This window comes from Scyliorhinus torazame, chromosome 4 (genome assembly GCF_047496885.1).
Source record: "Scyliorhinus torazame isolate Kashiwa2021f chromosome 4, sScyTor2.1, whole genome shotgun sequence".
Taxonomy (NCBI): Eukaryota; Metazoa; Chordata; class Chondrichthyes; order Carcharhiniformes; family Scyliorhinidae; genus Scyliorhinus; species Scyliorhinus torazame.
Genome location: NC_092710.1, coordinates 44,924,418 through 44,981,822, shown reverse-complemented (window position 1 = coordinate 44,981,822; position 57,405 = coordinate 44,924,418). Strand labels below are relative to the sequence as shown.

The 57,405-nt window shown below is 52.9% G+C and overlaps 1 protein-coding gene across 1 annotated transcript; it reads right to left on the bottom strand.

Moving 5' to 3' along the window:
* Positions 1 to 46,286: 46,286 nt before the first annotated feature.
* Positions 46,287 to 54,922, bottom strand: LOC140410200 (uncharacterized). The gene is made up of 3 exons (XM_072498170.1): positions 54,313 to 54,922; positions 52,558 to 52,644; positions 46,287 to 51,037 (listed from the first exon to the last, which is right to left on the bottom strand). Exon 3 carries the CDS (start codon positions 50,935 to 50,937, stop codon positions 49,984 to 49,986), a length of 954 nt encoding a protein of 317 aa, XP_072354271.1. The 5' UTR covers positions 50,938 to 51,037; positions 52,558 to 52,644; positions 54,313 to 54,922; the 3' UTR covers positions 46,287 to 49,983.
* Positions 54,923 to 57,405: the final 2,483 nt, after the last annotated feature.

The window sequence follows — 57,405 nt, the reverse complement described above, 5'->3', positions numbered from 1 at the left end:
GCCGAGCCCATCCATAGCGTTAGCGCCCGTTCGGATCAGACGGACTTGACCGGAACGGACTGACGGTGTACGGGCTCCCCCAGTTGGGTCTGCGATACCCTTTGGGATAGGTCAGGACGACCCGTAGTCTCAACTAAAATTTGGGGACAGCCTATCGAGTTTCTTTGGGACACAGGAGGGTCCCGCACCACCATAAATTCCTCCACCCTTTTTCAAAAGGACACGTGGCCCACTACAGCCACTATCACCCTCAGCGGCTTTACAGGCCACTCACAGCAGGGACACATCACAGCCCCTGTACCCATTCAAATAGGAAGCATTACCACAAAACACCCCATAGTTTTAGTAGACCTGCCCCACATAGCAGAACACATTCTGGGGATTGATTTTATGAATTCCCACCACCTATCCTTCGATCCAGTCAACCAGTGTGTCTGGAAGATGGCGAAATCCGCTAGAGCCCCCGCAACGCTCAACAAAGGGGACTACATGAACAAAATTAGGGCAGTAGGCAAATTTTGGTTCAACCCCACCACGCTTAGCACGAACAGGCAGGTTAGGGCAGCCCTGCAAAAGAACAGGGCAGCATTCACGACCCACAAGCACGACTGTGGACGGATGACTGGCTCCATGCAAATAACAGGACCTGACCCCAGACCCCAGAAACAGTACGGATTAAAATGTTGCTCTTATTAGCCTTAGTTTTATTAGCTCTAATTCTGTCACCTTTGCTCATGGGTCACCAGGTATCTTTCTGATACCGCCATGTGGTTCAAGCCCAAGTAATGATTAATAATGCCGCACACCGCTTAGTAAAGGTTAAATCAACGATCATTTATTACATACAGCAATAAATACTGACATAATAATCCTACTTCTAGACTACTACCTACCACTAAAGGCCAATACCTAACTTTGGACCTCTCGGGACGGACCTCGTACCTGGTTCCAAGTGATTGGACTTGGTTCCAATCACTTGGTTCGATATGCTCCAATAATGGGGCGATTCCTTGATCGGGGGGGGTGGTCGTCTACCTTCCTTTGTCACAGCCACTGCTGGCGCGGAAAGGTCTGGATCGGCTTTATGTTGCTAATGTGTAGCAATTGTTCCCGGGGATGGCTGCTTACTATGCAGATGGCTGGGTTGTTGTGATGTTGATGGCTGCAGGTATCGGTCTGGACTGACTTCCCCAAAGCCGAATACACTGTTTTACCTGCAGCTGTCCGTTTGAGTCCTGTTGGCTGATTTTCCCATCAGCTTCTTTCGTTCGCCATTTTAGATCGGGGTTTGACCATTCTAATCGGGAATCAGCCATTTTAGGTGGCTATATGCTCTTTTTGTGATCCTAACGCGAAGCGTGAAGGATCACATGAATTTTGTTCTTTCCATTCCCTGACCGGGGTGGACACCTCCGATATGGCCTCTGCTCTGACCCTACCCTTGCAATTCTAAGGGCGCTATGTCAGACAGGGACATGCATTTACAAAATAACCAACTTGGAACCTCTAATTTTATCCTGATTACACTATACTCGCTAAACATTGCATTATCCTATCTTCCTAAAACATACAACAAAAATCACGTTATTCCATAATCTTTCCTGGCTTGGCAGTCAAGCTCAGGATCATCGTGTTTTTCATGAAAAATTTGTACATTTCTTTATTCACAGTAATAACACAAGTGAATGCTCTTTATTATCTTGTTATAGATCGTGGGGGTCTGGGGTATGGTCATACCCGAATATAGGGGATCGGATCCGATATACCGGGGTTCGAGCGCGGTACGCTCTCCTTCGCCATTTGCGGAGGCGCATAGTCTGCACTACACAGCAGAGTATCACCAACGCTAACAGTGCTTCGATCACGTAGGACAGGGAGTACCAGGTTATGAACCTGGCACACCAGGAAGATGCAGTGTTGCTGGTGACTAGGCTCTGGGTACTGCGGGGCAGTGAAACATTAACGGCAGGGAGGTTTGAAGTAATGGGGTTCGCGTTCCCGCGCAACCAAATGTCCACAAAAAGCATGTTGAGCACGAATAAGGCAGTCCTTATGGCTGTCCTGGCTGTCCTCTTTCCTTTTCCTTCTTGTATTCTTTGTTTTCTCCGTTCCTGGAGCCTCTGGAGTTCTGTAAAAACAAGCATAGTATCTGTAACTACCTTGGTTTAATATCCGGTGTGTTAGTGTGTCTGTCCTTTGGGGCCAATTATACCCTTATAATTGGTCACTATGTGTGACTCCCTCATTTTTTTTCCACCCAAAACAAATTTTAGGACACGGCACACTTCCCAATGACGGACCAGTGCTGATTTACCATCCAAATGTTCCAGGATGTAAATAGCGGGTGGCAACAACCTAAAGGTCGCCTAAACAAATAAAAACTTTTTGAAATGAAAAATATCAAATGAGGTGCATATGGGCCGCGACGGGTAAGATTTGGATGGAGTCCCCGGGTAGGATGGCTACCAATGCCGTATCTCCCCTACCCGAACGTGTTTGACCAATGGGGGGGGGGGTCCCCAGGCAGGACGGGTCTCACGCCGTTTCTCCACTGCCTGAGCAACCGACAAGAACGGGCAAAAATGTAGTCATTGTAGTGGGGCTGCTATAGTGATTCTATCCTTGAATCAGAAGAGCAGTTATGATCGGGCATCTGATCCCCGAACCGGTATCAGCTGAAGTGTCTGCAGACAAGCTAGTTCCGTTGAACAAGCGTCTGGTCTGTTGACCAGGTATCTGCAGATAAGTTGGTATCGCTGAACAAGTGGCTGGAAAAATTTCTCCTGTCGGACGAACAACACAAAACAAACGTACGAACAACATAAAACATCCTGCAGGTTCCATCAGGAAGGACAACACTTCTCCCCAAGTGTTTCCTTTAAACATCATGTGGACACCTCAGTTCTCTGTTGCGAACAGGGTCGCAAAGGGGTTGGCGGTTTGGGAGTCAGACTCGAGGTCGTCCCCTTCTCCCGGATGCCAAACTCTGGAGTGAATTAGGGCTGAAAGGGCTGCGTGGTGTGAGTTGGGGTTGCTCGCGTCGTTGCGGACTAGTCTGTAGGAGTTGTCGCGGTGCCAATAAGTTGTGTCGAGTTGTGTGGGGACAAAGTCGGGGTCATCCGTGTGGTTCGGTGGTGGGATTTATTTAGAAAAGTGATGAGGAAGGGATCACTGGGATCGTAGTCGGAGTCGCTGGGTGTGGGTCCGGTTGAATGGGGATATTAGGGAGGCGTGCTGTGGCTATCGTCCGAGTCGCTGTCTCTTCTGCTGCAGTCTGTGGGCGTTCCGGGGCGGAGTGTATATTTTGGGGGTGGAGTCGAGGGCGAGTCCGTGTCTGGGCTGGACGTGGTGGGGGTTGGTCTGGTTACGTTGGCTGTGGGCGGGGTGTGGTCTGCTGCGTCAAGCATGATGTGGTGGGTGTGGTTTGACTGTGTTCCATAAGCCTTTAACTGGTTTATATGAAACCACGCAGTCTTACCATTTGGGTATTTTATTTTGTATACCGATGGGCTTACTTTATCCGTAATGGAGTACGGACCCGAGTATTTTGGAGACAGGAATGTGCTGGGGTTATACACAGACAACATCAGTTGCTGTCCTATATTATACTCCGTTGCATGCACTGCCTTATTGAAACAGGCCTTGCTCTGTTTCTTTTTGGTGCCCAGTTTTACAGCGGCTGCTAGCTGAGCCGTTTTTACATTAGCAACTAATTGCTCCATGGCTTTCTCGTGGGTGAGGGCCGTCACTTCGGGGTTGGTCAGGTCTAAACCTAACAAGTATTCTGTCCCTTTCATGGGGCGTCCGGTCATAAGAGTGTGTGGGGTGTAACCTGTGGAGGTGGAAACAGTGTTACGCAAAAACATCAGCGCAAAAGGGAGGACTGAGTCCCAAGTGGTGTTGTTCTGCTGGACCATTTTTCGGAGGCTGGTTTTTAGGGTCCGATTCATGCGCTCCACTATACCACTTGACTGTGGTGGTACGCAATGTGGAATTTTTGGGTGATGCCAAATATCGTGAGGACGTTCTGCATGACCCGTCCCGTAAAGTGAGAACCTTGGTCCGATTCAATACTGCGGGGGAGTCCCCATCTTGTAAAGATGTGGTGGGTTAGGATCTTGGCTGTGGTTTTTGTGGTGTTGGTTCGGGCTGGAAATGCTTCCACCCACTTGGTAAAGGTGTCTATGACCACCAGGACATATTTATAGCCATTCCTGCAAGGGGGGCAATGGACTTATAAAATCAATCTGGAGGTTAGTCCAGGGGCCGTTAACGGGTCGGGTGTGGCTGAGTTGGGCCTTTTTGGCATATCTATCGGGGTTGTTCTGTGCACAGATAAGGTAATTCTCAATGTAATGGCTTACATCTTCCTTGAGATTTGGCCACCAACAAAGCTGTTTGAGGTGGGCTGTAGTGGGATCGAGTCCCTGGTGTCCATGACCATCATGGAATAAACAAATTAATGGTTCCTATCCTGCTCAGGAACTACATAAAGGGTGTCCTTTAACACCACACCGTCATGTGTGGTTATCGTATTTCTGTACCTCTCGTAGGAGGCTGGAAACTTCCCTTTCACGATCTCAGTGAGAGCGCTATCCTGCTTCTGGGCCTCTGCTAGATCCTCGATCCTAGTCTGCGTGACCTGAACTGCACTCACTGGCGCACTCACTGGCGCGCTTTCGGGGGGTTTCCAAAAATACCCATGCCTGGATCCTGCCTTAGCCAGTGCGTCGGCTTTTACATTTCCGGGGGGGGTGGAACGATGGTGGCTGCGGACTTTTATAATGCCAAAAGTCCTGTTCTGGGCTTTTTGTAAAATATGGCGGAGTAATTGGGCTGAGGGGAGGGGTTTCCCATCTGCGGAACCAAATCCTCTTGTTTCCCACAGGGGCAGAAATTCTGTAAGGCTGTTACAGACATAGAGGCTGTCTGAGTATATGTCTGCTGGGCTGGGGAAGGAATCTGGGTGCTCTATAATGTAAGCGATGGCCGCAAGCTCTGCTGCCTGCGCGCCTAAGTGTCCGGGGAGTTTTAACGCTATTTCCTCAAGGGCGCGTCCCTGCGCGTCCTCGACATAGATCCCGCAACCTGTTATGCGTTGCCCATCTAAGACTGTGGAAGATCCATCCACATAAATCCTAATGGGTTCACACGTGTCCGGGTGAGGGGGGCTCTGAGATGGATTTCCTATCTGTCTGGGGGGTGTTTTTGCTATAAAGGGGCCTGTATTATGGTGGGGCGAGATGATTTCACATTCATGGGGGGTTCTGGGGTACTGCAAATTGTCCGCTAAGTATGTGTGAGTCTTTGTCCGTTTTACTGTGATGTCCCGTCCTTGCAAGAGAAGGGTCCGTCTAGCAGCGCGGATTTGGCTGACGGTGTCGTCCGTCCAGTAAAAGTTGGGTGGGGGTGTGTTCGGTCAAGATGGTGATGGGGTTCAGTCCGGTAATGTATGAAAAGTACTGGACTGCCCAGAAAACTGCGAGCAGGCGCCTCTCACAGGCTGAAAATCCCTGCTCCACAGCATCTAAAATTCGGGAGGAATAAGACACGGGTCTTAGCTGGTTGTGCCGTTCCTGCAGGAGCACGGCTGAAAGGGTGCGGTCTGTGGTCGCTACCTCTATGGCGTAAGGGGAAAGCGGGTCGGGAACTTGTGGCGCGGGGGCGGCTATGAGCGCCTGTTTTAATGATTCCACAGCATCCGTATGCTGCGGAAGCCATTCCCAGGGGGCTCCTTTCTTTAGGAGGTCTGAGAGGGGCGCTGCCTTGCTGGCCAAACCCTCAATGTGGTTTCGGCAGTAGCCAACCAGTCCTAAAAACGACCGGAGGGCTGAAACGTGTTGGGGAAGGGGCAATTTAGCGATCGAGTCAATTCTTTTATGCTCGATCTCGCGTTTACCGCGCGTGATCATTGTTCCCAAATATCCCACTTTTTCTTCCAATATCTGGCCCTTTTTGGGGTTGACTTTACAGCCAATGGAATGTAACAATTCCAGGAGTTCGGACAGAAGCTCAATGTGCTCTTCCTTGGTGTCTGTCTGCAGTAGTAGGTCATCTACATACTGTACCAGACATTCGGGGCGAGAAAACTTTGCTAGTCCATTTGCCAGCTGTCGGTGGAAAATGGAGGGGGAGTTGTGGAATCCTTGTGGCAGGCATGTCCACGTGTACTGCTGTGCTTTAAAGGTGAAGGCAAATTTATACTGGCATGCCTTTGCCAATGGAATGGACCAGAATCCATTACTGACGTCCAAAACCGTGAAATAGCGGGAACTGAGTCCCTGTTTGAGCACGGTCTCGGGACTTGTTGCTATGGTGGGGGCTGCTGCGGGGGTGACTTTATTGAGTTCCCGATAATCAATGGTCAGTCGCCATGATCCATCGGGCTTTCTCACTGGCCAAATCGGGGCATTATTAGTAGAGGCTACTGATCTTAGTACGCCCTGCTCTAATAAGCTCTCTATAACTTTTAGGATTTCTCCCTCTGCTTCTAGGGGGAATCCGTACTGTTTTGGGGGTCTAGGGTCAGGTCCTGTTATTTGTACGGAGCCAGTCATCCGTCCACAGTCGTGCTTGTGGGTCGTGAATGCTGCACTGTTCTTTTGCAGGACTGCCCTAACCTGCCTGTCCGTGCTAAGCGTGGTGGGGTTGAACCAAAACTCGCCTACTGCGCTAATTTTGTTCATATAGTCCCCTATGTTGAGCGTTGCGGGGGCTCTAGCGGATTTCGCCATCTTCCAGACACACTGGTTGACTGGATCGAAGGATAGATGGTGGGAATTCATAAAGTCGATTCCCAGAATGTGTTCTGCTGTGTGGGGCAGGTCTACTAAAACTACGGGGTGTTTTGTGGTTATGGTTCCTGTTTGAATGGGTACAGGGGCTGTGATGTGTCCCTGCTGTGAGTAGCCTGTAAAGCCGCTGAGGGTGATAGTGGCTGTAGTGGGCCACGTGTCCTGAAAAAGGGTGCAGCAAGATAGGAAATTCATCTCAGAGCCCCCCTCACCCGGACACGTGTGAACCCATTAAGATTTATGTGGATGGATCTTCCACAGTCTTAGATGGGCAACGCATAACAGGTTGCGGGATTTATGTCGAGGACGCGCAGGGACGCGCCCTCGAGGAGATAGCATTGAAACTCCCCGGACACTTAGGCGCGCAGGCAGCAGAGCTTGCGGCCATCGCTTACATTATAGAGCACCCAGATTCCTTCCCCAGCCCAGCAGACATATACTCAGACAGCCGCTATGTCTGTAACAGCCTTACAGAATTTCTGCCCCTGTGGGAAACAAGAGGATTTGTTTCCGTGGATGGGAAACCCCTCCCCTCAGCCCAATTACTCCGCCATATTTTACAAAAAGCCCAGAACAGGACTTTTGGCATCATAAAAGTCCGCAGCCACCATCGTTCCACCCCCCCCTGGAAATGTAAAAGCCGACGCACTGGCTAAGGCAGGTTCCAGGCATGGGTATTTTTGGAACCCCCCCGAAAGCGCGCCAGTGAGTGCAGTTCAGGTCACGCAGACTAGGATCGAGGATCTAGCAGAGGCCCAGAAGCAGGATAGCGCTCTCACTGAGATTGTGAAAGGGAAGTTTCCAGCCTCCTACGAGAGGTTCAGAAATACACTAACCACACACGACGGTGTGGTGTTAAAGGACACCCTTTATGTAGTTCCTAAGCAGGATAGGAACCAATTAATTTGTTTATTCCATGATGGTCATGGACACCAGGGAATCGATCCCACTCCAGCCCACCTCAAACAGCTTTGTTGGTGGCCAAATCTCAAGGAAGATGTAAGCCATTACATTGAGAATTGTCTTATCTGCTCACAGAACAACCCCGATAGATGTGCCAAAAAGGCACAACTCAGCCACACCCGACCCGTTAACGGCCCCTGGACTAACCTCCAGATTGATTTTATAGGTCCATTGCCCCCTTGCAGGAATGGCTATAAATACGTTCTGGTGGTCATAGACACTTTTACAAAGTGGGTGGAAGCATTTCCAGCCTGCACGAACACTGCAAAAACCACAGCCAAGATCCTAACCCACCATATCTTTACAAGATGGGGTCTCCCCCGCAGTATTGAATCGGACCAAGGTTCTCACTTTACGGGACGGGTCATGCAAAACGTCCTCACGATATTTGGCATCACCCAAAAATTCAACATTGCGTACCACCCACAGTCGAGTGGTATCGTGGAGTGCATGAATCGGACCCTAAAAACCACCCTCCGAAAAATGGTCCAGCAGAACAACACCATTTGGGACTCAGTCCTCCCCTTTGCGCTGATGTTTTTGCGTAACACTGTTTCCACCTCCACAGGATACACCCCACACACCCTCATGACCGGACGCCCCATGAAAGGGACAGAATACTTGCTAGGTTTAGACCAGACCAGCCCTGAAGTGACGGCCCTCACACACGAGAAAGCCGTGGAGCAATTAGTTGCTAATGTAAAGACAGCTCAGTTAGCACCGCAGTAAAATTGGGCACCAAAAAGAAACAGAGCAAGGCCTGTTTCGATAAGGCAGTACATGCAACGGAGTATGATATAGGACAGCAAGTGATGTTGTCTGTATATAACCCCAGCACATTCCTGTCTCCGAAATACTCGGGTCCGTACTCCATTACGGATAAAGTAAGCCCATCGGTATATAAAATAAAATACCCAAATGGTAAGACTGCATGGTTTCACATAAACCAGTTAAAGGCTTATAGTCAAACCACGCCCACCACGTCATGCTTGACGCAGCAGACCACACCCCACCCACAGACAACATAACTAGACCAACCCCCACCACGTTCAGCCCAGACACGGACTCGACCTTGACTCCACCCCCAAAATATACACTCCGCCCCGGAACGCCCACAGACTGCAGCAGCAGAGACAGCGACTGTGACTCAGACGATGGCCACAGCACGCCTCCCTACTATCCCCATTCAACCGGACCCACACCCAGCGACTCCGACTACGATCCCAGTGATCCCTTCCTCATCACTTTTCTAAATAAATCCCACCACCGAACCACACGGATGACCCCGACTTTGTCCCCACACAACTCGACACAACTCATTGGCACCGCGACAACTCCTACAGACTAGTCCGCAACGACGCGAGCAACCCCAACTCACACCACGCAGCCCTTTCAGCCCTAATTCACTCCAGAGTTTGGCATCCGGGAGAAGGTGACGACCTCGGGTCTGACTCCCAAACCGCCAACCCTTTGCGACCCTGTTCGCAACAGAGAACTGAGGTGTCCACACGATGTTTAAAGGAAACACTTGGGGAGAAGTGCTGTCCTTCCTGATGGAACCTGCAGGATGTTTTATGTTGTTCGTACGTTTGTTTTGAGTTGTTCGTCCGACAGGAGAATTTTTCCAGCCGCTTGTTCAGCGATACCAACTTATCTGCAGATACCTGGTCAACAGACCAGACGCTTGTTCAACGGAACTAGCTTGTCTGCAGACACTTCAGCTGATACCGGTTCGGGTATCAGATGCCCGATCATAACTGCTCTTCTGATTCAAGGATAGAATCACAACAGCAACCCCACCACGATGACTACATTTTTGCCCGTTCTTGTCGGTTGCTCAGGCAGTGGAGAAACGGCGTGAGACCCGCCCTGCCTGGGGACCCCCCCCCCCCCCATTGGTCAAACACGCTCGGGTAGGGGAGATACGGCATTGGTAGCCGTCCTACCCGGGGACTCCATCCAAATCTTACCCGCCGCGGCCCATACGCACATCATTTGACATTTTCATTTCAAAAAGTTTTTATTTGTTTAAGCGACCTTTAGGTTGCTGCCACATGCTATTTACATCCTGGAACATTTGGATGGTAAATCAGCACTGGTCCGTCATTGGGAAGTGTGCCGTGTCCTAAAATTTGTTTTGGGTGGAAAAAAAATGAGGGAGTCACACATAGTGACCAATTATAAGGGTATAATTGGCCCCAAAGGACAGACACACTAACACACCGGATATTAAACCAAGGTAGTTACAGATACTATGCTTGTTTTTACAGAACTCCAGAGGCTCCAGGAACGGAGAAAACAAAGAATACAAGAAGGAAAAGGAAAGAGGACAGCCAGGACAGCCATGAGGACTGCCTTATTCGTGCTCAACATGCTTTTTGTGGACATTTGGTTGCGCGGGAACGCGAACCCCATTACTTCAAACCTCCCTGCCGTTAATGTTTCACTGACCCTCAGTACCCAGAGCCTAGTCACCAGCGACACTGCATCTTCCTGGTGTGCCAGGTTCATAATCTGGTACTCCCTGTCCTACGTGATCGAAGCACTGTTAGCGTTGGCGACACTCTGCTGTGTAGTGCAGACTATGCGCCTCCGCAAATGGCGAAGGAGAGCGTACCGCGCTCGAACCCCGGTGTATTGGATCCGATCCCCTATATTCGGGTATGACCAGACCCCAGACCCCCGCGATCTATAACAAAATAATAAAGAGCATTCACTTGTGTTATTACTGTGAATAAAGAAATGTACAAATTTTTCATGAAAAACACGATGATCCTGAGCTTGACTGCCAAGCCAGGAAAGATTATGGAATAACGTGATTTTTGTTGTATGTTTTAGGAAGATAGGATAATGCAATGTTTAGCTAGTATAGTGTAATCAGGATAAAATTAGAGGTTCCAAGTTGGTTCTTTTGTAAATGCATGTCCCTGTCTGACATAGCGCCCTTAGAATTGCAAGGGTAGGGTCAGAGCAGAGGCCATATCGGAGGTGTCCACCCCGGTCAGGGAATGGAAAGAACAAAATTCATGTGATCCTTCACGCTTCGCGTTAGGATCACAAAGAGAGCATATAGCCATCTAAAATGGCTGATTCCCGATTAGAATGGTCAAACCCCGATCTAAAATGGCGAACGAAAGAAGCTGATGGGAAAATCAGCCAACAGGACTCAAACGGACAGCTGCAGGTAAAACAGTGTATTCGGCTTTGGGGAAGTCAGCCCAGACCGATACCTGCAGCCATCAACATCACAACAACCCAGCCATCTGCATAGTAAGCAGCCATCCCGGGAACAATTGCTACACATTAGCAACATAAAGCCGATCCAGACCTTTCCGCGCCAGCAGTGGCTGTGACAAAGGAAGGTAGACGACCACCCCCCCCGATCAAGGAATCGCCCCATTATTGGAGCACATCGAACCAATGATTGGGACCAAGTCCGATCACTTGGAACCAGGTACGAGGTCTGCCCCGAGAGGCGGGAAGCCCCTGGGAACTATAAAAATAGGGGCCAAGTTCAGATCGACCCTTCTTCTCCTCTCCGCAACCTTCGAGTCCCTTCGACAAAGACAACTGTAAGTGTTACTCCAGCGATCGCTACCCGATAGGCGCTCCTGACTATCGACTTGTACCAGCCTTTTGAATCCCGCAGGCCAGAACCAATTCAATAGACCATTCGTTTCCCTGACCTGGTGGTCCATTTCCAAAGTTAAGTATTAGCCTATAATGGTAGGTAGTAGTCTAGAGGTAGGATTATTGTATAAGTATTTATTGCTGTATATAATAAATGATCGTTGATCATCCCCCCTCCCCCACTGCAGCCATCCCCCCTCCCCCACTGCAGCCATCCCCCTCCCCCACTGCAGCCATCCCCCCTCCCCACTGCAGCCATCCCCCCTCCCCCACTGCAGCCATCCCTCTCCCCCACTGCAGCCATTCCCCTTCCCCCACTGCAGCCACCCCCCTCCCCACTGCAGCCACCCCCTCCCCCACTGAAGCCACCCCCTCCCCCACTGAAGCCACCCCCTCCCCCACTGCAGCCACCCCCTCCCCCACTGCAGCCCCCCTCCCCCACTGCAGCCCCCCCTCCCCCACTACAGCCCCCTCCCCTCCCCCACTGCAGCCTCCCCTCCTCCACTGCAGCCCCCCTCCCCTCCCCCACTGCAGCCCCCCTCCCCCACTGCAGCCACCCCCTCCCCCCCACTGCAGCCCCCTCCCCTGCTGCAGACCCCTCCCCTCCCCGGCTGCAGCCCCCTCCCCATCCCCCACTGCAGCCACTCCCATCTCCCACCGCAGCCCTCCCCTCCCCACTGCAGCCCCCCCCATCCCCACTGCAGCCCTCCCCTCCCCTACTGCAGCCCCCCCTCCCCTACTGCAGCCCCCTCCACTCCCGCAGCCCCCCTCCCCTACTGCAGCCCCCTCCACTCCCGCAGCCCCCCTCCCCTACTGCAGCCCCCCCCTCCCCCACTGCAGCCCCCTCCCACTGCAGCCCCCTCCCCACTGCAGCCCGTCCTCCCCACTGCAGCCCCCCCACCCTCCCCACTGCAGCCCCCCCACCCTCCCCACTGCAGCCCCCCTCCCCACTGCAGCCCCCCTCCCCTCCCCACTGCAGCTCCCTCCACCTCCCCACTGCAGCCCCCTCCCCTCTGCAGGCACTCCCCATCCCCCACCCACTGCAGCCACCCCATCCCCCACAGCAGCCACTCCCCATCCGCCACTGCAGCCCTCCCCTCCCCCACTGCAGCCCCCCTCCCCCACTGCAGCCCCCCTCCCCACTGCAGCCCCCTCCCTCCCCCACTGCAGCCCCCTCCCTCCCCCACTGCAGCCCCCTCCCCCACTGCAGCCCCCCCTCACCCACTGCAGCCCCCTCCCCACTGCAGCCCCCTCCCCTCCCCACTGCAGCCCCCCCCTCCCCTCCCACTGCAGCCTCCCCTCCCCACTGCAGCCCCCCTCCCCACTGCAGCCACCTCCCCCACTGCAGCCCCCCCTCCCCTCCCCCACTGCAGCCCCCCTCCCCTCCCCACTGCAGCCCCCCCTCCCCCACTGCAGCCCCCTCACCTCTCCCGCTGCAGCCCCCCTCCCCATCCCCCACTGCAGCCACTCCCATCTCCCACTGCAGCCCTCCCCTCCCCACCGCAGCCCTCCCCTCCCCACTGCAGCCCTCCCCATCCCCCACTGCAGCCACTCCCATCTCCCACTGCAGCCCTCCCCTCCCCACCGCAGCCCTCCCCACTGCAGCCCTCCCCATCCCCCACTGCAGCCACTCCCATCTCCCACTGCAGCCCTCCCCTCCCCACTACAGCCCTCCCACTGCAGCCCTCCCCTCCCCACTGCAGCCCTCCCCATCCCCACTGCAGCCCTCCCCATCCCCACTGCAGCCCTCCCCTCCCCTACTGCAGCCCCCCTCCCCTCCCCTCCCCAACTGCAGCCCCCTCCACTCCCGCAGCCCCCCCTCCCCTACTGTAGCCCCCCTCCCCACTGCAGCCCCCTCCCCACTGCAGCCCCCCTCCCCTCCCCACTGCAGCCCCCCACCCTCCCCACTGCAGCCCTCCCCATCCCCACTGCAGCCCTCCCTCCCCTACTGCAGCCCCCCTCCCCTCCCCTCCCCAACTGCAGCCCCCTCCACTCCCGCAGCCCCCCCTCCCCTACTGTAGCCCCCCTCCCCACTGCAGCCCCCTCCCCACTGCAGCCCCCCTCCCCTCCCCACTGCAGCCCCCCACCCTCCCCACTGCAGCCCCCTCCCCTCCCCACTGCAGCCCTCCCCATCCCCACTGCAGCCCTCCCCATCCCCACTGCAGCCCTCCCCATCCCCACTGCAGCCCTCCCCATCCCCACTGCAGCCCCCCCTCCCCTACTGTAGCCCCCCTCCCCACTGCAGCCCCCTCCCCTCCCCAACTGCAGTACCCTCCACTCCCGCAGCCCCCCCTCCCCTACTGTAGCCCCCCTCCCCACTGCAGCCCCCTCCCCACTGCAGCCCCCCTCCCCTCCCCTACTGCAGCCCCCCTCCCCTCCCCAACTGCAGCCCCCTCCACTCCCGCAGCCCCCCCTCCCCTACTGTAGCCCCCCTCCCCACTGCAGCCCCCTCCCCACTGCAGCCCCCCTCCCCTCCACACTGCAGCCCCCCACCCTCCCCACTGCAGCCCCCTCCCCTCCCCACTGCAGCCCCCCTCCCCACTGCAGACCCCCTCCCCACTGCAGCCCTCCTCCCCTCCCCACTGCAGCCCTCCCCCCTCCCCACTGCAGCCCTCCCCATCCCCACTGCAGCCCTCCCCATCCCCACTGCAGCCCTCCCCATCCCCACTGCAGCCCTCCCCTCCCCTACTGCAGCCCCCCCCTCCCCAACTGCAGCCCCCTCCACTCCCGCAGCCCCCCCTCCCCTACTGCAGCCCCCCTCCCCACTGCAGCCCCCCACCCTCCCCAGCCCCCCTCCCCTCCCCACTGCAGCCCCCTCCCCCTCCCACTGCAGCCCCCTCCCCTCTGCAGCCACGCCCCATCCCCCACAGCAGCCACTCCCCATCCCCCACAGCAGCCACTCCCATCCGCCACTGCAGCCCTCCCCTCCCACTGCAGCCCTCCCCATCCCCCACTGCAGCCCTCCCCTCCCCTACTGCAGCCTCCCTCCCCTGCTGCAGCCCCCTCCCCTCCCCTCCTGCAGCCCCCCCCTCCCCTACTGCAGCCCCCCTCACCTACTGCAGCCCCCCTCCCCTCCCGCAGCCCCCCTCCCCTACTGCAGCCCCCCCTCCCCTCCCACAGCCCCCCTCCCCTCCCCTACTGCAGCCCCCCTCCCCTCCTGCCGCCCCCCTCCCCTCCTGTAGCCCCCCCTCCCCTACTGCAACCCCCTCCCCTCCTGCCGCCCCCTCCCCTCCTGCAGCCCCCCCTCCTGCAGCCCCCCCTCCCCTCCCCCACTGCAGCCCCCCTCCCCTCCCCCACTGCAGCCCCCCTCCCCCACTGCAGCCCCCCTCCCCTCCCCCACTGCAGCCCCCCTCCCCTACTGCAGCCCCCCCTCCCCTACTGCAGCCCCCCTACCCTCCCCTACTGCAGCCCCCCTAGCCTCCCCTACTGCAGCCCCCCTAGCCTCCCCTACTGCAGCCCCCCCTCCCCTACTGCAGCCCCCCTCCCCTCCTGCAGCCCCCTCCCCTCTGCAGCCACTCCCCATCCCCCACCCACTGCAGCCACTCCCCATCCCCCACAGCAGCCACTCCCCATCCCCCACAGCAGCCACTCCCATCCGCCACTGCAGCCCTCCCCTCCCACTGCAGCCCTCCCCATCCCCCACTGCAGCCCTCCCCTCCCCTACTGCAGCCTCCCTCCCCTGCTGCAGCCCCCTCCCCTCCCCTCCTGCAGCCCCCCCCTCCCCTACTGCAGCCCCCCTCACCTACTGCAGCCCCCCTCCCCTCCCGCAGCCCCCCTCCCCTACTGCAGCCCCCCCTCCCCTCCCACAGCCCCCCTCCCCTCCCCTACTGCAGCCCCCCTCCCCTCCTGCCGCCCCCCTCCCCTCCTGTAGCCCCCCCTCCCCTACTGCAACCCCCTCCCCTCCTGCCGCCCCCTCCCCTCCTGCAGCCCCCCCTCCTGCAGCCCCCCCTCCCCTCCCCCACTGCAGCCCCCCTCCCCTCCCCCACTGCAGCCCCCCTCCCCCACTGCAGCCCCCCTCCCCTCCCCCACTGCAGCCCCCCTCCCCTACTGCAGCCCCCCCTCCCCTACTGCAGCCCCCCTACCCTCCCCTACTGCAGCCCCCCTAGCCTCCCCTACTGCAGCCCCCCTAGCCTCCCCTACTGCAGCCCCCCCTCCCCTACTGCAGCCCCCCTCCCCTCCTGCAGCCCCCTCCCCTCTGCAGCCACTCCCCATCCCCCACCCACTGCAGCCACTCCCCATCCCCCACAGCAGCCACTCCCCATCCCCCACAGCAGCCATTCCCATCCGCCACTGCAGCCCTCCCCTCCCCATCCCCCACTGCAGCCCTCCCCTCCCCTACTGCGGCCCACCCTCCCCTCCTGCAGCCCCCCTCCCCTACTGCAGCCCCCCTCCCCTCCCCTACTGCAGCCCCCCTCACCTACTGCAGCCCCCCTCCCCTACTGCAGCCCCCCTCCCCTACTGCAGCCCCCTCCCCTCCTGCCGCCCCCTCCCCTCCTGCAGCCCCCCTCCCCTCCCGCAGCCCCCCTCCCCTCCCCCACTGCGGCCCCCCCTCCCCTACTGCAGCCCCCCTCCCCTACTGCAGCCCCCTACCCTCCCCTACTGCAGCCCCCCTACCCTCCCCTACTGCAGCCCCCCCTACCCTCCCCTACTGCAGCCCCCCCTACCCTCCCCTACTGCAGCCCCCCCTACCCTCCCCTACTGCAGCCCCCCCTAGCCTCCCCTACTGCAGCCCCCCTAGCCTCCCCTACTGCAGCCCCCCTCTCCTACTGCAGCCCCCCCATCCCCTACTGCAGCCCCCCCATCCCCTCCCGCAGCCCCCCCATCCCCTCCCGCAGCCCCCCCTCCCCTCCTGCAGCCCCCCCTCCCCTACTCAGCCCCCCTCCCCTACTGCAGCCCCCCCTCCCCTACTGCAGCCCCCTCCCCTACTGCAGCCCCCTCCCCTCCCCACTGCAGCCCCCTCCCCTCTCCCGCTGCAGCCCCCCTCCCCATCCCCCACTGCAGCCCCCCTCCCCCCACTGCAGCCCCCCTCCCCCCACTGCAGCCACCCATCTCCCACTGCAGCCCTCCCCTCCCCACCGCAGCCCTCCCCTCCTGCAGCCCCCCCTCCCCTACTCAGCCCCCCTCCCCTACTGCAGCCCCCCCTCCCCCACTGCAGCCACTCCCATCTCCCACTGCAGCCCTCCCCTCCCCACTGCAGCCCTCCCCATCCCCACTGCAGCCCTCCCCTACTGCAGCCCCCCCTCCCCTCCCCTCCCCAACTGCAGCCCCCTCCACTCCCGCAGCCCCCCTCCCCACTGCAGCCCCACACCCTCCCCACTGCAGCCCCCCACCCTCCCCACTGCAGCCCCCCACCCTCCCCACTGCAGCCCCCCACCCTCCCCACTGCAGCCCCCTCCCCACTGCAGCCCCCCTCCCCTCCCCACTGCAGACCCCCTCCCCTCCCCACTGCAACCCCCCGCCCCACTGCAGCCCCCCTCCCCTCCCCAGCCCCCCTCCCCTCCCCTCCCCACTGCAGCCCCCTCCCCCTCCCACTGTCCCTACTGATGAACGGACATCGCGCAACAATCACCAGGCAGGAATATTCCCTTCCAGTCGGGGAACACTTCAGCAGTCAAGGGCATTCAGCCTCTGATCTCCGGGTAAGCGTTCTCCAAGTCGGCCTTCAGGACCCGCGACAACGCAGAATCGCCGAGCAGAAACTTATAGCCACGTTCCGCACACATGAGTGCGGCCTCAACCGGGACCTGGGATTCATGTCGCATTACATTCATCCCCCACCATCTGGCCTGCGAAATCCTACCAACTGTCCTGGCTTGAGACAATTCGCACCTCTTTAACCTGGGGTTACCCCATCTCTGGATCTGTAAAGATTTAATCACCTGCTAATGCTTGCATTGTTTGGCATCTTTGAATTTGTCTATATATGTGTTTCTGGAACAGACCTCTTCATTCACCTGAGGAAGGAGCAGCGCTCCGAAAGCTAGTGACATCGAAACAAACCTGTTGGTGACATCGAAACAAACCTGTTGGACTTTAACCTGGTGGATTATTTACTCCGTGATTAACTCCTCTCTGTCTCGGTTCACTGAACTTTGCGCAGTGAATATGTTCAATAAAGCAATTATTTTCCACCCTGGTTATTTTCTCTCCCTATTGCTGCACCAAGATGATGATCGGTAAAACAGGAAAACCCTTCACATGCAGGAGCTGCCGCTGTTTATTGGGGTGTTTCTGAATGCCCCCCCCCCGGATTTGAGCCCAAAGCCTCTGCTTTCCCCCTTCCCCCTCTGGTGTGAACCATCCTCCACTCGCTGGGCCTGGACCCGGGAGAGGCTGCAAACCAGGGAGCCTCCCCTGTCCAGCTGCCGGCTCCCCCTGCCGGCTGCAGGTGGGATAAACACATGGTTCGACCTCACTGCGCATGCGCCAGCTAACAGCGCCCGGGGAGTGACTGATGGCAGCTGGGGCCAATAGTAAGGGTGGAGCGCCGGATCCCCTAACCAATCACACTCAATAGTGGGCGGGGCAAGGCGGACGACTGAGCTCCCCGAATGCGCATGCGTTCAGCCTGACTGCCATTTGGGCAAACTGGAAGGTCCGTCGCCATTTCAAAGGCGGAATCCGTTATCCGAATTAGGCCGATACCAGGCGCTTTCAGGAACCATCCCACCCGACGTTAATTTGCGACTGGGGGATTTTCAGACTATCTTCATTGTTAACGAAAGCCTACGTGTGACACGAATAAAGATTATCCGCCTGCTCAGTTTGCTCCAAGTAGTTCACTCTGGCGCATGCTCCAGGTCAAGTATCCTGGCTGATTGACTGCAGTTCCGGAGCAACAGGAAGAGGGGGCGGGCTGGAGACTGAGCGCCAGCCGCTGATCCTCCAACCAATCGGAGTGACTGAGGGGCGGGGCCAGCTGATTGACTGCAGTTCCGGAGCAACAGGAAGAGGGGGCGGGCCTGGAGTGCTGAGCGCCAGCCGCTGATCAACCAATCGGAGTGAATGAGGGGCGGGGCCGGCTGACAGACTGCAGTTCCGAAGCACCAGGAAGAGGGGGCGGGCTGGAGTACTGAGCGCCAGCGGCCAACCAATCGGAGTGAACGAGGGGCGGGGCCGGCTGATTGATAGCAACCCCGGAGCACCAGGAAGAGGGGGCGGGCTGGAGGACTGAGCGCCAGCGGCTGGTCCGCCAACCAATCGGAGTGAACGAGGGGCGGGGCTGGGCTGTGCAGAGGTCCAGGATGAGGCTCTGGTGGCCAATCCCATCATGGCAGCTGGTGCAATGTAATTATCGTTAAAATCTGGAATTGAGAGCCCCTCTCAGTAATGGTGCCAGGAAATTATTGTCAATTATCATAAAAACCACATAGTTGACTACTGCCCTTTAGGGAGGAAATCTGCCATCCTTACATCGTCTGATTCAAACTGCCCTGAAATGGCCCAGCTTAAGTCAATTACAAATGGGCAATTATGAAGCCACTCAATAATTATGAATGGGCTACAAATGCTGGCCTTGACACGGATGCCTTCATCGCTAGAAGGATTTTTTTGTCAGAAGAATAGGGAGGCCACTTATTCTCTGGAAGGTGTGAGTCTAGGTGGGAACCAGGACAAACGGGATCAGGAAGTACAAATACACTAATCACTATAAACCGTGTCAACAGGTTAGCAAGGCTAAAAATCAAACCAAGCATGAGGTTTTATTTCTCGAAGGATAGAATTGAAAAGTAGGTAAGTTATGTTCAACCTGCATCAAGCTTTAGTTAGAGTACCATCTTCAGTTCTGGTCACTATTATAAAAAGGATAGAGACATTGGAGAGGGTCAGAGAAGATTAACAATGATGATATGTTCTATAGTGGAGTCGGACACTTCAGGACCTTTCAAGCGGTTATTGGACAGGCATATGGAGCACACCAGAATGACAGGAAGGTGGACAGCTTGTTCTTAGTTTCGGACAAAGCTCGGCGCAACATCGAGGGCCGAAGGGCCTGTTCTATGCTGTACTGTTCTATGTTCTATGATACCATAAAATCTGCAGGTCTATGTATTCGGAAAGGATAGATAGACTGAATATTAAAATGGAAGGCTGACCTCATAGAAGTTTTTAAAATGAAGTTTTGATAGTGAGGATACAGAGAGAATGTTTCCAATTGTAGGGAACAGCAAAATTGGAGATAATCAATAGAAACGAACCCAACAAGAAATCCAATAGGGAATTCAGCAGCAAGTTCTTTACCCAGAGAGTGGTCAGAACATAACAGACCCCTGCGGGTCTTACTGCCTGCCAATCGAAAAAGAAACATTTATTCCAACTCTTTGCTTCCTGACTGTTAACCAGCTTTCTATCCATGTGTACCATCTACAAGGTGCACTGCAGTAAAGCACAGCAGATACTTGGGAACGCCACCACCTCGAGGATCCTCTCCAAATCACTCACCACACTGACTTGGAAATATATTGCTGCTTTTTCAATGTCACTGAGGCAAAATCCAGGAACACCCCCCCCCCCCCCCCCCCGCCCCCAACAGCCAGGTGGGTGTACCTACACCTCTGCGACTGCAGTGCTTCAAGAAGACAGTTCACCATCACTTCTGAAGGACAACTAGGGCTGGGCAATAAATACTGGCCTCGCCAACAGCGCTCCCACCCCATAAATGGATAACATTTTAAACAAAAGAGAAAATGCTCGAAAATCTCAGCAGATCTGGCAGCATCTGTAGGGAGAGAAAAGAGCTAACGTTTCAAGTCCAATGACTCTTTGTTAAAGCTAACACACAGGGAAAGTGGGAAATATTTATACTGTGGAGTTAGAATGAAAAATGAGTCATAGCCACAGAAACCAAGGGGACAGAGTGCGAATGGCCACAGAAACCCAGGGGAGAGAGTGCGAATGGCCACAGAAACCAAGGGGACAGAGTGCGAATGGCCACAGAAACCCAGGGGAGAGAGTGCGAATGGCCACAGAAACCCAGGGGACAGAGTGCGAATGGCAGTCCCCAGAGAACAAAAGATGTGAAAGGCCAAAGAGCAGAGGAACTAACATCAGAGGGTGAACTGTGATAGATGTAGATGTGGGGGAAGGAGGAAGCAAAGAGGAGAGAGGGTAAGGAATGGTGGATCAGATTGGGGGGGGGGTTATATATATTAAGAAAGACAGAAATGGTAAAAAACAGTTAAAATGGGATGAAAATAAATGGGTCAAGGTGGGGTAGAGCTAATCATCTGAAGTAGTTGCATTCGATGTTGAGACTGGAAGGCTGTATCGTGCCTAACCGGAAGATGAGATGTTGTTCCTCCAGTTTGAGTTGAGCTTCACTGGAACATTGCAGCAGGCCAAGGACAGGCATGTGGGCATGGGAGCAGGGTCTTGTGTTAAAATGGCAAGCAACGGGAAGGTCAGAGTCCTGAATGCACACAGACCGAAGGTGCTCAGCAAAGCGACCACCCAGTCTGCGTTTGGTCACTCCGATATAGAGGAGACCACATTGGTCTCCAAAGACCATTTTAAAACTTCTCATGTTCTATTTTCCACTTTTATTTTTTATAAATTTAGAGTACCCAATTATTTTGTTTTCCAATTAAGGGGCATTTAGCGTGGCAAATCCAACTAACCTGCACATCTTTGGGTTGTGGGGGGTGAAATCCACGCCGACACGGGGAGAATGTGCAAACTCCACACGGACAGTGACCCAGGGCCGGGATTCGAACCGGGTCCTCAGCGCCGTAGGCAGCATGATAACCACTGTGCCGCCTGCCGCCCATATTTTCCACTTCTTAATCAATCCCTTGGTCCATTTTGGCTGAAAAACTGCTCCCAATCATCAGGTCTATGGCTTTTTTTTTGCCAATTTGTATGCTTCTTCTTTGAATCTAATACTGTCTCTAATTTCTCTTGTAAGCCGTGGTTTGGCCACAGTTCCCTTTCCATTCTTGCGCCAAATAGGAATAAACAACTTTTGGAGTTCACCTATTCGTCCCCTGAATGCGTGCCATTGCCTGTCCACTGTCCTTCCTTTCAGTAATGTTTCCCAACCATTATAGTCAACTCATAGCATCATAGTTATCTTTATTGTGGTTTAGGATCCTAGTCTCAGAATCAACTACCTCAGTGTCCACCTTGATAAAGAATTCTACCACATTATGGTCACTCATCCCCAAGTGTTCTCTCAGAACTAGACTGCCAACCGATGCTTCTTCATTGCACAATACCCAGTCCAAAATGGTCTGTTCCCTGTTGATTCCTCAACATATTGGTCCAGAAAACCATCCCATAGACACTCCAGAAATTTCTCCTCTCTTGTTCTGTGACTAATTTGACTCACCCAATCTATATGCAAATCAGTCACCCATAATCACAGATCCTTTACCAAACATATCTCCGATTTCCTGTCTAATGCTATTCCCAAATTTACCACAACTGTTTGCTGGTCTGTATACCACTCTCACAAATATTTTTGCTTTCTTAACACGACTCATACAGATTCCACATCGTCTGTGCGAATATCTTTCCTCAATATTGCACCATATCTTTTTTATCAACAATGCAACTCCACCATATTTTCCTTTCTGTCTGTCATTCCTAAACATTGAGTAGCCCATAATGTTTAGTTCCCATCCTTGGTCACCTTGGAGCCATGTCTCCGTAGTCCCAACAATATCTCTGATGTTTAACACAGAGTTCACCAACACAGTGAAAACTATCCCTTAACATTCAATGGCATCATTATCACTTAATCTCCCCATGACAAACATCCTGTGAGTCACCATAGACCAGAAACTGAACTGGACTAGCCGTATGAACTGTGGCTGCAAGACCAGGTTAGAGGCTATGATTCTGTGGTAAGTAACTCACCTCCTCAGTCCCCTGGGCCTGTCCCCCACCTACAAGGCACAAGTGAAGAGTGTGATGAAATATTCCCCACTTGCCTGGATGAGTGAAGCTCCGACAACTCGAGAAGCTTGAGACTATCCAGGACAAAGCAGCCCACTTGATTGCTGCAAGATGCACTGCAGTAACTCACCAAGGGTCCTTGGGTAGCAGCTTCCAAACCCTCTACCAACTAGGACAAGGTCAGCAGACACATGGGAATACCTTCACCTGGACATTCCCCTCCAAGACACTCACCATCATAATACGAAGTCTTACAACACCAGGTTAAAGTCCAACAGGTTTGTTTCGATATCACTAGCTTTCGGAGCGCTGCTCCTTCCTCACCTGAGGAAGGAGCAGCGCTCCGAAAGCTAGTGACATCGAAACAAACCTGTTGGACTTTAACCTGGTGTTGTAAGACTTCGTACTGTGCTCACCCCAGTCCAACGCCGGCATCTCCACATCATGGCTACCATCATAGTAGTAATCTTTTATCGTCACAAGTAGGCTTACATTAACATTGCATTGAAGTTACTGCGAAAAGCCCCTAGTCGCCACATTCCGGCACCTGTTCAGGAACACAGAGGGAGAATTCAGAATGTCCAAATTACCTAACAGCACGTCTTTCGGGACATGTGGGAGGAAACCGGAGCACCCGGAGGAAACCCACGCAGACACTGGGAGAACGTGCAGACTCCGCACAGACAGTGACCCAAGCTCAGAATCAAACCTGGGACCCTGGCGCTGTGAAGCAATTGTGCTACCCACTGCCGTGCCATGCCTTGGAAATATGAACGGCATTTCTTCACTGTTGTTGGGTCAAAATTGTGGAATACCCTCCCTAATAGCACAGTAGGTATCCCTACACCACATGGACTGCAGCGGTTCAGGAAGGCAGCTCACCCCCACCTTCTCAAGGGACGGGTAACGGCCGAGCCAGTGAAACACAGAGCGTGTAAAAATGAATTTTTAAAACATTAGCTCTTTCAGCTCCACACACACATTGTCATTTCAGTCCATAATGGCCCCTACTCTTTCCCTAGTTCCCATCTTGCCCACAATAGGAGTTTTGTTTATTTTGCCCACAAGTGTTTTTTTATGTCCTCTCTTCGCTGTCCCTAATTTTATTTTTAAGTACCCCCTGCACTTCCTATACCCCTCTAGGGCACCCACTATTTTGAGCCCCCTATGTCTGCCAACAGCGCTCCCCCCCCCCCCCCCCCACACCCCCCCACACACACACACACCCCACACACACTTTTTCCTTACCAAATACCTTCACATCCAGGGTTCTCTGCTCTTTTTGGTCCCATCCTTTACCTTTAAGCATGGAGTGAGGAGAGATAAAATAGAATAGAATCCCTACAGTGCAGAAGGAGGCCATTCGGCCCATTAGGTCTGCACTGACCTTCCGAAAGAGCACCGTACCCAGGCCTACTTCCCCACCCTATCCCTGCCACCCCACTTAACACTTTGGACACTAAGGGGTAATTTAGCGTGGCCAATCCACCTAACATCGCATCTTTGGACTGTAGGAGGAAACCAGAGCACCCCGCGGAAACCCACACAGACACAAGGAGAAACTCCTCAGTCACCCAGGCAGGAATTGAACCCAGATCCCTGGCGCTCTGAAGCAGCAGTGCTAAATACCTTGGGATAAATGATTATTTTCAGGTTGGCAAACTGCAACTAATGGGTTGGCACTTGGATCAATGTTGGGGCCTCAATTATTTATAATCAATATCAATGATTGGGATGAAGGGATTGACTGCATTGTAGCCATATGTGTTGCTGATACAAAGGTAGGGAGGAAAGGAAGTTGTGAGGAGAGGACAACGTGTTTGCAAGTGGATACAGATAGGAGTGGGATAAATTTTGCAGGTGGAATATAATGTGGAGAATGTGGGCATTCCACTTTGATAAGATGACTGGATACAGGAGAGATGAGGAATATCGGATCAGGAATAGTTCATTTAGCCACATTGAACCTGTTCTTCATTCAATCAGAATATGGTTAATCTAGGCAGCACGGTGGTGCATTGGGCTAGCCCGGCAGCCTCAAGGCGCCGAGGTCCCAGGTTCAATTCTGGGTCACTGTCCGTGTGGAGTTTGCACATTCTCCCCGTGTTTGCGTGAGTTTCGCCCCCACAACCCAAAGATATGCAGGGAAGATGGATTGGCCACGCTAAATTGCCCCTTAATTGGGAAAAATGAATTGGGCACGCTAAATTTATTTAAAAAAACATGGTTAATCTGTCAATGTCTGGATATCCATGCCACATCCCTTAATACTAGTGGCTAACCATAACAGCTGTGGCCTTCGGAGTCAGCAGGTTTTGTTGACATCTTGCAGTGTGAAATAGTTATCTGCACCAGTTTCTCAAATACCCTGACTTGTAAACATATCACAAATAATCCTGGAACGGTCAGCTGTCTCAAACAACTGACCAACAGGCGAAGTTAGCCGATTTCACGTTGTTACTCTGCCTTCAAGCCAAAACGATGATCTGCAAACCAATTGAGTTTCAATGCCGTTGTATTGCCAGGTACGCAGGCTGTCCATCCCAATGACTGCTGGACTGTATCAAACTGCATGTCTCTCCGGCAGCTCACAATAGTTAGTGTACTGACCGTACTCAGGTCATGCTTGCAAAACTCAGAATTCACCAGGCCATTAGGTATAATTCCATGATTCAACAACACTTCCTGAAGTGCACTAAAAATTACACTAACAACCAATTTAAGATGATCTCCCGCTTACTAAGATCTACATATATTCAGAAACAGGGACTGCTCCTCTGCAGACAGAAGGAACATGTCCGGACATTGTGCCATTTATCAATTATTTATTGATTTTTAAAAAAAATGTATTCAAGGTTTTTCAATAATTTTACAGAACACTCCAAAAAAGAAAGTAATACAAAGAAAACAAGGCAATATGCCAACAAAACAAAACAACAACCCTCTAAACGATTAACAATTTAACACCCAATCCAAAGCAAAGTGGGGCATGCGCCCCTTACAATAAGAAAAATAAATCAGCCCCCCCCCGCCCCCGAGGTTGCTGCTGCTGCTGACCTCCACCTAACGTTCCGCGACAAAGTCAAGGAACGGTTGCCACCGCCCGGAGAACCCCCGCAAGGATCCTCGCAAGGCAAATTTGATCTTCTCCAGCCTGAGAAACCCCACCATGTCATTGACCCAAGCCTCTACGCTTGGGGGCTTCGCGCCCCTCCACATTAACGAGAGCCTTCTCCGGGCTACCAAGGAGGCAAAGGCCACAGCTCTGGCCTCTTTCGACTCCTGCACTCCCGGATCATCCGATACCCCAAATATCGCTATCCCCCAGCTCGGTTTTACCCGAGTATCCAAGACCTTGGACATAGCCTTTGTGGAGCCCTTCCAAAATTCTGTAAGCACCGGGCATGTCCAGAACATATGGGCGTGGTTTGCTGGGCTCCCCGAACACCTCACACTTGTCCTACCCCAAAAAACTTACTCATCCTCGCCCCTGTCATATGCGCCCGGTGCACCACCTTAAACTGGATCAGGCTGAGCCTGGCACAAGATGAGGTGGAATTGACCCTGCCCAGGGCGTCAGCCCACAGGCCCTCCTCCAGCTCCTCCTCCCACTTGCCCTTCAGCTCCTCCACCGAGGCCTTCCCCGCCTCCTGCAGCTCCTGATATATTTCCGATATCTTACCCTCCCCGACCCACACGCCCGAAACCACCCTGTCCTGTATCCTCCGGGCCGGCAGCAGCGGGAATTCCCCAACCTGCCTCCTCACGAACGCCCGAACCTGCATATACCTAAAGGCATTCCCCGGAGGTAACCCAAACTTCTCCTCCAGCGCCCTCAGACTGGCAAAGGTCCCATCGATGAACAAGTCCCCCATTCTTTTGATTCCCGCCCTGTGCCAGCTTAGGAACCCACCATCTATCCGACCTGGAGCGAACCTGTGGTTGTTTCGTATCGGGGTCCAGACTGAGGCCCCTTCCTCCCCCCTATGCCGTCTCCACTGCCCCCATATCCTCAGTGTCGCCGCCACCACTGGGCTCTTATACCGTCAGCGGAAGCGGCAACGGTGCCGTCACCAGTGCCCCCAGGCTGGTACCTGTACAGGACACTGCCTCGTCTTTTCCTCTTCCTCCATTACCCATTTCCGAATCATAGACACATTCGCTAACCAGTAATAGCTGCACAGGTTCAGCAGCGCCAACCCCCGCCGACTGCGCTCCAAGAACAGTCTCTTAACCCTCGGGGTCTTATTTGCCCACACAAATCCCATAGTACTCCTGGTTACCCGCTTAAAGAAGGCCTTGGGGATGAGAATGGGCAGGCACTGACAGACAAACAGGAACCTAGGTAGGACCGTCAACTTTACGGACTGCACCCTACCCGCTAGGGAGAGTGGCAACATGTCCCACCTCCTGAAGTCCTCCTCCAACTGGTCCACCAGCCGTGCCAGATTGAGCTTATGCAAGACCCCCCAACTCTAAACCACCTGGATTCCCAAATACCGAAAACTCCTCTCTACCATCTTGAGCGGCAGCTCCTCCAACCTCCTTTCCTGGCCCCTCGCATGCACCACAAACAGCTCGCTCTTCCCCACGTTGAGCTTGTATCCCGAGAAGTCTCCAAACTCCCTAATGGTCTGCATGACCTCCCCCATCCCCTCCACCGGATCCGCAATGTACAGCAGCAGCTCATCCGCATATAGAGAGACACGATGCTCCACCCCCCCGAACCAACCCCCTCCAGTTTCTGGACTCCCTCAATGCCATGGCCAGCGGCTCCCAGGGCAAAAAGCAGGGGGGACAAAGGGCACCCCTGCCTCGTTCCACGGTACAACCTAAAATACCCTGACCGCAGGCGGTTCGTCGCCACTGGTGCCTGGTACAACAATTTAACCCACCCTATGAACTCGTCCCCGAACCCAAACCTGCCTAACACCTCCCACAGATACTCCCACTCCACCCGGTCAAAGGCCTTCTCCGTGTCCATTGCCACTACCACTCCTGCATTCCCCCCCCCTCCGAGGGCATCATAATCACCTTCAGGAGCCTCCGCACATTCGTGTTCAGCTGCCTGACCTTCACAAACCCCGTCTGATCCTCATGTATCACTCTCGGGACACAATCCTCAATCCTAGTGGCCAAGACCTTCGCCAACAACTTGGCATCCACATTGAGGAGCGAAATCGGCCTATATGAGCCACACTGTAGAGGGTCCTTATCCCGCTTGAGGATAAGTGAGATCAAAGCCTGCAACGTCGTCGGGGGAAGAATTCCTTTCTCTTTTGCCTCATTGAAGGTTCTCAGCAGCAACAGTTTAGCTGGACTCCGCACCGTGTTCCCCCCCATCCCTGATTCCCGCAATCTCCCTAGCCGCCTCCCTCCTCCGCAGCTGATGCGCCAACATCCGACTCACCTTCTCCCCATATTCACACACTGCTCCCTGTACCCTCCTCCACTGGGCCTCAGCTTTCCCCATGGTCAGCAAGTCAAACTCCGTTTGGAGGCTCCGGCGCTCCTTCAGCAGCCCCTCTTCAGGGGATTCCGCGTACCTCCTATCCACCCTCAGTATCCCCCCCACCAATCTCTCCCTCTCCATCCGCCCCCCCTTCTCCCTGTGAGCCCTGATTGAAATTAGCTCCCCCCTGACCACTGCCTTCAGCGCCTCCCAGACCACACTAACCGACACCTCCCCAGTACCATTGGCCTCCACATATCTTTGGATGCACCCCCGAACCCGCCCACAAATCTCCTCGTCCGCCATCAGTCCCACATTCATGCGGCCACAACGAGCGCTGGCCCCTCTCCACCCCCAACTCCAGCTGTACCCAGTGCGGGGCGTCATCCGAAATCGCAATGGCCGAATACTCCGTCCCCTCCCCTCTCGGGATCAGCGCCCTGCTTACCACGAAAATGTCTATTCGCGAGTAGGCCTTGTGCACATGGGAGACGAAGGAGAACTCCCTCGCCCTTGGCCTGGCAAACCTCCACGGATCCACTCCCCCCATCTGATCCATAAACCCCCTCAGGACCTTGGCCACTGCCGGCCTCTTACCCGACCTCGACCTAGACCGATCCAATGTCGGGTCCAGGACCGTATTGAAGTTCCCCCCCCCCATTATCAGATTACCCGCCTCCAGATCTGGAATCCGGCTCAACATCCGCTTCATGAACCCTGCATCGTCCCAGTTTGGGGCATACACATTCACCAGCAGCACCCGGGGCCCCTGCAGTCTGCCACTCACCATCACATATCGGCCCCCTTTATCCGCCACAATACCCACCGCCTCAAATGCCACCCGCTTGCCCACCAAGATTGCGACATCCCTGTTTCTCGCGTCCAGCCCAGAGTGAAAAACCTGCCCCACCCCCCCCTTTTCACGGGAAAAAGCCCGCGCTCCCAGCCTGGGCCGCCCCAGCCCCCCGGGGCGCAGCTCCTTTCACCTGCAGCCTCGCCCCAATCCCCAAAGGCCCAGGGCCACAGGTCCCACCCCCCCCCCAAACAAGCACACATACAGAAAAAACATCGCCCCCTCCCACTCACCAGCATCCCCTGTAACATGCTACAAACCACTAATTTGAGTCCAACTTCTCATTTTGGATGAAGGTCCACGCCTCGTCCGGCGTATCAAAATAGTGGTGACGGTCCTGATACGTGACCCACAGCCGCGCCGGCTGTAGCAGCCCGAACGTCACCCCCTTTCTGTGGAGAACCGCCTTGGCCCGGTTAAATCCTGCCCTCTTCTTGGCCAGCTCTGCACTCCAGTCCCGATAGATGCGGATTTCGGCATTCTCCCACCTGCTGCTCCGCTCCTTCTTGGCCCATCTCAGGACACCCTCGCTGTCGGTGAAGCGGTGGAACCGCACCACCACAGGCTTTGCGGTTCATTCACCCTCGGCCTCCTCGCCAGGACTCTGTGCGCCCCGTCCAGCTCCAGGGGCCTCGGGAAGGCTCCCGCCCCCATCAGCGTACTCAGCATCGTAGCCACATACGCCCCAGCATCCGACCCCTTCACGCCTTCAGGGAGGCCCAGAATCCGCAGGTTCTTTCTCCTCGACCTGTTCTCCAGATCCTCGAACTTCTCCAGCCATTTTGTATGCAGCGCCTCGTGCACTTCCACTTTGACAGCCAGGCCCAGGATCTCGTCCTCGTTATCAAAGGCCTTCTGCTGCACCTCCTTGATCGCCGTCCCCTGCATCCTCCGGGTCTCCACCAGCCTTTCAATCGATGCCTTCACAGGGGCCAACATCTCCGCCTTCAATTCCGCAAAGCAGCTTCTCAAAAACTCCTGCTGCTCCCGCGACCACTGATCCCACGCTGCCTGGTGTCCGCCCGCCGCCATCTTGCTTTTTCGCGCCCGTTCTCCTCTTCTCTAGTGCCACTTTTTTGACCGCTCCGCTCCTGGTCCACTCCATACAGCGCTGGGGGAACCTCAGTGCTTCCTTCCCACACCGGGAATCGTCGTCCAAGAGCCGCTGGGGCTCCTGAAAAGAGCCCAAAAGTCCGTTCTTGGCGGGAGCTGCCGACCGTGCGACCTACCCAGGCATAGCCGCAGCCGGAAGTCCGTGCCATTTATCAATTAAACAAAGGTCTGAGGAGGGTGGCAATGGTGGTGCAGTGGTTAGCACTGCTGCCTCATGTCACCGAGGACTCCGGTTTGGTACTGGCCCTGGATCACTGTCTATGTGGAGTTTGCGCGTTCTCCCAGCATCTGTTTGCTTCTTGCTCCCACAAGCCCAAGATGTAGGTGGATTGACCACGCTAAATTGCCCTTTAATTGGAAAAAAAAAAGAATTGGGTAGTCTAAATTTATTTAAAACAACAAAGGTCTGAGGGATAATAGTTCATGGGTGAATTCTCCATGTCGACGCCTCGTACGGTCAAATTTGACTTGTTGATCAATTAGCCTCCTTTACCGATACAGTATGAATTGTTCCCTTTGAAATTGGCATTCTTATATCTATCGTGATGAAAAGTTTCAACAGCACGTCTCTCTTTATCTCAGTCATACTCAACCAAGTGAGTTTGTGCTGAATTGGAGTTGTGCAATCAAGTGTGAACTTGTTGGTGATTCACCAGGTAGGAAGATTGAATGAATCCCTTCCCACACACAGAGCAGATGAATGCTCTCTTCCCAGTGTGACGTTGCTGGTGTCTCAGTAAGGTTGATGACTGAGTGAATCCCTTCCCACACACACAGAGCAGGTGAATGCTCTCTTCCCAGTGTGACGTTGCTTGTGTCTCAGCAGTCAGATGACTGAGTAAATCCCTTCCCACACTCGGGGCAGGTAAATAGCCTCACCCCAGTGTGACTGCGTCCCAGAGCGTCTCCAGCCCCCTGTCTGGGGCCGGGGCTGACTCGCTAGATCAGATTGTGATGCTCTGTCCACTGGTGAGAGCGGCTGAGTCAACAGAGACTCGGAGTGGAGACTGGAGCTGCTCTGGGTCAGGGGGCTGGAGACTGGAGTTGCTCTGGGACAGGGGGCTGGAGACTGGAGTTGCTCTGGGCCAGGGGGCTGGAGACGGGAACTGCTCTGGGTCAGGGGGCTGGAGACTGGAGTTGCTCTGGGACAGGGGGCTGGAGACTGGAGCTGCTCTGGGACAGGGGAGTGGAGACTGGACCTGCTCTGGGACAGGGGAGTGGAGACTGGAGTTGCTCTGGGACAGGGGGCTGGAGACTGGAGCTGCTCTGGGACAGGGGGCTGGAGACTGGAGCTGCTCTGGGACAGGGGAGTGGAGACTGGAGCTGCTCTGGGACAGGGGAGTGGAGACTGGAGTTGCTCTGGGACAGGGGGCTGGAGACTGGAGCTGCTCTGGGTCAGGGCAGTGGAGACTGGAGCTGCTCTGGGACAGTGGAGTGGCGACTGGAGCTGCACTGGGACAGGGGAGTGGCGACTGGGGCTGCTCTGGGACAGGGGGCTGGAGACTGGAGCTGCTCTGGGACAGGGGGCTGGAGACTGGAGCTGCTCTGGGACAGGGGAGTGGCGACTGGAGCTGCACTGGGACAGGGGAGTGGCGACTGGAGCTGCTCTGGGACAGGGGGCTGGAGACTGGAGCTGCTCTGGGCCAGGGGCTGGAGACTGGAGCTGTTCTGGGACAGGGGGCTGGAGAATGGAGCTGCTCTGGGACAGGGGGCTGGAGACGAGCTTTTCTGGGCCAGGGGGCTGGAGACTGGAGCTGCTCTAGGACAGGGGGCTGGAGAATGGGGCTGCTCTGGGCCAGGGGGCTGGAGATTGGAGCTGCTCTGGGACAGGGGGCTGGAGAATGGAGCTGCTCTGGGACATGGGAGTGGAGGCTGGAGCTGCTGTGGGCCAGGGGGCAGGAGACTGGAGCTACTCTGGGACAGGGGGCTGGAGACTGGAGCTGCTCTGGGACAGGGGAGTGGAGACTGGAGCTGCTCTGGGACAGGGGAGTGGCGACTGGAGCTGCACTGGGACAGGGGCTGGAGCTGTTCTGGGCCAGGGGGCTGGAGACTGGAGCTGCTCTGGGCCAGGGGGGTGGAGACTGGAGCTGCTCTGGGCCAGGGGGGTGGAGACTGGAGCTGCTCTGGGACAGGGGAGTGGAGACTGGAGCTGCACTGGGCCAGGGGGCTGGAGACTGGAGCTGCTCTGGGCTAGGGGGGTGGAGACTGGAGCTGCTCTGGGCCAGGGGGGTGGAGACTGGAGCTGCTCTGGGACAGGGGAGTGGAGACTGGAGCTGCACTGGGACAGGGGCTGGAGCTGTTCTGGGCCTGGGGGCTGGAGACTGGAGCTGCTCTGGGCCAGCGGGGGGGGGGGGGGGAGGGGGGAGACTGGAGCTGCTCTGGGCCAGGGGAGTGGAGACTGGAGCTGCACTGGGACAGGGGCTGGAGCTGTTCTGGGCCAGGGGGCTGGAGACTGGAGCTGCACTGGGACAGGGGCTGGAGTTGTTCTGGGCCAGGGGGCTGGAGACTGGAGCTGCTCTGGGACAGGGGGCTGAAGTCTGGAGCTGCTCTGGGCCAGGGGCTGGAGACTGGAGCTGCTCTAGGGCAGGGGGCTGGAGTATGGAGCTGCTCTTGGACAGGGGGCTGGAGTATGGAGCTGCTCTGGGACGGGGTGCTGAAGTCTGGAGCTGCTCTGGGCCAGGGGCTGGAGACTGGAGCTGTTCTGGGACAGGGGGCTGGAGTCTGGAGTCTTGAGCTGCTCTGGGCCAATGTGTTGGAGACTGCAGCTGCTCTGGGCCAGGGGCTGGTGACTGGAGCTGTTCTGGGACAGGGGGCTGGAGTCTGGAGCTGCTCTGGGCCAATGTGTTGGAGACTGGAGCTGTTCTGGGCCATGGGCTGGAACTGCTCTGGGACAGGGAGCTGGAGACTGGAGCTGCTCTGGGACAGGGGGCTGGAGTCTGGAGTCTGGAGCTGCTCTGGGCCAATGTGGTGGAGACTGGAGCTGCTCTGGGCTAATGTGGTGGAGACTGGAGCTGCTCTAGTCCAGGGTGATGGAAACTGGAGCTGCTGTGGGACAGGGAGCTGGAGACTGGAGCTGCTCTGCGCCAATGTGGTGTAGACTGGAGCTGCTCTGGGCCAGAGGGCTGGAGACTGGAGCTGCTCTGGGCCAGGGGCTGGAGTCTGGATCTGCTCTGGGCCAGGCGCTGGAGTCTGGAGTTGCTCTGGGACAGGGGGCAGGAGACTGGAGCTGCTCTGGGACAGGGGAGTGGAGACTGGAGCTGCTCTGGGACAGGGGAGTGGAGACTGGAGTTGCTCTGGGACAGGGGGCTGGAGACTGGAGCTGCACTGGGACAGGGGAGTGGCGACTGGAGCTGCTCTGGGACAGGGGGCTGGAGACTGGAGCTGCTCTGGGACAGGGGGCTGGAGACTGGAGCTGCTCTGGGACAGGGTTGTGGCGACTGGAGCTGCACTAGGACAGGGGAGTGGCGACTGGAGCTGCTCTGGGACAGGGGGCTGGAGACTGGAGCTGCTCTGGGCAAGGGGCTGGAGACTGGAGCTGCTCTGGGACAGGGGGCTGGAGACTGGAGCTGGTCTGGGACAGGGGGCTGGAGAATGGAGCTGCTCTGGGACAGGGGGCTGGAGACGAGCTGTTCTGGGCCAGGGGGCTGGAGACTGGAGCTGCTCTAGGACAGGGGGCTGAAGAATGGGGCTGCTCTGGGCCAGGGGGCTGGAGATTGCAGCTGCTCTGGGACAGGGGGCTGGAGAATGGAGCTGCTCTGGGACATGTGAGTGGAGGCTGGAGCTGCTGTGGGCCAGGGGGCTGGAGACTGGAGCTACTCTGGGACAGGGGGCTGGAGACTGGAGCTGCTCTGGGACAGAGGAGTGGAGACTGGAGCTGCTCTGGGACAGGGGAGTGGCGAATGGAGCTGCACTGGGACAGGGGCTGGAGCTGTTCTAGGCCAGGGGGCTGGAGACTGGAGCTGCTCTGGGCCAGGGGGGTGGAGACTGGAGCTGCTCTGGGCCAGGGGGGTGGAGACTGGAGCTGCTCTGGGCCAGGGGAGTGGAGACTGGAGCTCCACTGGGACAGGGGGGTGGAGACTGTAGCTGCTCTGGGACAGGCGAGTGGAAACTGGAGCTGTTCTGGGCCAGGGGGCTGGAGACTGGAGCTGCTCTGGGACAGGGGAGTGGAGACTGGAGCTGGTCTGGGCTAGGGGGGTGGAGACTGGACTGCTCTGGGCCAGGGGGGGGGGGTGGAGACTGGAGCTGTTCTGGGCCAGGGGGCTGGAGACTGGAGCTGCTCTGGGCCAGGGGGGTGGAGACTGGAGCTGCTCTGGGCCAGGGGAGTGGAGACTGGAGCTGCACTGGGACAGGGGCTGGAGCTGTTCTGGGCCAGGGGGCTGGAGACTGGAGATGCACTGGGACAGGGGCTGGAGTTGTTCTGGGCCAGGGGGCTGGAGACTGGAGCTGCTCTGGGCCAGGGGCTGGAGTATGGAGCTGCTCTGGGACGGGGGGCTGAAGTCTGGAGCTGCTCTGGGCCAGGGGCTGGAGACTGGAGCTGTTCTGGGACAGGGGGCTGGAGTCTGGAGTCTGGAGCGGCTCTGGGCCAATGTGTTGGAGACTGGAGCTGCTCTGGGCCAGGGGCTGGAGACTGGAGCTGTTCTGGGACAGGGGAGTGGAGACTGGAGCTGCTCTGGGACAGGGGAGTGGAGACTGGAGCTGCTCTGGGACAGGGGGCTGAAGTCTGGAGCTGCTCTGGGCCAGGGGCTGGAGACTGGAGCTGCTCTAGGGCAGGGGGCTGGAGTATGGAGCTGCTCTGGGACAGGGGGCTGGAGACTGGAGCTGTTCTGGGACGGGGGCTGAAGTCTGGAGCTGCTCTGGGCCAGGGGCTGGAGACTGGAGCTGTTCTGGGACAGGGGGCTGGAGTCTGGAGCTGCTCTGGGCCAATGTGTTGGAGACTGGAGCTGCTCTGGGCCAGGGGCTGGAGACTGGAGCTGTTCTGGGACAGGGGGCTGGAGTCTGGAGCTGCTCTGGACCAATGTGTTGGAGACTGGAGCTGTTCTGGGCCACGGGCTGGAGCTGCTCTGGGACAGGGAGCTGGAGACTGGAGCTGCTCTGGGACAGGGGGCTGGAGTATGGAGTCTGGAGCTGCTCTGGGCCAATGTGGTGGAGACTGGAGCTGCTCTGGGCTAATGTGGTGGAGACTGGAGCTGCTCTAGGCCAGGGTGATGGAAACTGGAGCTGCTCTGGGACAGGGAGCTGGAGACTGGTGACGAATGTGATATAAAATAGTTACTTTAGAGATATTAGTTAATGTAATGTAGAAATAAGCCACTTTGATTCTGGCAAGTAGAGACAAAGGATTTTAGACCGTATGGGAAAAAGCAGGAAGAGGTGTGTCTATGAGAGTGATGCTGAATTGATAGGGGCCGGAGAAAGGGATTGGAAGTGAGCCCATCAGAATAGATCAAACAAGTCAGGAGGGACATAGGATGACCTATGGGTGTCGAGTATGTGAAACATGATGCCATTTGAATGTATCAGTACTGATCTCTTTGTCTGGGACATTCACTTAGTTCCCGGGGCTGCAGAAAGCAACATGTTATCTGTATCACTGTGGACTAGGTAGCTTGCAAGCTGAATAAAATAACTTTTGTTATACTTGCAAATCCCTCTCGACTTTTATTGAGGCCAGACTGACGGATAAAGAAATTTGGGAATCAACATTTGGTGCCGAAAACCGGGATTTCTCAGGGCGATCCTGGTCCAACTGCGAAATCAGAATTAGACTGATTATGAACAGGAGGATGGGGAACGAGGGCCCTCAATGTAGAACTGGAAAATGACCGCGCATTGATTGTTCCCCTTTTCTTATCGTCTGATTAGTCTGGTCACTCGCGGTTGCCACAGAAAGACCGCCTCGACGAAATCACAGGTCAGTCTGGGGATTAGCAATTTAATTGATGGGATTTCATATTGTTGTTTCGGCTTGGGTTAGGGTTTTGGGTTGATGTGACATCTCAAATGATGATTCAATTCCAAGTATAAGGGTTCAGAGGCTGATGGGACTTCAGTAATGAAGGTTCAGTCTATTATATGGGTTCAGGGGCTGATGGGACTTCAGTACTGAAGGTTCAGTCCAGTATAACTGTTTTTAAATCTGAAGATGGTTCAACTCTATGTGTGAGTGTTTTAAATATATAGTTGATTAAGCTAAAATTGTCTCCTTGGACTGTATTGGCGAAAAACGCAGTTCCGAGGACTAGTTGAGATTGTGGGGAATGCTGCATATTGGTTGAAGCAGAAGTCTCTCAAAGGGTTAACAGCAGCAGGCAAAGTTAAAGACAGACAGTGCTTCTCACTCAGGCCTTGAGATAACAGCACCAGTCTGTAGTGTAATCGGATACCTTTCCTTTGAGTCAGTGAACACCAGCAAAGTTACGTTTTGAATTAATTAAAGGAAACCAGTGGGTTTCTCCACCTCTTTGATAAAAGTTATTATTTTCGAAAGCAATTGATTGAAATTGCCAGAATCTTAAGTTTTACTTACTTGAAATAAGGTTTAATCTCATTTTATCTGGAGATTAATAGAAACTTAAAGAAGATCATGGACACCATTTTAAAAAGTGTAAATCTGGAGATGATAGTTGATTTTGCTAATACTTATGTGTATGTAAAAGAAAAAAAAACTTGTTAAAAGAAAAATTGTTAAGATAAAGAAATAATTAAGTTGTAAATGTTATACAAGTTTGTGTTAAGCAAATTGTAAATTTAGTTCTGAGTTGAGATCAGAGCTAAGCTTGCAAGTTGCAGTAATTCAATTTGAATTTTCAAACATTTTTAAGTTTAAAAAAAAAAGCGCAAGTAGAGGAAGGACACGGGTCACACAAGAGATGAGCTACGTAGTTCAATGGCTGGCCTTGAATTGACAGAAAAAGAAAAATTCAATAATTTGGAAAAGTAAGCATATCACCTAAGTCTCTCCAAACTAAGCAGAAACCACAAGGTTCGGGAACAAAGGAAGCTGAAACAGATTCTTTTGAAGAGAAAGAACTCCCCCTAGTGACAGGGAGAGACGTTGAAGTCTTGGAACAACCAGGGGAAATAGCGAGAGTGCCCCCTGGTGACATTCGGAGACAGTTACCGATTAGGAAGATGCGAAACCCCGATGCAGTGACTGTGGGAGCGAACCCCACGATAGACGTTTACTTCCCATGGACACCCAGTGAGATGATGGCTATTATGTCGACAATCCCAGATAGAAAAAATCTCCTGCTGCCTTCATGGATTCCTTGAGAACTACCATCTCAATTTATCAAGCTGATTTAAGGGACCTCTGGGCCCTAGTCCAGCAGATTTTAACCCCAGCAGAGTACCGCAATTATCTTAACCACCTGAATTATGCTAGTCATGCCGCACTTCAGAAGGCCTATGCGTTAGACAACGATAGAAGGACACAGATCTTGAATGCGTTGAATAGCACATTTCAAAGGCCCATAAATCTTTCTGTTATCTTAGACCTAAAACCTAAGAAGACTGAAGAGCCAGAGGAATTTCTGGAGCGTTTTAATGAAATCTACCGGGGGCAGTCAGGCGATTTGCTGTATCAAAATGGTCAGAATTCCCCTCAATATTGTGCTATGTTAATGCATTGCCTACCACCTTCTGTGGTTACTGCTGTGAAATGTAATAACATGAATTGGACAGAGAACGACCCTTCCCAGATGGCAAGGGCAGTCAGATTTTATTGGAAGGAGGGTGTAGGCCAAGAAGGAGGCTCAGTTATTAAGACTGAGTATGTAATGAAAAAGGATGATCTGCGACCCCAACAAGCGGCAGAAATGGTAGTTTACCAGCAGGAGCCCCAATATAGTGACTTTGGGTGGGTGGATCAGCGAAGAGGAGGATACCAAACCCACCCACAGGGACCCTCACCCCCTTTTTATGGCCCACCGAACGAATCAATAGCTCTACAACCGCAGCCCCCTCTGAGGGGCCATTGGTCTACTGGAAGAAGAGGACGGGGCAGCCATGTCTTCTGTGCAATCAGCACTTAAATTACCATTATCCGACCACACGCAGCAATTGTCAGGGTTCCAAGGACAGGTGTGTGAGTATCCTATTTCTGAACCTGTGACAGTCACTTACGAGAATAAGTCTGCAGAGCATCAGTTTGTAGTGACTACTGGATTGGACTGTAACTTGTTGGCCCGAGATTTACTGTGTATCTTCCAGCTACAGCTAGAATGCGGAGATGAGGGGGTAACGGTTACATCATGGAGGATGAGACAACAGTGCTATATTTCTATCACCCCCCAGTGGTGGACGTTAGACGTTGAACAGTCACTGCATCACGTTACCCTGGCCTATGACAGAACTGGACGAAACAGGGAGTTGGAGGACAAATACCGGCCATTACTTGAGACCGAATGGCCAGTCAAGGTTACAGCCACAGTCACGGGAAAAGAAGGTACAGCCGATTTTGTTACAATATCACCACATTTATGGCCACAGTCAGCTTCGGTAAGCCCTCATATTACACGTCAGGTCCATGACCAGTACCATGCCAGGGATATGGGGCGAATGGTCAGGAGGGCAGTGGATCATTCGGATCCAACAGACTACGCACTTCAAGTCATGCCGGACGGCACTACCATAAAATATTTTGAGGTCCCTGAAATGATTAACACTCGACTGCAGCATCACAGGGGACATGATGTGTTGGAATATGTCAATCCACAGGTCTGGGCGGAATACCCATCACAAGTGGGAAAGACAAATGTTACACCTATTAAGGTGATGGTTAAGGATCATGTAAAGCTACCTTCCATTCGACTATACCCCCTGAAATCTCAAGCTGCTCCATCAATAGATAAATTAATTCAAGAGCTGTTGCAACAGGGTATTTTGGTCCCTTGCCAATCAGAATGTAACACCCCCATACTTGCTGTGCCTAAACCAGCCAAACCAGACCAGTACCGATTAGTACAGGATTTACGTTCAATCAATGCCATCGCATAGCCGTTACATGCTCTCACCCTCCAACAGGATATTACGGTGTATAGCTCCCACTCGGTCATCGCACTACTGAGGCAACTGCAGACTCAGCATCTTACCGCAGCTCGTCAGAATAGGTATGAGGTATACCTTTTGAACAATCCACGTCTGACATTTAAATACTGTACCACTATCAATCCAGCCTGTTTTCTTAGTGGTCCCCCTGCCCATGAAGACGCACCTGGCCACGACTGTTTAGCCTTGATTCAGGAAACTACCACAATAAGGGGCGATTTGAGTGACATTTCGTCAGAACAACCTGACATGATTATGTGTGGTCAAATATCCCACTGGGGTTTAGTTAATGACCTACTGCAGGCCCTCCTTATGCCCGCGCAGATTTCCGTTATTAAATGCGCTGCCCACACGAATGGTAAGACCCCAGTTGACGTTGGTAATGAACGAGCAGATTGTGCAGCGCGAACAGCCGCGCAAATTCAGCAAGTGATGGTGCCTAAGATGTTAAGTCAGACTAAACGATCTACTATAAATATGTCTGCTTCTGACAAGTCAATGCCAACCATCCAAGATGTCATAAGGTTACAGGAGGACGCTCCTGAGAGTGATAAACAAATGTGGAAACGGTTAGGTTGTACATATGATTCTGTTTCCTCTTTATGGACCACGCCTGCACATCAGACTTGTATGTCTGATGTGCTGGCTTTATGGGTCATTGAATGTGTACACTTTGCAACTCATTGTGGGGCTCGAGGGACTAGTGATTTGTTGCTGGACACTTGGTGGCACCCTAAAATGCAGGGGTTGGCCCAAAGTATCAGTAATCGGTGTTTGATTTGTCAGCAATATAACACCGGAAAAGGTATCCCTTGTGGGATGGGGCAAACCCCGTTGCCCAGTGGTCCCTTTGAGATGCTCCAAATGGATTACATTGAGTTGGAAAGGTGTCAATGTTATAAATATGTTTTGGTCATTGTGGATGTGTTCAGCAGATGGGTCGAGGCGTATCCGACTATCGATAATAAAGCTGCTACTGTGGTTAAAGTCTTGATGAGGGAAATCATTCCCCGGTACGGTATACCAGCTCAGTTAAGTTCTGATAATGGGCCTCATTTTATTGGACAAATTAACAAGGAGTTTTGCTCCCAGTTGGGCATACGCCAGCAGTTACACTGTGCTTATAGACCGCAGGCGGCCGGGTTGGTTGAGAGACACAATCAGACCCTCAAAACTAAATTGGCTAAATTAAGAGCAGACACGGGACTGACATGGCTTAAGTTGCTCCCCGTTGCCCTCTTCCAGCTGCGGGTTACACCTGCGGGACCGGCCCGGCTCTCTCCCGCCGAGATTCTTTATGGCAGGCCTCTTAGAACTCCCTGGAGCCTGCAGGTTCCCAGACTGGTTCAGTTTCATCAGATGACTGAAGAGATGACCACCTATGTTCTAGCCCTCACGCAAGTGCTCAAGGAACTCCATGGCCAGGTCCGCGCGGCTCACCAGCCATTGCCCCCAGTACCTAGCTCACTTTCAGTCCAGCCCGGTAGTTATGTCATGGTCAAAGCTTGGACTAGGAAGGGGTCGGAGCCGCGATGGGACGGGCCCTTCCAAGTTCTCCTTACCATCCCCACAGCAGTTAAAGTGGAGGGGCGAAGTGCTTGGGTCCACCTACATCACTGTAAATTGAGTCCATCTCCACTACTGTAAAAGGTCGGATACTAACCTGCCTCCCTTCTCCAGTGCTATTTTACAGGTGTGGAGCATGATGGAGTGGCTACGCATCGTCTGTATGATATTTGGCCTCACTTCGCTTGGCGTGTTATTGGCGATGGACATGGAAAAGGGGAATATTATGTATCTGTGTAGCCCCAACCAATCTACAAGGTTACATCACCTCTGCAAAGGTGATGTTCTTCGCTGCCCCCATATACGAGGACATGGTATCGACTCATGGAAGGTCATCAAAGTTAAGGAGAATGCAGGAGTCATGAAGCAGTTGCACCGGTCCCGGCGATGGGAAGGGAACATTATATGGACATTGCCTTGTTTTTGGAATACATGTAAATTCGATTTTGGATGTGTTAAGAGTGGTGCAATGAAGGTAATATCAGGCTGTCAGAAGAGCGTAGGAAGAGGCTATGAGGAAGTGAAAGGGACTAGAGAGAGGATGGGGCGTATGAGAAGGGAAGTACAGCTAGAACGTAGGTTACCGGGAGATACACTTAAGTTAGTTAAAGGCCAAACTGAGGAAAACCCGGGTAGTAAACCTTGGGAGCCCTCGGGGCAATAACCAGGGAGTTGTCTCAGCTACGGTTGTTTGCAATGCAGAACCGGTATGCTCTTGACTATCTTCTGGCCCGTTAGGGTGGGGTATGCGCCATAGTGCAGGGCAAGTGTATCATGGGAGTTCAGGATAACATCACTACATTTATGGATCACATACGGGATCACCTGGACAGAATGCAGGATCTTGGCTCTTGGGGTAACTGGGGATTTGGAGGTTGGAAGGACTGGTTGATAAATATGGCCATGTATCTAGTGGTAGCTATCGGCTGCACCTTTGTGGGCCTGGCCATCCTTAAATGTGCGATGGGTAAAATTTAACCCCAAAAAAAAAAATTTAACTGTTAAAATCCATGAGGGTGAAGCAGATGAAGGGGGGCTAAGACAGGAATTGGAAATGCAGCGACGGATCTTTTTAGATGAGGAACCGTAGCTATGGATTGGATAGTTCGGTTATCATGGAATGATAAAAGGAGGGAATGACGAATGTGATATAAAATAGTTACTTTAGAGATATTAGTTAATGTAATGTAGAAATAAGCCACTTTGATTCTGGCAAGTAGAGACAAAGGATTTTAGACCGCATGGGAAAAAGCAGGAAGAGGTGTGTCTATGAGAGTGATGCTGAATTGATAGGGGCCGGAGAAAGGGATTGGAAGTGAGCCAATCAGAATAGATCAAACAAGTCAGGAGGGACATAGGATGACCTATGGGTGTCGAGTATGTGAAACTTGATGCCATTTGAATGTATCAGTACTGATCTCTTTGTCTGGGACATTCACTTAGTTCACGGGGCTGCAGAAAGCAACATGTTATCTGTATCACTGTGGACTAGGTAGCTTGCAAGCTGAATAAAATAACTTTTGTTAGACTTGCAAATCCCTCTCGACTTTTATTGAGGCCAGACTGACGGATAAAGAAATTTGGGAATCAACACTGGAGCTGCTCTGCGCCAATGTGGTGGAGACTGGAGCTGCTCTGGGCCAGAGGGCTGGAGACTGGAGCTGCTCTGGGCCAGGGGCTGGAGTCTGGATCTGCTCTGGGCCAGGGGCTGGAGTCTGGAGCTGCTCTGGGCCAGGGGCTGGAGTCTGAAGCTGCTCTGGGACAGGGGGGGTGGAGACTGGAGCTGCTCTGGGACAGGGAGCTGGAGCTGCTCTGGGACAGGGGGCTGGAGAATGGAGCTGCTTTGGGACACAGGAGTGGAGGCTGGAGCTGCTCTGGGACATGGGAGTGGAGGCTGGTGCTGCTCTGGGCCAGGGGGCTGGAGACTGGAGCTGCTCTGGGCCAGGGGGCTGGAGACTGGAGCTGCTCTGGGCCAGGGGGCTGGAGACTGGAGCTGTTCTGCGACAGGGGTGATGGAGACTGAAGCTGCTCTGGGCCAGGGGCTGGAGACTGGAGCTGCTCTGGGACAGGGGGCTGGAGTCTGGAGCTGCTCTGGGCCAGGGGCTGGAGTCTGAAGCTGCTCTGGGACAGGGGGGTGGAGATTGGAGCTGTTCTGCGACAGGGGTGATGGAGACTGGAGCTGCTCTGGGCCAGGGGAGTGGAGACTGGAGCTGCTCTGGGACAGGGAGCTGGAGCTGCTCTGGGACAGGGGGCTGGAGAATGGAGCTGCTCTGGGACAGGGGGCTGGAGAATGGAGCTGCTTTGGGACACAGGAGTGGAGGCTGGAGCTGCTCTGAGACACGGGAGTGGAGGCTGGTGTTGCTCTGGGACAGGGGGCTGGAGACTGGAGCTGCTCTGGGCCAGGGGGCTGGAGACTGGAGCTGCTCTGGGCCAGGGGGCTGGAGAATGGAGCTGCTCTGGGACACGGGAGTGGAGATTGGAGCTGCTCTGGGACACGGGAGTGGAGGCTGGTGCTGCTCTGGGCCAGGGGGCTGGAGCTGCTCTGGGCCAGGGTGCTGGAGAATGGAGCTGCTCTGGGCCAGGGGGCTGGAGCTGGTCTGGGACAGGGAGCTGGAGGCTGGAGCTGCTCTGGGCCAGGGCGGTGGAGACTGGAGCTGCTCTGGGATAGAGGGCTGGAGACTGGAGATGCTCTGGGACAGAGAGCTGGAGCTGCTCTGGGACAGGGCAGTGGAGACTGCAGCTGATCTGGGATAGAGGGCTGGAGACTGGAGATGCTCTGGGACACAGGAGTGGAGGCTGGAGCTGCTCTGGGACATGGGAGTGGAGGCTGGTGCTGCTCTGGGCCAGGGGGCTGGAGACTGGAGCTGCTCTGGGCCAGGGGGCTGGAGACTGGAGCTGTTCTGCGACAGGGGTGATGGAGACTGAAGCTGCTCTGGGCCAGGGGCTGGAGACTGGAGCTGCTCTGGGACAGGGGGCTGGAGTCTGGAGCTGCTCTGGGCCAGGGGCTGGAGTCTGAAGCTGCTCTGGGACAGGGGGGTGGAGATTGGAGCTGTTCTGCGACAGGGGTGATGGAGACTGGAGCTGCTCTGGGCCAGGGGAGTGGAGACTGGAGCTGCTCTGGGACAGGGAGCTGGAGCTGCTCTGGGACAGGGGGCTGGAGAATGGAGCTGCTCTGGGACAGGGGGCTGGAGAATGGAGCTGCTTTGGGACACAGGAGTGGAGGCTGGAGCTGCTCTGAGACACGGGAGTGGAGGCTGGTGTTGCTCTGGGACAGGGGGCTGGAGACTGGAGCTGCTCTGAGACACGGGAGTGGAGGCTGGTGTTGCTCTGGGACAGGGGGCTGGAGACTGGAGCTGCTCTGGGCCAGGGGGCTGGAGACTGGAGCTGCTCTGGGCCAGGGGGCTGGAGAATGGAGCTGCTCTGGTACACGGGAGTGGAGATTGGAGCTGCTCTGGGACACGGGAGTGGAGGCTGGTGCTGCTCTGGGCCAGGGGGCTGGAGCTGCTCTGGGCCAGGGGGCTGGAGAATGGTGCTGCTCTGGGCCAGGGCGGTGGAGACTGGAGCTGCTCTGGGATAGAGGGCTGGAGACTGGAGATGCTCCGGGCCAGGGAGCTGGAGCTGCTCTGGGACAGGGCAGTGGAGACTGGAGCTGATCTGGGATAGAGGGCTGGACACTGGAGATGCTCTGGGACAGAGAGCTGGAGCTGGTTGGGACATGGGTGGAGACTGTAGCTGCACTGAGACAGGGTACAGGGAGAGGTGAATCACAGGAAACAAACATATATATACTCCAACAGGATGCCACCATCAAACACATGGATCCCTCACTCCCACTGGCTTCATTTCACAGGAACTGTTCTCTCCAGGATTCTCTGGTCCACCCCTCTATCAACCCCAACAGCTCACCCTCTTCACACATCCCCTTTCCATGCACTCGCAGAAGGGCAATCCCTGCCCCTTTATCTCCTCACTCTCATGATTAAACACTCTTTTCAGGTGAGGCAGTGCTTCATGTGCACATCCTTCAATCTGGTCTATTGTATGCGCTGCTCCGAATGGGGTCTACTCTACATTTGAGCGAGTCAACGCAGACTGGGTGACGGGTTTGCAGAGCACCTTCAGTCCGTCTGCAAGCAGGACGCAGACCTTTCTGTCGCTTGCCATTTGAACACACCACCCTGCTCTCATGTCCCCATGTCTGTCCTTGGCCTGCTGCAAATGAAGCCCAATTCTGGAGGAACAGCACCTCATCTTTCGATGAGGCACGTTACAGCCTTCCGGACTCAACATTGAGTTCCGCAACGTCTGACTCTGAACTGGCTCCTCCACTTTCACCCATTTTTATTTCAATCAATTTATTTTCATTTCCTCCATAGGTCTCTTTTCCCCTCACCACCATCCTTCCATCCCACAACCCACTAGGGCCATCTGTTCCAAGTTGTCCTTTGACACATTGCTCGCCTTTGTTCAGTGTTCAACACATTCCAATTTCTTAATGAGCCATCATCACCACCATTCACATTCCCTTTTTGTTCAGGACACCTTACAAACTGGACTGATTAACATATTGGTTGTTTGATTCTATAGTAGCGCACTCAGGATTGTTCAGCAAGAGCTGGACAACTGCAGAACCATATCTAACAAAAGTAAAACAAGGCCCATCACGTGGAGCTGGAGGACTGCTACAGGAGGAAGGGCTCTAGGTTCCTGGAGCATTAAGACAAGCCCTGGCGCAGAAGGGATCTGTTCAAGATGTTGTACCTAAACAAAGCTGGGACTAGAATCTTCACAGGGATGTTGCCTAGTGCTACAGGGGAATGGTGTCAATTTATTCGTTCGGGGTGGCACAGTGGTTAGCACTGCTGCCTCACAGCTCCAGGGACCGGGGTTCAATTCCCGCCACGGGTCACTGTGTAGAGTTTACACTTTCCCCGTGTCTGGGTGGGTTTCCTCCCACGGTACAAAGATGTGCAGGTTAGGTGGATTGGCCATGATCAATTGCCCCTTCGAGGCCAAAGTCTAGAGGTTAGGTGGGGTTACTGGGTTAAGGGTGGGGGCCTGAGCCGAGGTAGGGTACCCTTTCAGAGGGTCGGTGCTGACTTAATGGGCCAAACGGCCTCCTTCTGCTCAGTAGTGATTCTATTTTAAAAGGTCGTGAGGAAAATTCTTGCTCCTTTCCCCATTTATGCAGTTCAACTGTACGATGTAGGAGCAGAAGTTGGTCATTTGATCTGCTCTGCCTTTCAATGAGACCAACTTAAATGATAATCCTCAACTCCACTTTCCGACCTTATCCCCATAACCTTTGATCCCTTTACTGATGAAAAATATGATTGTCTCAGCCTTGAACAGACCCAAATCCCGAGCCTCTACAGCCCTCCGCGGTAAAGAAAGTTTGGTTTCTCATAGTTATTGCATCAAAGCCTGTTTTTTACAACACTCAAGGATGGGAATGATACACAAGCTCCCGCTGTTAAATTCATCCTGAAAATGCTCCCTGCTACACTTTCTGCGCTAATATTTTGCTGAAGTTGGCAGATTCCCGCACAGGCCGTCAGGCATTTTGCAATTAGATTAATTCATCCTGTTTACATTTGTCCTTTTCTCTTTGCCCCTGGTTCTGTGAAGGTTCTCGTGTTTTCGGATCTCAGCTGCAGTCAGCTCCTGTTTACCCACCCTATCTCTGTCTGCAATGTCACATTCATAAAGCTACTTTCACGCAATGAAGACGACGCCAAGGTGTTTGGTGGTGTGTAGTAGGACAGGGTTAATTTGAGTTCATTGTAAATGAGCTGCTAGGTAGCAGTGATCATAACATAGTTTCAAATTCACATTGTTTAATTCGAGATGAGTGGGTCCAAGCCGAGTGTTTACCTTTCAATGAAGACAATTAGGAGAATATGAAGAAAGTGCTGGTGAAACTGAAATGGAAAATTAGATTAAGGGGTAGGTCAATAAAAATGCAGTGGCAGATATTTAAGGAGATATTTTATTACCCTCAACAAAGATACATTCCAGCGAGAAAGAAAGACTCGAGAAGAATATGATATCAGAGGCTAACTAAAAAAGTTAAATATAGTATCAAATTGGAAAAAAAATATATAATTCTGCTAAGATTAGTGGTAGGTCATAAGGGCGGAATTTAAAAAGCATCTAAAATGGTTGGAAAAGGAACTTGAAATTAGATTGGCGAAAAATATAGCGAGATTAAAAAGCATATAAAAAGCATATAGTAAGATTTCTCAAGTATTCAAAAATGAATCGAGGAACTAAAATGAGTGTTTGCCCTCCAGAGAGTTTTGTCTGGGGAATTAATAATGGACAATAGGGCAAGTATTGAATAGATATTGTGCCTGTAAAAAGCACAGCCAACATCCCAGAAATACTTGTAAATCAAGAGTTGAGAGTGACTTCCACTGACCAGGGAAGGATCCTGAAAAAAGCAACTGGAACTAAAAGCTGACAAGCTCCCGGAAGTCCTGATGGACTTCCTTCAACAGCCTTAAATGATTTTAGAAAGGTCCCAATATTGGGGCGTCATGGCGGCGCAGTGGTTAGCACTGCTGCCTCATATCGCCGAGGACACAGGTCCGATTCCGTCCTTGGGTTACTGTCCGTGTGGAGTTTGCACATTCTCCCCGTGTCTGCGTGGGTCTCACCCCCACAAACCAAAGATGTGCAGAGTAGATGGACTGGCCACGCTAAATTGCCCCTTAATTGGAATTTCTTTTTTAAAGTTTGAGATAGGCTGGAAAGTAGCAAATGTAACTCCTGTATTCAAGATAGGAGGCAGACAGACAGTAGGAAAATAAAGGCCAGTTAGCTTAACACGTATCATAAGGAAAATGCTAGAATCTATGGGCACGATCAACCGGGCGTGTTGTGCTCCCTTCCGAGCGTGGTGCGGTTGGGAATTGCCAGGAGAGGCCTCTCACGGGCTTCCTGGCAACCTTCACGCCTCATGGGATTGATCCAAGTCTCGCGGGGCGTCAAGAATCAGGACCCCGCCCACCAGGTGTGTGATCAAACGGGGCGTGCCGAAGCCGGTTTTAAACCAACTTCGACGAACCATCCCGGGGTCCACCGGCCTCACCAACTGGGCCGCAGCAGGGTGACGTTCAGCACTTGTCCACACAAACATAGAGCACTGCCTGAATGCCAGGGTGGCACTGCCAAGGATCCAGGCCCGAGGGGCGCCATGCCCATGAAAGGGGGGGTGGGGGGGGGAAGGGATTCCATGGTGGGGTGTGCAAGGCAGGTAAGTAGGGGCCCCTGGGAGGTTGGGGTGACAGACGGGGGGTCCTGGACGGGGCCTTTAATTGGTATGGGGGGAACCTGAAGAGGGGGAACCTTCAGGTTCCTCACCTTGGGGGAAGGGGGGGGGTGACTGCCCATTGGTGGGGGTTGTGGGGACCCACAAGCTCACTTCGAGCTCGGGGCACCCTTTCAAAATGGCAGCCCCATCTCTGAGTTCAGCTCACCAGTGCTAAAAAGAATTCGAAGTGTGGGCTAAATTGTTGAGAAACTCCCCAGGGACCAAAAAAGTGATTTAAATGTCACTGAAAAACGGTGGGGAATGCGCCAGCAAACTCCCTGATAAACTCGCCACAAACGAACTTCAACATTTTTTGGGAGAATCACGCTCTATGTTTGAGGAGGATATAGTAGGCCACAAAAATCATAATGTAATCAGGCAGAGTCAACATGGTTTTGTGAAAGGAAAATCATGTTTGACCAATAAAATTCTTTGAGAAAGTAACAAGCAATGTGAATAAAATGATGTCACAAGTATAGGTAGGAGAGTATGGTTGTGAAGAGGACATAAGGAGTCTGCAAAGAGACAGATGGGTTATGTGAGTGGGCAAAAATCTGGCAGATGGAGTATAATGTGCGGAAATGTAAACTTGTTCAATTTGTCCAGAAGAACAAAAAATAAGTTTCTTATTTAAATCGAGAGGAATTGCAGAATTCTGCAGTACACTGGGATTTGGGTGTCCTGATATATGAATCACAAAAAAATGGTCATTTATTGGAATGGAATATATGGGAAGTTTTGCTGAGATTACATCTGAAATAATGTGCACAGTTTTGGTCACTTTATTTAAGGATATCATTACATTCAAAGATGTTCATGGATGTTCAGTCTATTGTTTACTTGTCTGAAGGGGGTTCATAGATCATAGAATTTACAGTGCAGAAGGAGGCCATTCGGCCCATCGAGTCTGCACCAGCTCTTGGAAAGAGCACCCTACCCCCACAACCCAGTAACCCCACCCAATACTAAGGGCAATTTTGGACACTAAGGGCAATTTATCATGGCCAATCCACCTAACCCGCACATCTTTGGACTGTGGGAGGAAACCGGAGCACCCGGAGGAAACCCACGCACACACGGGGAGGATGTGCAGACTCCGCGCAGACAGTGACCCAAGCCGGAAGCGAACCTGGGACCCTGGAGCTGTGAAGCATTTGTGCTAACCACTATGCTACCGTGCTGCCCTTAGTCTGAGGAAACATTGGACAGGTTGGCCTCTGGAGGATGGTTTGGGGAACAGTGCAAAGCTAGTAAACAGGACGAGAAGAACAATGAGAATTTACCTATGTCGTATTCACATAGGGTGTAATTCGCTATTTCAATAAGAGCTGAGTTGATATAGTGCTGGATAGAAAACTCACTCTAGGGATTCACACATGGGTATATGGGGAAAATGTGCATGGATCAAGGAGGTGACAAGGACTTTGGAAGAGATGGTTAGAGATGAGACAGGAGTTTGCAATTGCATTGAAGTCAGGGGTTGGATGTATTGAGGAGGGAGTGATGATGGTCGGTTTAAAGGAAAGAGGAGCAGTATCTGAAGTGAGAAAACTGTTAATATCAGTGAAAATGGGGAAGTTCAGTGATCAGCAGTTTCGGGGGAGAAGGATTGGTGGCACAGCGGTTAGCACTGCTGCCTCATAGTTCCAGCGACCCGGTTCAATTCTGGTCTCGGGTGACTGTGCAGCGTTTGTACTTTCACCCCGTGTCTGAAGGTTTCCTCCGGGTGCTACCGTCTCCTCCTACACTCCAAAGATGTGCAGGTGAGGTGGATTGCTATGCTAAATTGTCCTTTAGTGTCCAGAATTGTGCAGGTTAGGTGGGGTTACGGGGTTATAAGGGTAGGCCGAGGGAGGGTGCTCTTTAAGAGAGTGTGTGCAGACTCGATGGGCCGAATGGCCTCCGTCTGCACTGTAGCAATTCAATGGTTCTAAGATTTTTGGGAAGAATTGGATTTGAGGCAAAAGATAAGCTCTGAGAAGGCATGAGGGGAGTGAGGAGATAAATTAAAGGAAAAAAAAACAGATTCAGGGCAACAGCTTTAGAGAAAGCTTGGTTCAGGCGGCTACTGGAACGGAGGGAAGCAGCAGAGGCAGCTGATCGAATTGTCTTAGTCTTAGTGCAAGAAGTTCCTGGAGTCCTCACACTTGTTGTCGGAGATGGGAATGGAGAACAGGGGAGAGGAAGAACCACTTCAAAATGAACGAACAAGACACTAACAGCATTTGTGTGTTTCACACAAATTTTATCCTGAATTAACACCTATAACAGGGCTGTTGTTTATTATCAGTAGGAACAGACTGAAGTAAATTCAGTCCCGGATGGGATTAACAGGAAATAACAGTCTCTGTAGTTAACTTGCTGGTGATTCAGCAATGTGACGAACGAGTGAATCTCTTTGCAAACTCAGAACAGGGGAACGGCCTCTCGCCGCGTGAACTCGCTGGTGACTGAGCAGGTGGGCTGACCGAGTGAATCTCTTCCCACACTCGGAGCAGGTGAACGGCCTCTCCCCAGTGTGAACGCGCTGGTGATTCAGCAGTGTGGATGACTGAGTGAATCCCTTCCCACACTCTGTGCAGGTGAATGGCCTCTCCCCAGTGTGAATTCGCTGATGAACGGAGAGTTGAGATGATCCCCTGAACCCTAACCCACAGGTAAAGCACCTGAATGGTCTCTCGTCAGTGTGAATACGTTGATGGGACATCAGTTCCCCGGAACTTTTATAGCCCTTCCCACAGTCTGGACAAGTAAAAGGTCTCTCCCCCGTGTGAACTCTCTCGTGTCTCAACACGTGGGATAACTGAGTGAATCCCTGCCCACACATGTAGCAGGTGAACGGCCTCTCCCCGGTGTGAATTCGCTGGTGCACAGTGAGTTGAAATGATCCCCTGAAGCCAGTCCCACAGTGAGGGCACCTAAACGGTCTCTCATCAGTGTGCACACGTTGATGGCACATCAGGTCTCCAGAACTTCGATAGCACTTTCCACAGACTGGGCATTTGTACGGTCTCTCTCCAGTGTGAACCCGCTGGTGTGTCAGCAGGTTGGATGACTGAGTGAATCCCTTCCCACACTCGGAGCAGATAAATGGTCTCTCCCCAGTGTGAACCCGCCGGTGTGTAATCAGCTGGGATGACCGAGTAAATCCCCTCCCACAAACAGAGCAAGTGAATGGCCTCTCCCCGGTGTGAGTGCGTTGATGAGTTTCCAGCTCACACGGGTAACTGAATCTCTCCTCGCAGTCGCCACATTTCCATGGTTTCTCTGCAGTGCGAGTGGTGCCTTTTCCTTCCATGTTCACCATGCGATGCTGTGGGGGTTACAATGCATCGGCGATTCCATCAGATCCTGGTGCGATGTTAGGTTGGAATGTCCCGACTGCAAATCCTCCCCTTTCCAATGCTCTGTGAAGTTGATTTAAAACAGAAGAAAGGGAGTGAGAGAGAACCCACAGAAACACAAAAGACAGATTGTGAAATTGAGCAGAACGAATCTGGTCATTTGTGGGCCGGCTCTCGGACAAAGGGTGCCCCAGGAAGATGCTGGATTGTCGGAAAATGTGAACGAGTTCAATAATGTCCTTCAGGGAGGGGAATCTGTCAACTGGTGTGGGGCTCACACAAGACTCTGGTCTCCCTGGAGGGAGGGAGAGAAATGAGAGCCCGAGGATTATGCAAACAAATTTTTTATTTTACAACTCAACGAGAACTTTTAACAGAATCTCCCAAGCCACTAGCCTCTGCCTCACAGACCTGGGTAACAGATGTATATGAACACCATCAAGTTCCTCTCTAACTCACACACCGCCCTGAGCTGGCTGACATTCAGTACTGGATTAACAGAAACTTCCTCCAGTTTAATATTGGGAAGACCAACGTCATTGTCTTCAGTCCCTGTTCTAAGTTCTCCAGTCACTGACTCCATCCCTCTCCATGTCAACTGCCCTGAGAACTGAACCAGACTGTTCACAACCATGTGGACATAATTCACCCCAAGATGAGCTTCCAATCACAAATCTCCAAGACCATGTATTTCCACCTCACTAACACCACCCTAATCCTAGGTCAACTGCTGCTGAAGCCATATTCAATTTCTGTTACTTCTAGACTTAAGCATCCTAATGCATTCCTGTTCGGTCTACCATATTCGACATCCCTGTAATCTGTTGTCCCTGTGCTGATTCACACACGTTTTGGTCGCTGACCTACAAAGGCTACAAAGAAGCAACTACATTTTAATATTCTCAACCTTTATTTTCTTCCTGGATGTGATTATCCTCATCTCTGTAATATTCTCCAGCCGCACAATCCTCCAAAAGATGTGTGTGTCTAATTCCGGCCTCTTTTTCTTTTTAAATTTAGTGTACCCAATTCGTTTTTTCCAATTAAGGGGCAATTTAGCGTGGCCAATCCACCTATCCTGCACATCTTTGGATTGTGGGGGTGAAACCCACGCAAACACGGGGAGAATGTGCAAACTCCACACGGACAGTGACCCAGAGCCGGGATCGAACCTGGGACCTCGGCGCCGTGAGGCAGCAGGGCTAACCACTGCGCCACCGTGTTACCCTAATTCCAGCCTCTTGAACGTACCCCGATATTAATCACTTCACCTTTGGTGGTCGTTCTTTAGTCGCCAAGGCTGCAAGCTCTGGAATTTCACCTTTAAACCTCCCCATCGCTCTCTCTCTCACTTTTCTCCTTTAAGATGCTACTTAAAACCTCCCTCTTCGACCAAACCTTTGTTCACCGATATCACCCCATGTGGTTCGCTGTCAAACGTTGCTTTGTCACATTTCTGTGAAATGCCTCGGGACATTGTATCACAACAAAAGTGTGACATAAATACAAATTCACACTGTTGACTTGGACATTACATCACTTTTCTATCATCATCGCTGGGTAACAATCTTGTATCTCCTTACCCAACAGCATTGTGGGAGCACCTTCAGCACACGGCCATCAAACATCTTCTCCACAGGAAACTGAGGATTGTCGATATCTGCTGGTAACTGTGGAGAAAGAAACATTAACATTTTAGGACGTGCAAAATTAATTGCAGGGAATTAAAATGGTGCAAAACATAATGGTCAACAGAAGCTAAGAAGCACCGGAGGCGAAAGAGAAAATGCTGGAAAATCTCAGCAGGTCTGGCAACATCTGTAGGGAGAGAAAAGAGCTAACGTTTTGAGTCCGATGACTCTTTGTCAAAGTTTTGTTTCGGATTCCAGCATCCGCAGTAATTTGCTTTTATAGAAGCACCAGAGGAATGGACTATAGTGCTGGAAAAAAAATTGCCAATGGTAAAAGATGCTGTGCCGAGGAGAAGCTGGTAAGCCAGCAGCACAGGTCGGGGATGGGGAGCAGTGGAAACCTCACTTAGACACAGTCAGGCAAAGAAACGGTAAAAACACAGCTAAAATACATCCACAAGAAGAGACAGAGGAAATTAGCAGAGGGGTGATCAGGGAGGGTAGTTGTGAAACTGAGCAACGGATGGATTCAGATCTACAGTGAACGAGTCGCACCAGCCCCAGAACCATGTAACGTCACACAGACATGAGAACACAGCACTAGCTGCTCAAAAGTGTAGGCAAATGATCAAAAATGCTTATCTTTGAAACAATTTTGGTGAACATTAAAATCTCCTGCTGGAGGCTGCAGCTGGAGAGATACCAGAAGCTCTGGAGTCAGAAAAACATCTCCCAGTTGAGGAAATACCTGGGGAGAGGGGGTGATGTCAGTGCGTGATGATGTCAGACACACATCTGGGTCTGTGAAAACCAGTGATCACCGCGTATTATGGAGGACGTTCGTATTCTGGAGAGGCTACAGAGGAGATTTACCAGAATAGTTCCAGGGCTGAGGGATTATAGCTATGTTGGGTTGGAGGCACTCTGGTTGTTCCCCTTGAAGCAAAGGAGGCCGAGGGGAGATTTGATAGACATGTACACGTTTTTGATAGACACAGATAAGAAAAAAACTTCACATTTGCTTAGTACAACGGACACAGATTTTTTTTTTTTAATTTAGAGTACCCAATTATTTTTTATTCACAATTAAGGGGCAATTTAGCGTGGCCAATCCACCTACCCTGCACATCTTTGGGTTGTGGGGGTGAAACCCACGCAGACACGGGTAAATGTGCAAACTCCACACGGACAATGACCCAGAGCTGGGATTCGCACCCGGGTCCTCAGCGCCGTAGGCACAATGCTAACCACTGTGCCACGAGCCGTCCTACAGACACAGATTTAACATTTTATGGAAAGGTATGGTGGGGTAGAATGTGAGGAAGAACCACAAAATTCTTACAGTGCAGAAGGAGGTCATTTGGCCCATCAAGCCTGCACCGATTCTCTGAAAGAGCCGCTTAGTCCGCTCCCCCGCCCGACCCCCTGTAACACCATAACCCCACTTAGCTTGCACATCCCTGGACACGAGGGGTAATTTTATCATGGCCAATCCATCTAACTTGCACATCTGTGGACTGTTGGAGGAAAACGGGAGCACCCGGTGGAAACCCTCGCAGACACAGGGCGAACGTGCAAACTCCACACAGTCAGCCAAGGCTGCAATCAATCCGGGGTCCCTGGCGCTGTGAAGCAGCAATGCTAACCACCGTGCCACCTTTTTTGTTATACAGTACAGAACATTTTTACACAGTAAGTGAAAACTACCTGGATCTCATTGTTTGCACTCAAGAGGCTGATAACATCCAGGTCCTGATGAATCAAGTGACGCTGTCAGTTCTTGATGTGATGTTTGGTTTCGAGTTTCCTATTGGCAAATTCTCCCCTTCTAATATCTTGCAAAAGGAATTTCCAAATGTCATCACTGTCAATCTAGGGTAACATTTGAGAAGAACCAAAGACTTCTGTCGGTTTGGATTTGCTTAATGTAAATCCTTCTCGTTCTAACTCTCTGTGAAAGGAGTTTCCAAAATCTGACACTGTCAGTCCAGGATAAACAATGTTCTCGCCCCCTGATCGAGCCGCGCATGCGCCCTGATGCACAGCGGTCGTTCCACACGGGTGCGCATGCGCCCCGCTGTCTTTTGTCCCTCTAAAGATGGCTGCCGTTGCTCGGTTCTCTCAGCGGCAGGAGCCCCCAGTGGTCGCTGTGCTCGTGCAAACGGGACCAGTAGCTTCTAATCCCGGAGTCTAAAATTCACACAACATGTTTACGAAGCCTCCTTATCCGCCGTCATTGATCTATCGCTTCCTCCGTTCCGCCATTCCCTTTACCCATGATGGATCCGAGAAAACCGCGTCTGTCCACCAACATTATTCACTCAGCGCATGCGCGAAACACTGCTCGCTATTGCGCATGCGCACTGATAGCCTATTGTGTGGACCGGGGACATTCTTTAACGCAGAGGATGCTGGGTAAAATACCCGCCATTGGCCATGTAAATTAGTAGATCCTGGTTTGTTTTGTTATGGAGTAGAGACTGGGGCTAGAAGTTTCAATAATAAAGTTAAGGAACAAATTAGACTGAAATCCAACTGTATGGATCTTCTATGCAATCGGGTTGACACAGTGTATAGCACTGCGGCTTCACAGCGCCTGGGACCCAGGTTCAAATCCATCCTTGGGTGACTGTGTGGAGTTTACATGTTCTCCCCATGTTTGTTTGTGTTTCCTCCGGGTGCTCCCATTTCATAATTTGGATAAGTGAGGTTAGTCACTTTGGAAGCAGAAACAGGAAGGCAGATTACTTACTACCTGAATGCTGTAAATTGGGTGAGGGAGTGTGCAGCGGAACCTGGGTGTCCTTGTGCACCATTCGCTGAAGGTAAGCATGCAGGTGCAGCAGGCGGTAAAGAAGGCCAATGGTATGTTGGCCTTCATTGCGAGAGGTTTTGAGTATAGAAGCAGGGATGTGTTGCTGCAATTGTACAGGGCCTTGGCGAGGCCGCACTTGGAGTATTTTGTGCAGTTTTGGTCACCTTCTCTGAGGAAGGATGTTCTTGCTCTCAAGGGAGTGCAGTGAAGGTTTACCAGACTGATTCCAGGGATGGCTGGACTATCATATGAGGAAAGATTGACTAGGTTGGGATTGTTCTTGCTGGAGTTCAGAAGAATGAGGGGGGATCTCATAGAGACTTATAAAATTCTAACAGGCCTAGACAGGGTAGATGCAGGGAACATGTTCCCGATGGTGGGTGTGTCCAGAGCCAGGGGTCACAGTCTGAGGATTCAGAGTAAACCATTTTGGACAGAGATGAGGAGATATTTTTTCACCCAAAGAGTGGTGAGCCTGTGGAATTCATTACCACAGGAAGTAGCTGATGCTAAAACATTGAATATATTCAAGAGGTGGCTGGATATGGCACTTGGGGAGAATGGGATCAAAGGCGATGGGGAGAAAGCAGGATTAGGCTATTGAGTTGGATGATCAGCCATGATCGTGATGAATGGCGGAACAGGCTCGAAGGGCCAAAAGGCCTCCTCCTGCTACTATCTTCTATGTATCTATGTATATAACACAATCTAAAGATTTGCAGGTTAGGTGGATTGGACATGCTAAATTGCCCTTAGTGTCTAAAATGTTAGGTGGGGTTACGGGGATAGGGTGGAGGTGTGGGCTCTTTCCAAGGGCCAATTCAGACTTGATGGACCGAATGGCTTCCTTCTGCACTGTAAATTCTATGAACACAGCCAGACAGGTAGAAAGAATGGTCAAAAAGCCTAATGAAATGTTACCATTTGTTTTGAGATAACCAGAAAATGAGGGAGTATAAGTCATGCTTCAGTGAGCAGCATGGTGGTGCTGTGGTTAGCACCATGGCACCGTGGACCCCCACAACCCAAATATGAGCAGGGTAGGTGGATTGGCCACACTAAATTGCCCCCTAATTGGAAAGAAAATAAATGTTTTAAAAAGTCAAGCTTTAGATATACAAAGCCCTTATTAGAGCACACATTATGAAAGATATAGTAACCTTGGAGGGAGTATAGTATCGGTTTACTACAATGATACTTGGCCTCCGAGGATTAATTTATAAGGAAAAAGTAGATAAACCAGCATTCTATTCTCTGGAATTTAGAAGTTTGGAGGTAATTTGATGAAGGTTTTTAAGATGTTCATCAGAACAGATTAACTAGTTGAGGAGAAACTATTTCCTCTGGTTGGGGTGTCTGAGGCGAGAAGGCAGAGTCTAAAAATCAGAGCCGGACCTTTCAGGATGAAATTAGGAAACAATTCCAAACACAGAGTGGTAACATTGTGAATCATAGAATTTACAGTGCAGAAGGAGGCCATTCGGCCCATCGAGTCTGCACCGGCTCTTGGAAAGAGCACCCTACCCAAGGTCAACACCGCCACCCTATCCCCATAACCCAGTAACCCCACCCAACACTAAGGGAAATTTTGGACACTCAGGGCAATTTATCATGGCCAATCCACCTAACCTGCACACCTTTGGACTGTGGGAGGAAACCGGAGCACGCGGAGGAAACCCACGCACACACGGGAGGATGTGCAGACTCCGCACAGACAGTGACCCAAGCTGGAATCGAACCTGGGACCCTGGAGCTGTGAAGCAATTGTGCTATCCACAAGGCTACCGTGCCAAGGGAACAGTTCTGCAAACAGAAATTGATGCCAGATCAACTGTAAATTTTAAATATGAGACTGATAGTTTATTGTGATCCGAAGGCATCAAAGGATGTGGGACAAAGAGAGATATATATATGTGGTGCAATTTTTCAGATAAATCTGACAGAACAAGCTGACTCCTGTTCCTATGTGACCAAAAGAGCACCAT

Bases quoted from the DNA above. Each gene is read 5' to 3' on its own strand.
- LOC140410200 (XM_072498170.1), bottom strand. From the start codon at position 50,937: ATGGTGAACATGGAAGGAAAAGGCACCACTCGCACTGCAGAGAAACCA.